General features: G+C 35.3%; 1 protein-coding gene across 1 annotated transcript; it reads left to right on the top strand.

Moving 5' to 3' along the window:
• Window positions 1–15,120: 15,120 nt before the first annotated feature.
• PPP1R3A (protein phosphatase 1 regulatory subunit 3A) lies at window positions 15,121–59,155 on the top strand. The gene is made up of 4 exons (XM_054495442.1): window positions 15,121–15,915; window positions 53,594–53,652; window positions 53,751–53,875; window positions 55,797–59,155. The coding sequence occupies exons 1-4, from the start codon at window positions 15,134–15,136 to the stop codon at window positions 58,194–58,196; spliced, it is 3,366 nt and encodes a 1,121-aa protein (XP_054351417.1). The 5' UTR covers window positions 15,121–15,133; the 3' UTR covers window positions 58,197–59,155.
• Window positions 59,156–72,089: the final 12,934 nt, after the last annotated feature.

The raw sequence follows: 72,089 nt of genomic DNA, 5'->3' as shown, positions 1-72,089 counted from the left end.
TAATCAGACAAAATGCTCCTCAGCAAATGCAAAAGAACTGAAATAGCAACCACTCTCTTAGACCACAGCACAATAAAAGTAGAAATCAAGACTAAGAAATTCACTCAAAACTGTACAATTACTTGGGATTCAATAAACTGTCCCTGAATGCCTTTTGAGTACATAATGAGATTAAGAAAGAAATCAAGAAGTTCTCTGAAACTAGTGAGACAAGACATACACATACCAGAATCTATGGGACACAGCTAAGGCAGCGTTAAAAGGGAAACTTGTAGCACTAAATGCCCACATTAAAATGTTAGAAAGATGTCAATTTAACAACCTAAAATCACAACTAAAATAACTATAGAACTGATTTGATTTGGCTGTCTCCCCTCCCAAATCTCATCTAGAATTGTAGCTCCAATAATTTCCATGTGTTGTATGAGGTACCCTGTGGTAGATAACTGAGTCATGGGGCCAGTTTCCCCCACACTGTTCTTGTGGTAGTGAATAAGTCTCACAATATTTGATGGTTTTATAAGGGGTTTCCCCTTCCACTTGGCTCCCATTCTGTGTTGTCTGCCACCATGTAAGACATAACTTTTGCCTTCCATCATGATTGTGGGGCCTCCCAAGCCATGGTTTTTCTTTATAAACTACCAAGTCTCTGTTATGTCTTTATCAGCAGCATGAAAATGGACTAATATGGTAAATTGGTACCAGGAGTGGGTGCTGCTGTAAAGATACCTGAAAATGTGGAAGTGATTTAGAACTAGGAAACAGGCACAGGGTGGAACAGTTTGGAAGCTCAGAAGAAGACAGGAAAATGTGGAAAAGTTTGGAACTTCCTAGAGACTTGTTGAATGGCTTTGATCAAAATGCTGATAATGATATGGACAATTAAATCCAGGCTGAGGTGGTCTCAGATGAAGATGAGGTACTTGTTGGGAACTGGAGTAAAAGTGACTCTTGCTATGTTTTAGCATAGAGACTGGCAGCATTTTGCCCTTGCCCTAGAGATTTGTGGAACTTTGAACTTGAGGGAGAGGATTTAGGTTATCTGGTGGAAGAAATATCTAAGCAGCAAAGCATTTGAGAGGTGACTTTGGGGTCAGGCACAGTGGCTCATGCCTATAATCCCAGCACTTTGGGAGGCTGAGGTGAGCAGATTATGAGTTCAAGAGATCAAGACCATCCTGGCCAACATGGTGAAACCCCGCCTCTACTAAAAATACAAAAATTAGCTGGGTGTGGTGGCATGCACCTATAATCCCAGCTACTCAGGAGCCTGAGGCAGGAGAATCACTTGACCCAGGAGTCGGAGGTTGCAGTGAGCCAAGATTGCCACTGCATGCCAGCCTGGTGACAGAGCAAGACTCCCTCTCAAAAAAAAAAAAAAAAGTTCGGAAAATTTGCACCCTGATAGTGTGATAGAAAAGAAAAACACATTTCATGAGGAGAAATTGAAGCCGGTTACAGAAATTTGTATAACTAATGGGAAGCCAAATGTTAATCACTAAAACAATGGAGAAAATGTCTCCAGGGCATGTCAGAGACCTTTGTGGCAGCACCTTCCATCACAGGCCTGGAGGCCTAGGAGAAAAAAAATGATTTCATGGACCAGGGCAGTGCCCCCCTGTGGTTTGCAGCTTAGGAACTCAGTGCCCTGCATCCCAGTTGCTCTAGGCATGGCTTACAAGGGGTGAAGGTACAGCTTGGGCCATGGCTTCAGAGGGTGCAAGTCTAAAGCCTTGGCATCTTTTCCATGTGGTGTTGAGCCTGTGGGTCCACAGAAGTCAATAATTGAGTTTTGGGAACCTTTGTCTAGATTTCAGAGGATGTACGGAATTGCCTGGATGTCCAGGCAGAAGTTTGCTGCAGGGGAGGGACCATCATGGAATACCATTGCTAGAGCAGTGTGGAAGGTAAATGTGGGATCAGAGCCCCTACAAAGAGTCCCCACTGGGGCACTGTCTAGTGGAGCTATGAGAAGAGGGCCAGTATCCACCAGACCCCAGAATGAGAGATCCACCAACAGCTTACACCATGCACCTGGAAAAGCCACAGACACTCAACTCCAGCCCGTGAAAGCAGCCAGGAGGGAGGGCTATACCTTGGAAAGCCACAAGGACAGAGCTGCCCAAGACCAAGGGAATCCACCTCTTGGAACAACGCGACCTGGATGTGAGACATGAAGTCAAAGGGGATCATTTCAGAGCTTAAGATTTAGCTGCCTCACTGGATTTTGGAATTGCATGGAGCCTGTAGCCTGTTAGATTTTGGCCAATTTCTCCCATTTGCAATGGGTGTATTTACCCAATGCTTGTAACCCCATTGTATCTTGTGAGTAACTAACTTGCTTTTGATTTTACAGGCTCATAGGTGGAATGGACTTGCCTTGTCCCAGATGAGACTTTGGACTGTGGACTTCTGAGTTAATATTGAAATGAGTTAAGACTTCAGGGGACTGTTGGGAAGACATGACTGGTTTCGAAATGTGAGGACATGAGATTTGGGAGGGGCCGGGGCAGAATGATATGGTTTGGCTGTGTCCCTACTCAAATCTCATCTTGAATTGTAGCTCCCACAATTCACACATGTCATGGGAGGGACCCCATGGGAGATAATTGAATAATGAAGGTGATTCACTACTACTGTCCTCATAGTAGTGAATTAGTCTCATTAGATCTATTTATTAGTCTGATGGTTTTATAAGGGGTTTCCCCTTTGCTTGGCTCTCATTCTCTTTTGTCTGCCACTGTTTAAGACGCTTTTCACCTTCCACCATGACTGTGAGGCCTAACTAGCCATGTGGAGCTGTGGGTCCATTAAACCTCTTTTTCTTAATAAATTACTCAGTCTTTGGTATGTTTTTATCAGCAACATGAAAATGAACTAATACAAGAACTGAGAGCAAACTAACTCCAAAGCTAGCAGAAGATAAAAAATGACCAAAATCAGAGCTGAACTGAAGGAGATTGAGACAAGGAAAACCATTAAAAAGATCAACAAATCCAGTTGGATTTTTGAAGAAAATAATAAAATAGACAACTATCTGGAAAAATAAAGAAGAAAAGAGGGAGGATACAAGGAAACAGAACAGAAATGATGAAGGGGATATTACCATTGACCACACAGAAATACAAATAACCATTAGAGAATATTGTGAACACCTCTATGCCCACAAACTAGAAAACAGAAGAAATTGATAAATTCCTGGACACATACACCCCCCAAGACTGAACCAGGAAGAAATTGAATCCCTGAATGGACCAATAATGAGCTCCAAAATTAAATCAGTAATACATAGCCTGCCAACCAAAAAAGTCCATGACCAGATGTGTATTAGTTTTCATGTTGATGATAAAGATGTACACAAGACTGAGAAGAAAAAGAGGTTTAATTGGACTTACAGTTCTGCATGGCTGACGAGGTCTCAGAATCATGGAGGGGGGTAAAAGGCACTTCTTACATGGCAGCAGCACAAGAAAAATGAGGAAGAACCAAAAGCAGAAACTCCTGATATACCCATTAGATCTCGTGAGACTTATTCACTATCACGAGAATAACACGGGTAAGACCGGCCCCCATGATTCAATAACCTCCTCCTGGGTCCCTCCCACAACATGTGGGAATTCTGGGAGATACAATTCAAGTTGAGATTTGGGTGGGGAAACAGCCAAACCATATCATTTTGCCCCTGGGCCCTTCAAATCTCATGTCTCCACATTTCAAACCAATCATGCCTTCCCAACAGTCCCCCAAAGTCTTAACTAATTTCAGCATTAACCCAAAAGTCCACAGTCCAAAGTCTCATATGAGACAAAGCAAGTCCCTTCCACCTATGAGCCCATAAAATCAAAAGCAAGCTAGTTAGTTCCTAGATACATTGGGGATACAGGTATTGGGTAAATACTGCCATTACAAATGGGAGAAATTGGTCAAAACAAAGGGGTTACAGAGCCCATGCAAGTCTGAAATCCAGTGGGGCCATCAAATTTTAAAGCTCCAAAATGCTCTCCTTTGACTTCAGGTCTTACATCCAGGTCACACTGATGGCAAGAGGTGGGTTCCCATGGTATTGGGCAGCTCTGCTGCTGTTGCTATGTAGGGTACAGCCCCCCTCCAGGCTGCTTTCACAGGCTGTTGTTGAGTGTCTGTGGCTTTTCCAGGTGCACAGTGCAAGCCGTCAGTGGATCTGTCATTCTGGGGTCTGGAAGACAGTGGCCCTCTTCTCACAGCTCCACGAGGCAGTGCCCCAGTGGGGACTCTGTGTGGGGTCTCCAAACCTACATTTCCCTTCTGCACTGCCCTAGCAGCGGGTCTCCATGAGGGCCCTGCCCCTGCAGCAAACTTTTGCCTGGGCATCCAGGCATTTCCATACATCTTCTGAGATTTAGGCAAAGGTTCCCAAACCTCAGTTATTGACTTCTGTGTACCCACAGGTTCAAAATCACATGGAAGCTGCCAAGGCTTGGGGCTTCTACCCTCTGAAGCTGCAGCCCAGGCTGTATGTTGGCCCCTTTCATCCATGGCTGGAGTGGCTGGGACACAGAGCACCAAGTCCCTAGGCTGCACACAGCACGGGGACCCTGGGCCCAGCCCACCAAACCACTTATTTCTCCTGGGCCTCCAGGGCTGTGATGGGAAGAGGTGCTGTGAGGGTCTCTGACATGGCCTGGAGACATTTTTCCCATAGTCTTGGGGATTAACATTAGGCTCCTTGCTACTTATGCAAATGTCTGCAGCTGCCTTGAATTTCTCCCCAGAAAATGGTTTTTTTCTTTTCTGTTGCAGTCAGGCTGCAAATTTTCCAAACTTTTATGCTCTGCTTCCCTTATAAAACTGAATGCCTTTAACAGCACCCAAGTCACCTCTTCAATGCTTTGCTGCTTAGAAATTTCTTCTGCCAGATACCCTAAATCATCTCTCTCAAGTTCAAAGTTCCACCCCTCTCTAAGGCAGGGGCAATATGCTGCCAGTCTCTTCACTAAAACATAGCAAGAGTCACCTTTGCTCCAGTTCTCAACAAGTTTCTCATCTTTGTCTGAGACCAACTCAGCCTGGACCTTATTGTTTGTATTGCTATCAGCACTTTGGGCAAAGCCATTCAAGAAGTCTCAAGGAAGTTCTGAATTTTCCCACATTTTCCTGTCTTCTTCCAAGCCCCCCAAACTGTTCCAACCAGTTCCAAAGTCACTTCCACATTTTGGGGTGTGTTTCAGCAATGCCCCACTCAACTGGTATTAGTTTACTATATTAGTCGTTTTTCACACTGCTGATAAAGACATACCTGAGACTGGGAAATAAAAGAGGTTTAATTGGACTTACAGTTCCACATGGATGGGGAGGTCTCAGAATCATGGTAGGAGATGAAAGGCATTTCTTACACGGAGGTAGCAAGAGAAAAATAAGGAAGAAACAAAAGCAGAAACCCCTGATAAACCCATCAGATCTCGTGAGACTTATTCACTATCATGAGAATAGCACTGGAAAGACTGGCCCCTGTGATTCAATTTACTTCCCGCTGGGTCTCTTCCACAACACGTGGGAATTCTGGGAGATACAATTCAAGTTGAGATTTGGTTGGGGAAATAGCCAAACCATATCAAGATGGTTTCACAGCTGAATTCTACCAGATGTACAAAGAAGAAATTGTACCATTCCTGCTGAAACTATCCCAAACAGTTGAAGAGGAGGGACTCTCCCCTAATTCATTCTATGAGGCCAGCATTATCCTGATACCACAACCTTGCAGAGATACAACAATAAAAGAAAAATTCAGGCCAATATCCTTGATGAACATTGTTGCAAAACTTCTCAAAAAATACTGGCAAAGCAAATCTGGCAACACACCAAAAATCTTATCCAGCATCTCAGGCTTTATTCCTGAGACACAAAGTTGGTTCAACATCTACAAATCAATAAATGTGATCTAAACAGAACTAAAGTCAAAAACACATGATTGTCTCAATATATGCAGAAAAGACTTTCAATAAAATTTAACATCCCTTCATGTTAAAAACTATCAATAACATAGGTATTGAAGGAATAAACCTCAAAATAATAAGAACCATCTATGACAAACCCACAGCCAACATCACACTGAATGGGCATAAGCTGGAAGCATTCTTCTTGAAAACTGGCACAAGGCAAGGATGCCCTCTCTTGTCACTCCTACTCAACGTAGTATTGGAAGTCCTGGCCAGGGCAATCAGGCAAGGGAGAGAAATAAAAGGCATCCAAATAGGAAGAGAAAAAGTGAAACTATCACTGTTTGCAGATGACATAACTCCATATCTAGAAAACCCCATAGTCTTGGCTCAAAAACTCCTTCAGTTGATAAACAACTTTAGCAAAGTTTCGGGATATGAAATCAATGAACTATAATCACTAGTATTCCTATACACAGACAACAGTCACGATGAGAGCCAAATCAGAAATGTGATCCCATTCACAATGGCCACAAAAAGAATCAAATACCTAGGAATACAGCTAACCAGGGAGGTGAAAGGTCTCTATGATGAGAACTAAAAACCACTGCTCAAAGAAATCAGAGATGACACAAACAAACAGAAAAACATTCCATGCTCATGGACAGGAAGAATCAATACTGTAAAAATGGCTGTATTGCCCAAAACAATTTATAGATTCAATGATATTTCTGTCAACCTACCAATTACATTATTCACAGAATGAGAAAAAAACTATTTTAAAATTCATGTGCAACCAAAACAAAGCTCAAATAACCAAGGAAATCCTAAGTGAAAAGAACAAAGCTGGAGGCACCATGCTACCTGAAACTCTAGTATAGGGTCAAACTCTAGCATAGGGTCAAACTCTAGTATAGGGTTACAGTAACCAAAACAGCATGGTACTGGTACAAAAACAGACACATAGACCAATGGAACAGAAGACAGCAGCCAGAAATAAGGCTGTACACCTAAAACCATCTGATATTTGACAAAGCAGACAAAACAAGCAAGGGGGAAAGTACTATCTACTCAATAAATTGTGCTGGGATAACTGGCTAGCCATATATGGAATTTTGAAACTGGACCCCCTTCCTTACACCATATAAAACAATTAACTCAAGATGGATTAAAGACTTAAATATAAAACCCCAAAGTATAAAAACCATGGAAGACAACCTAGGAAATACCATTCTGAACATAGAAACACTCTGTACCTTTGTTTAAGTTCCTTATAGATGCTGAATGTTAGATATTTATCAGGTGCATAGTTTGAAAATATTTTCTCTCATTCTGTAGGTTACTCTGTTGATAGTTTCTTTTGCTGTGCAGAAGCTCTTAAGTTTAATTAGGTCCCATCTGTCAATTGTTGTTTTTGTTGCAATTACTTTTGGTGTCCACTCTGGACAAAGACTTCATGACAAAGACACCAAAAGTAATTGCAACAAAAGCAACAGTTGACAAACGGGATCCAATTAAACTAAAGAGCTTCTGTATAGCAAAAGAAACTGTAACAGAGTAAACAGACAATCTACAGAATGGGAGAAAATATTCTCGAACTATGCATCTGACAAAGGTCTAATAAAGAACTTAAACAAATGTACAGAATAAAAGCAAACAACCCCATTAAAAAGTGGGCAAAGGACCTGAACAGACACTTTTCAAAAGAAGACATAACATGCAGCCAAGAAGAATATGAACAAAAGCTTAATATCACCGATCGTTAGAGAAATAAACATCGAACCCACAATAAGAGAGCATCTCACAACAGTCAGAATGACTATTACTAAAAAGTAAAAAATAAAAGGTGCTGGCAAGGCTGTGGAGCAAAGGAAATGCTTATACACTGTTGGTGGGAGTGTAAATTAGTTCAACTATTGTGGAAAACAGTGTGACAATTCCTCAAAGACCCAGAAACAGAGACACCATTCCACCCAGCAATACCATTACTGGGTACATACCCAAAGGAATATAAATTGTTCTATTACAATGATACATGCACATGTATGTTTATTGCAGCACTGTTCACAACAGCAAAGACATGGGTTCAGCATAAGTGCCCATCAATGGTAGACTGGATAAAGAAAATGTGGTACATATACATGATGGAATACTATGTAGCCATAGAAGAGAATGAGATCATGTCCTTTGCAGGAACGTGGATAGAGCTGGAGGCCATTCTCCTTAGCAAACTAATTCAGGAACAGAAAACCAAATACTGCATGTACTCACTTATAAGTGGGAGCTAAAGGATGAGGACACATGGACACATAGAGGGAAAAACACACACTGGGGCCTACCAGAGGGTGGGGTTTTGGAGGAGGGAGAAGATCCGGAAAAATAACTAGTGAGTGCTAGGCTTAATAGCTGGGTGACTAAAATCTGTATAACAAATCCCTATGACATGAGTTTACCTGTATAACAAACCTGCACATGTACCCATGAACTTAAAATAAAAGTTAAAAAAAGACATATGCATCCAAAAAACGAGTGAAATATATACATTGTCTAAATGTAACTATTAGAAATAAGTTTAAGTTTAAATTTAAAATAATCTTTTGATAATTCCTAGTAACATAAATAGAACTTTAAATTTTGCCTTTCCCCCTAATTGCACAAAGCGATGATTCTGGGCTATCTGTATCATATCAAGGGATATCTGACTCTGGTATGGACTCCTTGGTATTTCTTGGCTGATGCCTTTTAACTAGGGTGAAAGTGTGGGGTAAAAAATTAGCAGAGTTTTCTATTAGCATACAAGCACTTGAGTCCCTGCCACTGAATGGTTAACAAAATCAACAAAGTCAATAGTCACAAAAGTCATTATTTACAGGTTTTCAAGTCCAGACTTCTTTGAAATAGTGATGGATGGTCCCTTGCTGCCAATAAAAAATTGTAAAAATCTGTCTATGTTACAAGAGTCCAATTCTAACACAATAAAGGGGAGACTATGGGCAGAACACCTAAAGCCAAGTTTATGATTTCCCAATCAATAACCAAAGCTATTAGCACAAGGAAGTGAGATCCATAATGATGGAGAATTTCTGTTGTTCCCTCTCTCCATTAGATGCTAGAGTATTGAGAACAGATTTTATATTTTATAACTTACTTTGTAATCTTAGGATCTAACACAGTGCCTGATGGAGTAGAAGTCAATATACGTTTGCTTCACAAATAAATGACAACTTCCATGATAAAAGGTTCATGTGTCTGCAGATTTCACAGTTTTGAAGAGATTTTCAGTAATATTCAGACATTTATACAAAGAACTTAAATGATTTCCAAGGTCACAGTTTCTTAATAATAAGCATGGCTCTAGAACTTAGGCCTACTTACTCCTAATACAGTGTGCTTAGCTATATTTTTAAATATCAAAATGCATATACTACGAGCATAAATTTTATGGGTCAATTAAAAATTTCCTAACATATTATTAGATGGTATCTGTCTTTAAGCTTATAATATATTTTCCTTCTAGGGTTAATGCTGGAATCACACATATGTCAAGGGAGAATCCAGTTGACCACTGAAATTTCAATTTTCAGTGTAAAATGAAGAGGTTATCTCTGATGTGTGCTTGCTAAACACCTTAGAGATCTAGATTTCTGACTATATATTTGTATGTCTTTATTTTGGTCAAAATTTAAAGCACATTATGCAATCCCTGTAAAATAAGCCCTTGGTGCTTGAGTATTATACTAGTTTATCTTTAATAAATTAAGCTAAACAATCTGAATGCTGCCTTTGGTGGCCAAACTCTTCTGCTATAACATGATCAATTATCTATATTGAATAATTCAACTCTTCAAGAAATAAATGACACATCCCTTTACAAATGTAGTGACCAGCCTGGGCAACCTAGTGAGACCCCCATCTCTCCAAAAAAAAAAAAATAGCTGGATGTCGTGGCATATTCTTGTAGTCCCAGCTTCTAGGGAGGCTAAGACAGGAGAATTTCTTGAGCCCAGGGGGTCGAGGCTGCAGTGAGCCATGGTCACGCCACTGCACTCCAGCCTGGGCAACAGAACAAGACCATGTCTCAAAAAAAAAAAAAAAAAAAAATTAGCTATATCTTGCAAAGTTTCCATTCTGTTCTGACTTAACTGTGCATGCCCTATTGGTATATATGAACATTTTCAAAGAAAACTTTTCAATGACTGACATCTGAAGAACAAATCTGTGTCTCAAACTATGTTTGAAGTGATACCCTTTCACTAGTAGTCTTTTAAAATACTAAATATCAAATTTAGTTCTAAGAGATTACATAATTCATTTTTATAACTTAGATCAGTAATTCTCAAATAGAAATATAGCAGTGTCTCAGAGGGAGAGAGAGAACAGTATAAGATATTAAATTTATTAAAGGGGACATAAGCTGGAAAAGGTTGAGAGAGCTTGTCACAAAGAAAAATTATCTGGACATCCCTGGAGATCTTTCATCAAATGGAAAAAAGAAAGTTCACAAAAGTTAATTGATTTTAAAAACATAAATGAAATCTAGAACAAATTAATTTTAATGACTATTTTCAAAGAATGATTAATTTGTTAATTATGAATTCTAAAACTAGAAGTTGGCATATGTATGGAATAATATGGACAATATTGGACTGAGGCCAAGAGAGAGCTGAGTTCAAGTCAGTTCTCTGCTATTAAATAATGGAGTCCTTCATTGTTCTGAATTTATGTTTTCTTATGTGAATATGAAGGGACTAGCCTAGATGATTGCTAAGTGACCTTAAAGTTCTACCCAATTCTCGTTTTTTTTTTTTTGTAAAAGCATTTTATAGCCCCCACACACACTAAAAATAGCACATAGTACATATGTAGAGAGATAATGGCTGCGATTGTTTTCATAACTAGAACTTAAGTCCCTGACTATGGCAGACAGACTAGGAGATCATGGATTTTTTTTTTTTTTTTTTTTTTTTTTGAGACCTAGTTTCACTTTGTCTCCAGGCTGGAGGGCAATGTCGCAATCTCGGCTCACTGCAACATCCGCCTCCTGGGTTCAAGCAATTCTCCTGCCTCAGCCTCCCGAGTAGCTGGGACTATAGGTGCACACCACCATGCCCAGCTAATCTTTGTGTTTTTGGTAGAGACGGGGTTTCACCATGTTGGCCAGGATGGTCTCGATTTCTTGACCTTGTGATCCGCCCGCCTTGGCCTCCCAAAGTGCTGGGATTACAGGCATGAGCCATTGCGCCCAGCCAGAGATCATGCATCTTAACCAAGTCTATATATCAGAATCACTTGTGAACCATCATCCTCTTGGAAAATCTTATTTGAACATCTCTCCCAGTGATTTTTGACATCTATCTCTGGTTTTAAAAACTACAGTTCTAGACTCTCTCGTGACAAAATGTTTCTTTGGGTTGCAAAAACCTATGCTAACATGGGAAACAAATGCAAAATCATAATTAATTTCAAAATAGATCATTTCTTTCCTACCCATTTGTGGATAAACACAATCTCTCTTATTTGTGATTCTCACTGGATCAGAGCTGATCACACCTTAGATATTTAACTTTTTTTCCTTGAACCCATGACAGTAGAAGATCGGGTAATAGAAACTCAGTTGGCATTGAGATAGAGTATGTATAAATAAAGAGGAACACACATATGTATTTTAAGTTATATATGTATATATGTTATATACATATTTGCATATATTTCATACCTCATATCTTCTGTTTGCTCCTCCAAATCTACTTGCCATCCTTTCCACCATTTTCCTCCCTGTTTTCTGCTGCGGGAGACTGACCTGAATGAACTATAATAGTTCCCATGCCCTCTGGCCAATAGGTAGCTCTGGTAGGACATCATAAAAAGGGAGAAGAATGAATTCAGTTTATTATGCTCCCGGATCACTCCTGGCAAAGTCGTCTTCAACTGGCTGTGTCCCTTGACCAGGTCTCCAGTTGGTAAGCTCTTTATGGCACTCTTTGCTTTCAAGTTCTGATAAGTGTTCCCTTCCCTTATCCCTTGAAGGATGGTAAAAGCTCTGATGCAACTGACCCCAGTTTGTCACACTAGTTCTTGTGGCTTCTCTTCCTTTACACTTTATAAATAGACCCTTGTAAATAAATCCTCCTGGAATTATCTTATTTGAGCATGCTATCTATTTCCTATTTACTGGGTTCCTGACTGATACTGTTTTTTATGTTAATGGTGCCTTTGAGAATATTTGATTAATACCAAAAATCGTGGAATGCATGGAGAGTTGAGCTTTAGTTTGTAAAAAAAAAGAAAGAAAGAAAGAAAGAAAAAGCTCTAATTCTTCTAAAAACAGTATACCTTAGCAGCTGAAGAAGAGTGTGATAAATTGTGTTGAAATTGAGGTAGTGGTGGATATGAGAAAATGGGACATTGGTCTGATCTGTGATATGGAAATAAAGCAAGGAAGTGTGAATTTTAACTGAATGCAAACACCAAGTCACAAGGCTGAGGCTGTTAGTATTTCTTTTCATGCTCCAGAGACACTTGATCTGTAATATTGCATTCATCTGGGGGCAGCTCATTAACAGAAAAATACAGGCAAGCTGGAAAGAGTTCATAGAGGAGTAACAAAATGGTAAAAAGCACTGGAGGATTGACATGTGAGAAGAGATTAAAAAGATGAAATCACTCTGCTTTAGCTAAGTGGTGACTAAGGGGGAACATGTCAACTGTCTACATTATGTGAAGGTTATAAATTCCAAAAGAAAGGCAGTGATTACTACAAATCAAGGTAGTGCTCTGTGTAAAGAGACACATTAACAAGGGAAAAGTTTAGATCAAATAACAGGACCATTTTCTAATGTAGAGCTATATTATGTCTTATAAAGCTAAGTGTTACACATTATAGCCTTTGAAAAAGACAAAAATGAAACAAATTACAAATCATTTCTTAATGATATATATTAATTCTCTGTAGCTAGATAGATTACATATCTATCCATCTATCTATTGATATATCTTAGAAATCAGCCTTTTACAAATATATATCAGAATTAAAATAGTGACTGGTGCTATTACTATAGGTTTTGTGCTAGATGTTTAACAAGAATCTTGTTTAATTTTTAACATTGTACTTTGACAATTAAGGCAACTGTGGGTTAGAACATTTGAGCAACATTCAGAAGGTCATCCAGCTAGTAAGCAGCAGAGCCAGGAAATGGACCCAGGGGTCATTTCCATTCCTTTGCTAACTAACTCCTGAACAGTTAAAATATTTCAGTACATTATCATATCTTAAATTTTCATTATCACATTATTTACATGGCTATATGAACTATTTTACTAATTTCCATAAAGCATTTTGTTGCTGATTTCCTTGACTACATAGCAATGTATTTCAGGTACCTTGAAATATAGCTACTTATGGTCATCAAATCTGCAAGGCACAGACATTTCCACAGCCATTACCCATTCTTGAGCAATCCATGTGGTCGCCACCTATTCTAGCTATGTGGATGAGATAAAGCTCAAATAATTTCATTTCTTTATCCTTCTAGACACTAGTCACTTATAATTTTAGAAAATAATTTCTCCATCCACTACTTTATGCATTTCAAATTACCTAATAAGTTATACCATATTAATGAGGTTTTCATTTGAAAGAAATTATGCTATTGGGCTCTTTTTAAAAAGAAAAACTAATCACCTTTCACACTTCATGTATTTTTTCAGTTTAATTAATAGATATTTTGAAAGAAAACCATGCTCATGTATAATATTTCAAACAGTACAGCGGACCATAAAGTAAAATGAATACAGCCCCCATTCCTCTGCCATCTTTAAGTTCTGTGGATAGAAGTAAGTACTGCTAACATTGTCTTTTGTATCCTTCCAGGAGTTTTCTATGTACATATCTGTAAACATTTTCTTTTTTTTCACTTAGCCATTTATCTTGGTTATCTTTGCATATTAGCACATAAAGTGCTACTTTATCCTTCTAAAACATTCTATTGTATGGGTTATTTATCCAATGCTCTTTCGAGAGGGACATTTAACAGGTTTGTAGAGATTGTTAAACACACAATTCTGTTATGAACATAGATCTGTATTTATCTTTGTATACTTTCCCATACTGATAGAGCAAATTTCTAGCTGGGGCATTTCTGGGTCAAATTGTGTGCAGTTAAAATTTTTATAGGTTTTTACCAAAATTACCATCCCCCAACTTGGGTTTTATGACATAAAAAAAGTGTGACAGTTTAAGCAGGCTGTTCATATTTTAAAACTCATATCGAATTTCAAGGTGTGATGGTATCAACTTCTGCTTTGTGGGCATAAAATGGCCATTTGCAAAAGAACATTTTATTCTACATAAATGTATTAGTCCTGGGTCAGGCTTACCTTTGCCCCGTTATATTTGCAAGTCAATAACACGTGTCTTATCTGTGTTTTCCCATGGCTTAATTAAAATAAATGTACTAATGTTTAAAATAATGAATTTGATTACTTCTTTGTTCTAGGCTTTTTCCTGGGCTATTTCTTCTACCTGGACAATCTGCCTTGCTCCAACCTTGCATGTCTAAATTCCACCTACCCTTCATGCTTTATTTAAAATGATACCTTCCCCATCTGAATCATGTTTCCTTCCTCAGAACTTTCAGCACCTCTATTTAACCCTTTTGTAATAAAACTATACATTTATAAATCCTTGAAAATGATAGCTGTCATTATTAGCAGGCTCTGGATCTCTTCAGTTCTATAAATGTTCTTATCTTTCCCTGTTTGCACTTACCTGCTCCATGGATGAATTTAGTCCAAGCTACATATTCAGTGTTGTGATACTACTTTTATTTTATTTAAAAAAATCCACATTTTCATTTTTAACATCAACTAATTAAAATAATATTTTTATCCTAAAGTTCCAGGATTTCCAATACAGCAGAACATGATTTAAAAATATCTGTTTGGAACTTAGCTCATAAACAAATACAACTTTAAAAACTGCCAGTTAAATCTGAAACATACTGGCGGGAGTAGCATGGATGCTATCATATTCAAGGCCTTTAGAGGGAGACTAGCAGGGTTGCAGGCTAGCATAGTTGACACGCCATTGGACCTATTTATAGAGCTGAGTTGTTTTTGCAATGTCAACTGTAACATTATACCTATTTTAAGCCTCAGTATCTCAAATGTCAGCCTCTACTAGTCGTACAGTTCTCTCTTATTTGATATCAGAGAGCCCAATGGAGCCTTCTGAAGTATCTAGTCAGATTAGCAAAGATAATTTTTTAGAAGTTCCTAATTTATCTGACTCTCTTTGTGAAGATGAAGAAGTTACTTTCCAACCTCGTTTCTCCCCTCAACCAAGTAGACGAGGTTCTGATTCTTCTGAAGACATATACCTGGATACCCCATCTTCAGGTACTAGAAGAGTTTCATTTGCTGATTCCTTTGGATTCAATCTTGTGTCTGTTAAAGAATTTGATTGCTGGGAATTACCAAGTGCTTCAACCACTTTTGACTTAGGGACGGACATTTTCCACACAGAAGAATATGTTTTAGCCCCACTGTTTGACTTGCCTTCTTCAAAAGAAGATCTTATGCAACAACTCCAAATACAGAAAGCAATACTGGAGTCAACTGAGTCTCTTCCTGGGTCTACAAGTATCAAGGGTATTATTCGAGTTTTGAATGTTTCTTTTGAGAAGTTAGTATATGTAAGAATGTCTTTAGATGACTGGCAGACACATTATGACATTTTAGCAGAATATGTTCCTAATTCATGTGATGGTGAAACTGACCAGTTCTCTTTTAAGATTTCATTGGTTCCTCCTTATCAAAAAGATGGCAGTAAAGTTGAGTTTTGTATACGTTATGAAACTTCTGTTGGTACATTTTGGTCAAATAATAATGGCACAAATTATACATTCATTTGTCAAAAGAAAGAACAAGAGCCGGAGCCTGGAAAACCATGGAAAGAAGCTCCTAACCGACAAATAAAAGGCTGCTTAAAGGTAAAATCAAGGTGAGGATATATCTTACATATTTTATTATTCATAATCTTAAAGTTTTTATGTCATTCTTTATTTCGTGTGTTGTAAGAAAGTCACTCTATTTACAAATATACTGCTTGCTATGTAAAAAACAATGGTGCCAGGCTTTAACAAGGTCAAAGCTATTAAAATAATAGCACTGTGTTACCCTTTCTACAAATGTGAGAAAAAAATATGGCTATAATGCAATAGGTTGGGAGAGAAGTGCACTGTGTATATTACTTGCCTAATGAGTTATAAATTATTCCTGTTCAAACCATGAAATCTAGATTATCACATATAAAATTATTTACTTTGACATTTAAAGTACTTTTATTTTCAGTCGTTTTTAAATATCTGTGCTTTCCTTTGAAACAGTTTTGATTAACATAAAACTATATTTCAATATGTATCTAGTTCTCAGAAATTTGTAAACTTCTCCCAAAAGCTGCAAATAACTTTTAAATAATTGTTTGAGTTATACAGGGATGTTTGAAGTGATACATGTTAATTTAAATTATAAAAGAAATGACTTCAATGATTAACAGAAAGAAATAAGTACATCAGTGATATATGAGTTACACACAAAATTTCATTAATTATAACCAAGAATAACATTATGGAACACAAATTAGTATAATTTAGTAAAAGTCACTGGAGCAGAACAAAAAATGACCCAAATATAAATAGGGATATTCAGCTATATAGATTAGAGATTTGGGATGTGACCCCTCATTAGTAACCTTGCTCTCTTGTTAACGTGAAAAATAAGAAAAACTGGCGTTCAGCTGTCTCAATAGTACATAGCTGGCTAATTTCTGTGACACTAGGTAAGTAGAGAAAACATTCAGGAGAAGTGAGACCCCTTCTGCTCCTCAGTATCCCAGAGGGAAAGTCTACATTGCTCCAGCCACAGGCAAATGTTTGATCATCCTCTGAGTGCTCCATCCTAACTGTCCCTAAACCCAAGGATTTTGGTAACTGTACCAGAAATAGTGTAATATAGGAAATAGGAAAGGGAACTGTTTGGGAGTCAAGACACCCAGATTTAATTCTCTAAGGGGAATTTAATACAAAGCATAAGATATGATATTGGGAAATTTTTTTTAAAATTATGCTTTAAAGGATAAATAATAACTACTAAATGCATTGTTCCAATATATTAATAAACTAAATGCAGTATAGATGGAAGCAATTCAAACATATACATTATGTTTATTTTCATTTTCCTTTAAAGTCGTTTGAAATATTGGCTTAATCAACTTTGTGAATTAGGCCAGCTTTCTTGGTCTAAATCAAACTTTCTTTGATTTTAACTGATGCTGTTAGGAAAGAGAGTATAATAATAATCTCTACATAGGCTAAAATAATAATTTGGATGTTTATGAAATTACTCTAACACATTAGCTACACTAACAAAATAAGTTCAACATTATTTAGCAAACTAATTTATATGCATAAATATATACATATTAAATACTTTAGAAATGAGATCATCATTAGTGAATATCTGTTAAACACACTGCAACTTGCTCTATATGTTAGAGAAAACAAAATTTAGAAAAGGCGCAGCATTATTGTCTAAAAGCTCATAAAAGAGGCAGTGTTGAACTTACCGGATTTTTCTGCAATTTAATGCAGTTTTAAAGTTCAAGCAATACCTGCTGAACTGTGGTTTGGATAGGGGATTCCTTTGATTCCTTTGATAGGCCAAACTTGACTGATACCAAGACAGAGACTAGCCAACTGATAGGCCTCATCTTCTACCTTGGTCATAATATTTTTGGAACTTCTCCTAGTTGAAGATATGTAGAACTATATGTATCCACACATATATTTGTATTCAGAACAGTAATCATTGGATTCACAGCGGACACCATTCAAGTTTTAATATTGCTTTGGGGAAAAACCTGAGAAGAACTAAACCACAAAATGGTCTGAAGGCCTGTAAAGTTTCCTAATGAGTTATAAAAATGGAAAAAATCTCTCTCTCTCAAAACCACAAATACATTTTCTACACTTCTGTAACTTAAAAATGACCAACATAATTCAAACCACATTTTGAAAAAAGCATTTGCCTCTGGAGGAGGCATTTTGTGCTGAATTTCAGTCCAACATGAATTTTTACATCTGATTTATATACCACTCAAAATGGAGTGTATAAAGGAAATCCTGACAGATCCTTAGAACAGCATGTGCCATAATAGAATATTTATACAGCTTTTCCATGATATAATTTATATGCAATGGGGTTTCAAATATTCCTAAAACTCACACAAGAGAGCATTATCAAATTTCTAAATGAATATTGCAGTTGGATTTTATTGTGAAGAGTTTGGTTAGAGAAAAATAGCACACCTTATTGGTGTTATTTTACAAAATGTGTACTTGACTAAAATAAAAATGAACTAATACTTATTTGATCAAAAAATTATAGCTACTAAAATCTGCTCTCTCCAAATAGTTACAGAATCTAAATGGGTCATTTCTGAGCACTTCTACACTTCCTCTGTAGCTTAATTTGGAGGTTATTTCTTTCAGAAGGTAAAAACAGAATATATATACGTATGTACGTGTATACATATATGTGTGTATATACGTAGGTACGTGTATACATATATGTGTGTATATACGTAGGTACACGTGTATACATATATGTGTGTATATACGTAGGTACACGTGTATACATATATGTGTGTATATACGTAGGTACACGTGTATACATATATGTGTGTATATACGTAGGTACACGTGTATACATATATGTGTGTATATACGTAGGTACACGTGTATACATATATGTGTGTATATACGTAGGTACACGTGTATACATATATGTGTGTATATACGTAGGTACACGTGTATACATATATGTGTGTATATACGTAGGTACACGTGTATACATATATGTGTGTATATACGTAGGTACACGTGTATACATATATGTGTGTATATACGTAGGTACACGTGTATACATATATGTGTGTATATACGTAGGTACACGTGTATACATATATGTGTGTATATACGTAGGTACACGTGTATACATATATGTGTGTATATACGTAGGTACACGTGTATACATATATGTGTGTATATACGTAGGTACACGTGTATACATATATGTGTGTATATACGTAGGTACACGTGTATACATATATGTGTGTATATACGTAGGTACACGTGTATACATATATGTGTGTATATACGTAGGTACACGTGTATACATATATGTGTGTATATACGTAGGTACACGTGTATACATATATGTGTGTATATACGTAGGTACACGTGTATACATATATGTGTGTATATACGTAGGTACACGTGTATACATATATGTGTGTATATACGTAGGTACACGTGTATACATATATGTGTGTATATACGTAGGTACACGTGTATACATATATGTGTGTATATACGTAGGTACACGTGTATACATATATGTGTGTATATACGTAGGTACACGTGTATACATATATGTGTGTATATACGTAGGTACACGTGTATACATATATGTGTGTATATACGTAGGTACACGTGTATACATATATGTGTGTATATACGTAGGTACACGTGTATACATATATGTGTGTATATACGTAGGTACACGTGTATACATATATGTGTGTATATACGTAGGTACACGTGTATACATATATGTGTGTATATACGTAGGTACACGTGTATACATATATGTGTGTATATACGTAGGTACACGTGTATACATATATGTGTGTATATACGTAGGTACACGTGTATACATATATGTGTGTATATACGTAGGTACACGTGTATACATATATGTGTGTATATACGTAGGTACACGTGTATACATATATGTGTGTATATACGTAGGTACACGTGTATACATATATGTGTGTATATACGTAGGTACACGTGTATACATATATGTGTGTATATACGTATATACGTATATACACACATATATACATGACTTTTTCTTTATACCTGCAAATAGATTAGTAATAGTGTGTAATATCAGTCATAGTTAAAATGAAAATCAGGCTGCCCTAGTGTAGAGAATAACAGCTAACTTCAATTCTTCTTAATACAAAAGTTAATTCGCTATCAGGGTCCCTAAGATTGTATCTTCTGAAAGTGTCAATAATCCCTTCTAATAAGTATGGAATGAATGAATGTGGAAATACATTTAGGTAGGATTTCTGTTAAGTCAATCACCCACCCAGGCATTATGTTTTCTCTATGGAGATTTTTCTCATGTTAAGAGTTTGCAAATCTCCACATTGGTGTGGGTTGTCTATTTTCTTTTGATGCCTGATAGTCTATACACTTTGGACAGAAAGAAATGTGTAGAGAGAGGGGGAGGCAGAGCTTGTAACTCATAGGCATGTGATTGAGATTGACCCAAAGATATTTAATTGCACCGAAAGGCATGCATCATGAGATAACTTGTTAAGTATCACTACATATGCTAGCAAACTAAGCAGATTCCTGATATATCTGATGGGTTTTATTTTAAAATTAATGACAAAAATGACATTGATATAAATCACATTAAATGCACATAGACAAATAAGCTAAAATGGCATGCAAAACAATATAACCTCAAAGTTGAGATTTTAGGCTTCAGAGTTAAAGATATCTGAGTCTGAATCCAAGCTCTCCTACATGCTAGCAATGTGAACTTGGGCAAGTTAAGCTTGTTTTTCTGGTATGTTAATTGAGAATAACCACAGCTCTATCTCATAGGGGTTGAGATTTCGGTGAAGTAATACATATAAACTTTTAGCACAGTGTCTGGCACATAATAAGTTATCAGTAAATGTTAAGTGCTGTAAAAAGACAATGGTAACTTCAGCTTTAGGTGTATCTGAAAAACTGCAAGGCTCAAGCTGCACCAAAGTTCTCCTCTTTCCTTTCAGGGCTTCTAAATTTTCAGCTTTGGAGAGCCATTCCTTTGTCTCTTGCAAGATTTTAATCAACAAGGAAAACTAACTGAACTGTAAATTTTCTTGAGATATGTGTCACTTTATTTATGAAATATCTTAAAGCTGGAAGAGAACTTAGTGAATGTTAAAATTTTCACATTTAATAGATGAAAAAATGAAGAACTAGACCAAAAGGGATAAAAAGGCATTCATTTAGGATTGAACAGACATGCATATTAATTTCAGTAAAGTTTACACTTAGTAGCTATGTGTCTGTGGGCATATTACTTCAAAGCTCAAAGCCTCAGTTTATTCACCTGTCAAATAAGGGTCATGATGTCTAGTGTCACATTGATTAAAATAAGTTTATATACTTAAAGCTTTTAATATAGCATGTTAGACACACATGAGGATATCATCAAAAGCCCTTCATCACAATTGTCCCTATTATTATCAAATCTTGTTCAGCTAATGTCCTGACTTGTGAACTTGCATTATTTCTCCATACATCATAGGTTTCCTTGTTTCAGGCTCCAAAACTTATTCAAAAAATGTTTACTAAAGAACTGTATGTCAGGTTCTGAGTTGTTAGGCAGCAGTATCTAACTGAGAAGTGTGGCTGGAGACAGGTGCCTGTGAAGACAAGAAGAGGCCCCAAGGGAAAAGGCCTTGAAAAGCAGAGAGAAACGAAGGGGAGAGAGAAAACACCAAAACCAAGTTCAGATTCTCGGGGTATACAGTAGAAGCCATAGATAAAAAAATGAAATAAGAATTATTTCCTCTTGAGGTTTTCTAGAATATGTGACCTAGAGCTGACATTGTGTACTTACTGGCCTGGGGGGTGGTCTCCCTTCTCAGCATCTTGGCTTTTTTTCCCCACTGCCTGCTAAATGTATGTTCCTAAAGGCTGGGTACACCGGTTGAGTTCATCTGGTTTTGTATTTTATTAAGTGAAACCAATTTATTATTTTAAGTAAAGAAACTGCATGATATAGGTGTTTGATGGTATTTATAACTTGGCCAGGTGAATGCAAATAAAGTCCTAAATGACTTTAATGCCAAAGGAGAAAATTGATTAGTCCTTGATTTTTGTACTGTAGGAAAAAACCCAGGTACGTTCAGGAATAGGAAAGAGAGAACTCCTTTCTAAAACATAATTTTAAGAATACAGAGGGTTTATCTTTCAGGGTGGTAAAATTGTGAAAATGAGGCCAAGAAAAGCATTGGGAAATGGGGTCTAAGATATGGCTACATTGTGTGTTTCAGTCAGAGCTGTTGGATTGTGAGACTTCCTTAATTTACATATACAGTATAATCTGGGTTCCTGGAAATAGTCCAAAGAGGTGTAAATAGCCCCACGAGGCCTTTGGAACCTCATGTATGCCATAACTAACTCGTTTTGAGTCCACACTAATTGTGGAAGCTGGGTCTGTTTAAGGAGGGACCTCTGGCAAGGCCACGTGGAAACATAAAACACAGCTGTGCAGGGCCCATCAGGAGGGTGTTTGGAAGCAGCCAGCTGGTTGACAGCGAGGTGCCAACTGGCTTCGAGTTTCCTTGGAGGTCCACCAAGGCTTCATGGTTTCCTGGTTTTGTGGAAATCCATACCCCATCCTAGACTTTCCCTAGAGTGGTTTTGAAACTTTTCTGAGAGAAGAGGAACAAAAGGGTATCCTCCTTCAGGGTGTCTCTCATGCTGTGGCTGAAAGGAGTCACTGTGAAAGCCATGCCTCAAATGGATCCTCTGGGATCTCTGAGAGCCTATCCCTCCCCACCTGAAGCCCATCTGCAGCCCGTAAAAATAAAGCAGGGCCCACTATTTCTGAGCCAAAAATGCTCCTGGCAAAAAGAAAATAAAAAAGGAAGAAAAAAAAGATGGCACTGTTATGAAGTGGGCCAACTTAGTTTTTCACCTTCCTCCACTTCTGCTAACTGTGACTCTCATCCCTATTCCAGGTTTTTACCCCTATCCCTCAACAGGAAATAACGCAGGGGAAAAGACCTCAAGGGCAGATATCTGAAGTGGATCCGATTGCCCAGGGCCCTATCAAACTTAAAAAATCCTCTATAATCTGACACCTCATTTTGTAACCTTGCCTAAAATTTACATATATGTGTTTGTGTATATATATGTGTGTGTGTTGTATGCTTATATATATATGTACACATGCACACACATGTATGAGATTTTCCTTCTTAAATGCAGACCCCTCGAGGGTGGTAGGAGCTATTTCAATCTTATACCCATTGAGGTCAGTTTCACAGAGGCAATTTGAGTTTGGATTGAGAAAATGGAAATGTCTGATTTTAACGCAGAGAGCACTACAGAATACAAGGTAGATTTAAGTATGTTGTGATAGGGTTCCATAGTAGTATGAGACTCATGGGGTCTGGAGTACATGTGTATATGAAGGGTGGAGAATTCCAAAAACATTGAAGCATAATGGAAACAGCAAGGGCTTTAAAGTACAGCAAGGCCTTGAGGCTTTAATTCTAACTAATTATCTGCTTGTACTTGGATAAATTATATTTTCTATCTATTTTATTCAAGTGTAAAATAGGGATAATAATTTCTACTTGGCAGAGTTGCTATGAGGAATACATTAGCTAACACATACAAACATGTATTCCAGTTGCTGACATTTTGTAGATACTCAAAATGGTAGTATTAATGACATTGGTGATAAATTCCACATTTTCCAATCTTGTGTATGGCTAGTACTGTGCCCAGGATTAACAGAGAAATGCTGTTTTCCCTCATCATTCCTGCTACCAGGACCCAGGCAAAAACAAATAGTTTCAAAATTAATCATGTTATGGTTCAATAAGTCTTGGGGGACTAGCCAGGGAGACGAGTATTTATAGCACTGCTTCTATGGGAAAATGATTTCCAAATTTTAGCAACGTCTGGGTCACAAAAAAAAAAAACTTTGGAACATCACCTATTCATAAATTAGAAACTGAGGACATGTTTTTTCTTAAGATAGCTCTTCTTAAGACGGTTCTTTTGGATTAAATAACTGAGTTGATTGCACACAATTCACCTTATTATCCCTTTATGCCTATGAATAGAAGATGAAATTGAAGTTTATATAATTCTCTTCTTCTAGGAAAATACATTATGCAACATTAAATTTCGGTCATTCCTCTGTTTTAAAGCATTCTGTGTACCCCACAACTACACTAAAAGGAATATATCTCTTTTCAGAGTATTGTCTCTCAAATCTTTTCAGGTGTCCATTCTGCTGCTTCAATAGCTTTACTAGGTTAACTAGCACGGTAGTGTTATTATTTGTTAAATAAAAATAACAACTGGTTTTGAAGCCTTAATCATGCCATCCTGCTGTTTAAAGATCTTATGATAAAAAGATGAAAACAAGGAAGTTGCTAAATTTAACTGTTATACTGCATTGCTCAGGGACAGAGACCAATTAAACAAACCTGTCTTAGGAAATTCTAAAATTCCCTCCACACCAAGTTACTCTGAAAATGATCTGTCTGTGTTGTATATCAGCACTATTCAAGTCACAACCATAAATTGAATTTTAATATTGTAAGGTAATGGTTGTCCTATGTGTAGTCATGGTTTTGATTTTTATTTACACCTTTTGAAATTTGCAGTAGTAAAAAGGATTCAAGTACCCTCCCCATTGATATTTGTAAATTATACTGAATAGTGAAAATGCTTTTCCTAATTATGTGAAAACATTTCTTAGCCCACTGACACCATCAGAATACCATCTGTGGTATTTAGAGAATTAAGCCATGGTACAAACCTAACCTATTGACTCTAAAGCTGTATGAATAACCTCCAGCTGATTTTCATTTTTAAAAATTACTGTGGCTGTGTTAACACAATTACAAATCACATAGAATTGCTAAGATAAATTTCAGTTTCACAAACTATATTTGAAATACAAAATATAGTCTATCAACTTCACCTTTTGAAGATTAATATTTATAAATAATTTTATAATATGTTAAAACAACTTAAATCTTGTAAGTACTTACCAATAGAAAAATTGAAGTTTTAAAAAGTCACATTTAGCTGCAGCAGAAAATAGATTATATTGTCCACATATAATCTTAAGTAGGTGCATAAGATTATTGTGTTTATTGTATTTAGTATTTAGTGTAAATATAGTTATAATTATTGTTTCCAATGTTAATACAGTACTTGATTTCTGAACAGTTTTTGTTGAATCCTTTTGTGGAAGTGACTATCTAATTCTATCCTTCTCTTTTAGCAGTATTCAGAAAACAACCAGGTTAAATGGTTACATAGTTTCTTCTTAATCATCTTGATATGGTTTGGCTGTGTCCCCATCCAAATCTTACCTTGAATTGTAATAATCCCCACGTGTTAAGGGTGGGGCCAGGTGGAGATAATTGAATCATGGGGGTGGTTTCCCCCATACTGTTCTCGTGGTAGTGAGTAAATCTCATGAGATCCGATGGTTTTATAAATGGGAATTCACCTGCACAAGCTCTCTTGCCTGCTGTCATGTAAGATGTGCCTTTGCTTCTCCTTTGTCTTCCGTCATGATTGTGAGGCCTCCACAGCCAAGTGGAACTGTGAGTCCATTAAACCTCTTTCCTTTATAAGTTACCTAGTCTCAGGTATCTCTTTATTAGCAGTGTGAGAACAAACTAATACATATCTCTTGGGAAGATTATGTTCTTCACTAATGTGTTCTATCAGAAAAGTTCCATGACTTTAATGTAGCCACGTATATTGTTCTGTCTTTAGTCATTTATTTACTCTTTCAGTTGAATTAAATGTTGGAATCCCTATCCTTATACATTAAAATCAAGCAAAATTATATTGTTTCTCTCACAGACTTCTATTTTCTATGTCAAATAACCTCAATAACTTTGTTTTTCCCTTGAGGTCTGAATTAGTTAACTAGAAAACAAGTTTTTAGTGTTTTAATGCATACGCCAGAGAAGAAAAAACCCTGTCATCAACTGAATTCTCAGAAGGGGTGAATGATATCACTATTACCAGGACCACACATTGCCAACACTGATGGATCAGGAACAGCCCGGTTGGTCAACAGTAGTTTAACTAAGGCACTCTCCAAACCCTGCCTTCTTTGTTTGAATTCTCAGTGTTGGAGGTACTGTTATTACAGTATTTCCTCTGAGAGTCAGAGAAGGAAAGGAAACTTTATTTTATAAAATTAGAAAGTTAAAAGTACTTCAGAAGATCACTTTGTTTATTCTTCTATCTTACCTAAAAAGATAGCTATATTAGAATTCTTGAAAACTGTGGACAAATAATGAGCAATTAAGAATTAAAGTTACACTATTTTCTAGATACCTAATTTTAAAATAACATTTCTTTCCAGAATGTAACTGTATAAATAAGACGCTGAACATAACTTTTTAGCCATTATTAATTTCTTTTTTACATTTTTATTTTATTTTAGATTCAAAGGGTCCATGTGCAGGTTTGTTACATGGGTTTATTGCATAAGGCTGGGGTTTGGACTTCCATTACTCATATTGTAACTGTAGTAACCATGAGGTGGTTTTTCAAACCTTGCTCCCCTCTTTCTCTTCACAATTCTATCGTCCCCTGTGTCTATTGTTTCCATCTTTATGGCCATATATACCAATTACTTATCTCTCACTTATAAGTGAGAACATGCAGTATTTGAGTTTCTGTTTCTATGTTAATTCACTTAGGATAATGGCCTCCAGTTGGATCCATGTTGTTGCAAAGGACATAATTTCATTATTTTTAAGGGATGCATAGTATTCCATAGTGTATACATACTTTTTCTTTGTCTAATCCACCATCAATGGACACTTAGGTTCATTCCATGACTTTGCTATTGTGAATAGTGCTACAATAACGTCTACAAGTGTGTCTGGAAAAGAAATGTTGAATAAATTTGTAAAAATAAAATTCAGTTTAGACCCACTGAAATTTAAATTGGTTTACATTGTATCCCTTTGTTTTAAAAAGGTTAATATTGTGTCTACAAGCAGAAATTATTTGAATATATGCTAAATTTCTTGACTTTGTGTGTATGTATAATTTTAACTAAAAGCTATTTGTTCTATCAATGAACATATACAGAATATTGGTACAGCCATTCCAGTTGATTATTTAGGAAATTAAACATAGGGAGCAATGTAATACTGCCCAGTTACACTCAACTCATCCTTGATGCACCGCTTTTTTCTGTGGAAAAAATACACACACACACACACACACACACACACACACGTGTGTGCACACACGAGCTTTTCACTTAACCTGATCTCTTTCTTATGTGTGTGTGTAATCCATATAATGAAGACATTCTTCAGAGAGTTCATATGTTAGCTAGTATTTTATATTTTCTATATCGGTAATATCTCATTCCAAGTTAACTTTGGTAAACCGAGTTAAGTTTTTAGACATTGGCAATTATGTGAACATTCAAGGCATTTGCTTGCAAATCTCATAAAACCCATTTAGTTCAACAGGACCCCTAGTGCTACTGTCTATCCATATTATGGAACTTGCTTTGACCTCTGATTACTTTTTTTACTTTCTTTAATTTACCAGTATTTCTAGCAACATTTTCCCATGAAAAAGCTAATTCTAGAGTACAACTTTTCCTAAATAAAAAGTTGCTGTTTGTCACTATTACATCTGATGCAATTTATTTATAGGCAAAAAATTAACACCTAGCAAAAGACTTATCAGATATTTTCGTGTCTGGAAGAAATAGAACCTTTGCCACACTGCCCTCTATATCTGTTTAGTCAGCATGTTTACAATGGTGGCATTTCCAGGCAGCCTCCAGGTACGGTCTCTTTTTTTCAAACCATAACATTATATTTTATCATTCATAATTTTTATATTTTAATAAGTAGTTTTATTCCCTTGTGAAAAATTCAAAAATTATTTTATTGTAAAACACTTCAGTTAATTCTTAGGCTACTTTCAAAGGTCATTTATTACATTTACACCATTTTAAAAAAACAATTATGAAACTACATCTTGCTGGCCACAATATAGGCAGGGAGATGGGAACAAATATGTTGGTTTTTTTTTTTTTTTTGGTTAAATTCCGGAAATGTATTCCCTTAATCCGATGAGGTAGTTATAGATGAAGAAACTGAAACTCAGACTTTTCAAGGTAACTCTTGATGAAACTGGGATTACAGCCCCTTTTGATGTCAAAACCACCTTCCCCTTCACTACTAATGCTGCCTCATTAGGTAACCATTTGTGAACAGTAAAGAATATTAAATCTCAATAAAGTAGTGTACCCTCAATATGCTGAAATGTAAATATTTAGAAAGCTCCTCCGAGTTTATGAATACAATGTGATTGTAATAGGGCTGTCCTGGTTTCTGATGCTACTCATGAGCAGTAGTGATAAAAACAATACATTATGGGGTTTAACAATCCTATTAATAATAAAAGATTCTGATTTACAGGTAAACATGAATACAGCCAAAAGGATGTTTTTAGAGCTTTCCATTATGCAGACACTAGCTCTTCCACTTGTGTTCACTGTTTCTATTCAAGCCACTTGCTTGCTTTTGAAAACATTTTTTTCCTTGTCTTTTACTATTCCATTTCCTCCTTCCACAAGAACCAGTTTGATTTTCCCTCTTAGTTGAGGCTTTCCTAATGTCTCTAATTTATCCAGATACTTCCTTTCTCTAGGATCAGCATTTAATGCCTACATCATTCATCTGGTAAATGTTAAATATTGCCTATTTCTGCACTTAAGAACTTGTACGTGTGACTTTTTCTCAAGTTCTTTGAGGTCAGGAATGGTGTATTAATCTAAGTATTAGTCCCCACGTGACCAACAAAAACCTTTGAAAAACTATTAATGGCAAATAGTTTTCTCATAGATAACTCTGAGGCCTAATAAAATACAAAAAGACTTCTGAATAGTTAAATAATGAATTATGTTCATTATAGTTCAAAGGATGAATGCATTTATTTTCATGATTTTTAAAAATGAGATGCCCCCTATACATCTCCATCTGGATCTCCAAGTGGCAAATTACTTTATGTCCCAAGTCAAAGTTACATTTATCCCCCAATCCTATTTCTTCATCTTGTGTTTTATATTTTGTTTAAGTCATAGTCATCATTCCTGTCATTCAAATAAGAAACTTTAATATCATACCTAATTTACCTTTGCCAACTCCTATTCTACATCCATATTATATTATATGGCCATGGAGGTGATGATTGTTCCTTTGATCAAAAATACAAATTATTTTAAAAATTAAGAATGCAATAGAATATACAAAGACTATATTTACATATGTTAAAAACAATAGATAGAAGGGGATTTGTCTCTGCAATAACTACATATTTGTTGTCTAAATTGAATACAAATTAATAGATAATTGAACACTAATCATTGTAACATCTTGCAGACAGTCTAAATTTAGATGGTTTCTTTCAGTTACAAAGATATCAATGAAAAATCAAATTGAGAAATAATATAGTCTGCCACAGCAAACTCTAATTTTTCAACACTTTCCTCTTTTCTATGACTTCTAAAGAAATGATTAATTGCGCCATCATAATTTTACTTTTCTGTAAGTTCAAGTAATTCTAACATCTCAAAAGAAATATTTGTTGGTCAGCCTTTGGCCTTCTTTATGATTCAGACCAGTGGGACCAGAACAAGAAACATCCAATAGGCTGAATAACAAAAGACCAAAGGTAGAAATTCTATGTTCACCGATCAGAAATGATTCACTTACCTTTTTCTTCTTGCCAGGGCCACTGCTCATATTAGTGCTGATGCTTATGTGGTCCTCACTGATGCTGGCATCCCTAGACACTCTACTAGTTGTATTCCACTGACATTTCTATCTTGAGATTGCGGAGTCTTGGTCCTTCCCTAAATGAAATAAAGAGCAAAACAAAAACCTAGAACCAATGAGAGTAATTCAATGCATCTAAATGTTTAAACTCAAGACCTACAAAAATTTAGTGTGATGTGTCTGCTACACTCTATTGTGTACTACTTAAAAGGTTTTCAAAAATGGTTTTTGATAAAATTTTAGATTTATAGAAAAGTTACAGGAAGAATAGAAACAATTCCCATATTCGTGTATATAAATGTTTTAAACTGTGTAACAGAGGGGTCTAGTTGCATTGACTCTTGTAGGCAACGGCTTTTACTTTTGTAAACTTTAAGCAATGGGAATTTTTAGTTCGTAGCTGATTGCTGATTTCACTGAATATAAAACATTTTAAATATTTTGTGAAAATATCGACAAACTCAAATGGAATAGTACTGTCAGGCAAATTATAACACTCATAACTCTTAAAATTATAATATTTTTATGACAAGAATTGGAAACATATTTTAGGAAATTAGGGTGAAGTTTAAATAATCATGTATTTTATATAGCAAAAATAATATATTCCATCTATTATACATCAATTAATTATTACATTACTACCTTTAATCCTCATAGATTTCATTAAGAATTCTACTATAATTTTTCCTAATACTCTTGCGAACTTCATTGTACAAAACTTGAAGTCTCCACCCAAAGTAAAAATGTGTTATGGCGGTAGGTAATACATGGTGTTTGTAAGTATTTTATTTTCCACTTTCTCGGAATAATTGTTTCAGTGAAAGTAGCTAAAAGGTAAAATTTTATTGATACATTTTGTTGTTTTCCTATTAGCTTCAATATACAAATATGGGTCCCAGTGAAAACATTGTGAGATTGAATTAAACATATTTTTGAGAGAGAATTAGCTGTTGACTGAACAATATGGAGGAATACTGTTTTTAGTACAATAGAATATACTTGTCTGTACAGTGACTTCTGAAGAAATTAATTTTTGAAAACCTTTGTATAATTTTGCTGACATAACTATAAAAGACAAAATTTTTTTCTTTGTATTTCCTCAATTTCTGGGTGATTCTTTGACCACTTATGATGATTTTGGACCAACTTCCTTTTATTCTTTTTGTATTTGAGGGTCTGTAACATTTGTTAGAACTTGGCTACAAAACCAGGTAAGAATCTCATCTCGTGTATAATGAACTGTAGTGTATTAACTTGAGTTTTATGGTGTTTTACCATGTTAATAAGTAAGCTTGTTCTTCATCAATTTAGAATTTGCTATTACATAAACTTATGTGTTTTTTAAATCTCTCTATTATGACTTAAGTGATATAACATTATCTCCCATTACTTCACAGTTACATTGTAGTATGCAGAGCCAGTCCCATTTCACATAAGAAGAAATTTGTCAGAGGAGATTTATTTGATCAAGTCCAGGAAATATATAACAGGCGAAGCTGGGTTTGGGATTTAAGGTCTTTAACTCCCTATAGCTCTGAGGCATAGTGCTTCGATAAACTAATTATTCATAAAGAATTTACAGTCCCTATTTTACATAGAACTCTTTTAGGTAACTTCTATCTCTAAGCAAAGATTTGGTTTAGTGATAATATTTGTACACATGAGAAGTTAGCTATCAACATGGTATTTACCAAATAGAATGGAACATACCCGGATAAATTCATAGGAGATAAAGAGCAATAGGCATTAGAAAAACGATTATACTGCAGGCTACCACGATTAGAGACAGCGCCACAGAGGAATTGAATTTGACCTGCAAATGGTAAAATTTGTGAATGTGGAGAAGGAACAGAAGAACATTTACATACAGTATAAATATACTTATGGAGATGAATGCACAGAAAGTTAAGTTGAAGATGTTATTAATCACACTGCCTGAAATGAAAGGAATTGTGGGAGTCAATCTTGAAAAGCAAGATTGAAAAAGAGTTGTACGGTCTTGCTAGGCTGAAGATTTTGTGCTTTAGTCTTTATGCTCAAGAACAAGTATTTTTGGTTATATTAATCCAGAAAGAGTTTGGAGGGCACATTAGAATGGAGAAAAATGTACGATTCAGTTTGCTAACTGTAAGGAGGAGAATTGAATGTAATCGTATTGAGTATGATTTCCCAACTTTTTTCTCCTAAGAGGTTTTGCATTGATGATGTTATACGAATGGTCCTTCATTGCCTTCTGCTTAAGGAATTTATGAACACCATGATGCTTACAGGGCATATTTTGGGGACGTCATAGTTTAAATAATTGTTTCTGTGTTCATAAGCATTTTTATTTACTTGTCTATATGTGTTGCTATGTTTAAAACATGGGTTTCATCCTTTTCCCATTATCAATATTAAGTACTCAATTCTTCTATAGGTCATTTTTTATATAAATAAGCATATATATATTGCACAGATTTTAGCTATTTCTATACCTATTTCATGGGTGATTCATCTTACTACTCTGGCGGTGCTTGAGGGAACTTTCTTATTGTAGTTAGTTTAATCCAAATTATTTCTTCAAAATCTAAAGTTAACACTTTTACCTAGTGAAAAAGATTAATCCAGGCACCTCAATCTTTATCCTCTTAGATGGATATATGGGAACTACTCTACTATGGTTTCTTCTGTAATACCAGTGACTTCAAGGTTGAGAGGGTATGGATCTTGGTTAACATTAAAGAAAAGAATATACAAATATCAGTAGCAAAACTCTTACTATGCTCTTAGCTTGGGTATTGATGGGAAGTAAAAAAAAAATCAGTGACTGGAAGAAATGAATGATGAAGGACCGTCATCAGTCATTCAATAAATATTATTGAAAACATACTATGTGCCAATATTGTTCTAAGCACTGAGGATACATTAGCAAAAAGACAATGCTTATCCTTATGTAGCTTACATCCTAATGGAGAGAAAAGTAATAATAAATTATAAGTATAAAGAACAACTAAGGTTACCAGATAAATGCAATTAAGAAGCATAAGCAGAATGAGTGTTCTTCCTTCACTTTCTCAAAAGAATGCACTTCATCAAGAAGGTAACAATTGATCAGAGACTTGAAAAGAGTCAGTGATGACTCTGTTCTATGCTGAAGGAACCACCAGTACAAATTCTCTAAGAAGGGAGTGAACAGGAATGTTTGCAGACTAGCAAGAAGGCCAGTGTGGCTAAAGCAGAGTGAGTGAAGATGAACACAGCAGGAGATGCAGAGAGCTCGCAGAGAGGCAAGCTGACTCTGACTGCATGGCTTGCATTAAAGTGCATTGTAAATCTTTATCCAAGTGGAGATGTAGAGTGGACAATTAGAGGTAGTCTGCCATTTGGGAGAGAGTTCTGGGCTAGTACAAATTTAGGAGTCTTCAGGCCATAAACAGTATATTAAAATGTAAGACTGGAAGTTATCACCAAGAATATATCATACATAAAGAAGATAACAGGCCAGGCACTGTGGTTTGTGCCTATAGTCCCATATACTTGGGAGGCTGAGGCTGGAGTATCACTTGAGTTCAGGAGTTGGAGTCTGCAGTGAATGATTGTGCCCCTCCACTCCCGCCTGGGTGACAAGGTGAGACTCCATCTCTTAAAAAGCACACACACACACAAAGAGAAAAGAGGAACAGGACTGAGTTCTCAAGAGATTCCAACATAAAGAGGCCAGGAAAAAGACAAGGAAGAAAACAAAGATCATTAAAATTAGGAGCCAAGTTATACAACATGCTTCTTGTTTTCTAAAAGTTATGACTAAAATTGTATATACAAAATGACTTCGGTTATAAACTTAAAAATCCCTGTTTTGATGCTCATAGTTTGCAAAAGGTAGCATTTGTTTATGATCTTTTTTCAACAACCCTGTGATGTAGGTCAAGCTGATGTTATTATCTCCATTGTGACAATTGCAGAAAGAGGATTAAAGAGATTTGCAATACTTTTTTGAGGTCACAGAATGAGTATGCTGGTTTTGAGGGGATTTGAAAAGAATACTTTTGACACCACTGCATATGATCTTTCTACTATGTCCTGTCACACAACCCCTTACCACTTGCAGGTAACCCTGGACCAGTTTGCTTAGTTAGAAAGAGTTCTGTCACAAAGATCGTTGGCAAGGAGGGTTAAGAATATTAAAGAAAATGAAAAAAGCAAAACACATTCTTTATTTCATAATTTTCTCTGTGACATTCCTACTTTAACCCATTCATGATTTTATTTCATTGAGGAGAAATTAATTTGGAATATAAACTTCCAGGTTTTTTCCTAAGTTGATGCAAATATATATACACGCTGTCACCATGTTTTAAATAGAAGTGAAATTATGCAATGCCTGTGTATTGGACTACAACCTGCTTTTTTCTACTCACCAATATATTAGGTACACTGTCGTGGGCCAGCTATAGAGTTGGAGAGTCTAATTTAGAAGGGGGATGGTGTCTATGATTGGAAAATGTTCAAGCAATGGACCTTCTCCGTCTGTTTTCATTGGATTTTAATGCTCCTCAGGGCTCCTATACCCTCTTTGGATTATTTCACACAGAAATAAGTCACTACCCACAGTGTGGGAGAGTGCAGGAAAAGTGCGGATGAACACATGCAATTGGTGGCTTGTCTTTGAACTCTTTAGGGATCCCTTTCATCTTTACTCTATCTAGCTGCCTTCTTGCTGTCCAGATCTTCAAATTCTATCCTTTAGGTCCACATTTTCCCACTGAAGTACCCAGTTGCTAATTCTGAGTGAAAGTAGAATTGTGTTACAGTAAATCTAACCAAAGAAGAAATTCTACATTAGCATTATTTTAAAAAAAACTTAATCATTGTAACTATCATTTTGTTTCAAAATGTCTTAACTTGAGTATTTCTAGTACTGTGCAAGTTGGATAAATTTATGTAAATTAGTACTTATAAGAAAATATTTTTTATAAAATTAGGAGAATATATACATATATAATTGTATATATATACTATGTAAGTATATACTTATATAAGTGTATATACAAGTATATACTTACATATATCATTATACATACATATATCATGTATAGCACTGTATATATAGAAATCAATATATATACGCATATAAAGTGCTATATATATGTAAATATACATTTTTGATATGTCATATATACAATAATATAGTATATACATACTATATATGTATGATATATATCAATATTTTATGTATATTGACATATATAATGATATATGTATAAATCAAGCAAACCATTGGAAAGTGATGATTCTGAAAGACTGCAAGTGTAATCTTGCAAGTGCGTTCACTTATATACCATATTAGGAAGAAAGAAAAAGACCAGAATATATATGGTTATGGTATTTTTATATGATATATTTTCTTACACATAATACACTCCTAATACATTAAACTACCAGCATTATCCATGAACTTGCATTTAAACCATTATATTGCAGTTCTACCTTCTTCAATAACTGCCACTTTTTCTCTATTATTTTCACCTCAAGACTCTGATTGTTTATTTTATGAGATATACTTTATAGTACTTGCATTTAATTGGGCTATTCACTACATAGTGCAACAACTGGAAAACATTTTGCTAGCCCAAGTCTAAATCTTCGTAAACATGATCAATTTTGTAATAAGCAGAAGTTGTTAACATAGAAATGATTAATGTTTCCTACCTAAAACAACATCTAGGCTTCCTTTCAGTTAAAAAAAAAAAGTAAATTTAAATTCATTGAAGTATGGAGAGGTAATCCTCATGATGAGTGAAAATTGTTTTATAGACTTAGTAGCAGAAGCGCAATCCATATACAATTTACATTAATGCTAGTATGTTTGATTATGCATGCCCCTCTTGTCCTCACTCCTCTAGAAAACCTTAATAGCAGAATATTTTTACTAAAGGGCTTAATTTCACATTAACCATACCTTCATATAGTAAAAGCCAATGTAGAATAGCAGTGTAAACCAGTGCGTCTCAAAATTGGCTGCACATAGCAAAGGGAAAAATAAGGCACCCACACCCAGATCCAACTACAAAGAGTGTAAGTTAATTGGTCTGGGGTGGTTGCGGGCTTGGTATTTTTAAAAGGTCTCCAGACTACTCCAGTGTGCACAAAGGTTGAGAATGACTGATGTAAACAAAGGACATAAATACTGGTGTTTTGAGTTATAATTTTAAAAATAATGAAAATCTTGTAACTAGTCACACTATCCACCAAAAGAATAATGCTATTTAAATAAGTAAAAATTAGTAAATCCAAATAAAACAACACTTTAGAAAGTGTGGCATGAAGTATTTTTAAGTATTAATAACAATATTAAGGATGTGAGACGTTCAGATACAAAGGATAAGCTTTATATATTTATTAAAGATACTTTGCTGCCTCAGTGATTACTTGGGAAAAAAGGGAACATTTCTTTGGGAAAAAAGGTATATCACACAGTGTGGCATTTTTATTTAGAACGAAGTAAACTTTTAGAAAGTATTCATTTTTCTTTTTAAAGACATTGGATGAAGTGGTAAGCACAGATTTTAATCAATAATACACTACTGCAATAAGGAAGTGGGGTACATCATGAACTGAACTCAGCTTGAATTGGTACAGAGGTGACTGGGCATTTTTTTTGTTTTGTTTTGCTCTTGACTTTATTTTTTAGTTTATTTTTAGTTTATTTTATTTTATTATTATACTTTAAGTTTTAGGGTACATGTGCACAATGTGCAGGTTAGTTACATATGTATACATGTGCCATGCTGGTGTGCTGCACCCATTAACTCGTCATTTAGCATTAGGTATATCTCCTAAAGCTATCCCTCCCCCCTCCCCCCACCCCACAACAGTCCCCAGAGTGTGATGTTCCCCTTCCTGTGTCCATGTGTTCTCATTGTTCAATTCCCACCTATGAGTGAGAATATGCGGTGTTTGGTTTTTTGTTCTTGCGATAGTTTACTGAGAATGATGATTTCCAATTTCATCCATGTCCCTACAAAGGACATGAACTCATCATTTTTTATGGCTGCATAGTATTCCGTGGTGTATATGTGCCACATTTTCTTAATCCAGTCTATCATTGTTGGACATTTGGGTTGGTTCCAAGGGCATTTTTAAGGGAGAATTTTTAAGTAGAGAAGGGGCAAATAGGATCCGGGTGAGTTCCTGACTCTTAGTAGAGTCAGGAAACCGAAAAATTGCAAAGTACTGGTCTTTATAAATGCTGATTAGGCCAGTCAGTCTGTTAGCTTGAAATTCTAGTTAGGATTCTATCCTTCCATAGACTGGGAAATAGAGACCCTATCCTTCCTGATGATTACATTTTAATGAAATGGCTTTCAGGCCCTGGAAAAAGACAATACTGAATTGTAGCACATACATATACATCTTAACACACAGAGAAAGGATTTACACTTTTAAGCCATTTTTAGTAAAAGCTCTAAGAAATGGTGGCCAGGGCCTTATCTTCAGGTGTTGGCTGGAACGAACAATAAATTCTTTTGGCAGCCTTGAGCTTTCTCAGGCAGGCACTTTAAGTATGGCTGGGGTCATCCTAGAAATATGGCCTCGAGCTTTAGAAAAGATGTTAATATTTGCTTAAGTCTTTTATTGTGGGGAAAGGAGGAGGACAAAACCATTTGTGTTGAGAGGCTGTAGTTCGTGTAGGCCAGGGTTGAGGCCTAGTCAAGAACATGGGCCTGAAGAGCCTGGCTAGAGTTTGGTCAAAGAGAAAATTTTTATCATTATCTTTGTCACTAAGATCTAATTGTACTCATCTTTTAGTTGTTTTTGTTGGACACTTATATCTCTCTCACTACCATGGCCCTTGATATTCCATCTGCCTGGAATATTCTGCTCTGTCTTCTTCATCTCAATAGTCATACTAAGCCCTCAGGACTCAAACAAAATGCTCCCTCTGCCAGGAGGCCTTCCCTGGCCACCTCTGTTCTCTGAGTTTGACTTAGTTCTCTTATTTTCTTCTATAGAACTCCATGCTACCCCAATCATTAAGCTTACAGCTGTGATTTTAAAGCCTGTTTTGTGTTATCCTTCATTAGACTGTAAACTTTATGAAGGCAGAATTTGATGTCAGCCTGAGCTAGTGGTTTAGCTTCCAGCCCAGTACAAATTAAATATTTGTTGAATGAACACATGTTGAATTTTATCCAACATTACTCTGAATTGGTATCATATCCAATAGACAGATTGAGTCCTTTAAACCCAATGGGTAGCAGTGTCCTTCCAAGTGTTGACTATAATGTCCTGTGCTGCTTTGTTAAAAGTGTGACAGCGATCCCCGTCCTTATCAACATAACTGCATCTCAGCAGAGTTTGGCTCTTGCACTTCACTCCTTTAGCAATCCCAGTGCATGATCCATTTCCTCAGTCACCTGCTGTTTGCCTTTCCCCTTTTATCTGGTTCTCAACTTGACCTTTCCAGAACACCATATTGCTCTTACACTAATCTTCAACAGTAGTCATCTTAGTGAATGCTTCTCACTTCATCTTAGGATTTTCTGGTAATAAATTCTACTCATTTAATCAGGGACCCAAAAGCCTTCAACAGGGCAAGTTGTCTTGGCACTTATAAGCTCATCCTGACCTCCTTCATCCCCTCCAGTGGGTGGCTCCAGCAAATATAAGATGGTGTCTGTACTGTAAACTTCTAAGCTTCCTACATAATTTGCATAACTTTTTTTTTTTTTCCCTTTAAGAGACAGGGCCTCATTCTGCTGCTCAGGCTAGATTGCAGTGGTGCAATCATAGCTCACTGCAGCTTCAAACTCCAGTAACTATTTGATGTTTTCTGGCGTTTAATATTGAAATTAACGTTAGCCAGAATAAGAAGTGTAATTAGCTGCTTGTGATAATCATGTTAATAAGCATAATTTATTCTAAAACATATTACCTCATATTTAAAGAGTTTTAATCAAATAAAATCTATGTAGGATCTCCTCAAGATAGTGAGGACCTTAAAGCTAACTTAAAAATTATACAAATTAATTTATATGGAGATAAAATTATTTTATACTCAATAAATATAGACTTCTGTAGACCCACTGCAGTGCTTAGGATATATGGAGTTTACAAGTAAAGAACTAAGGGTCTGTATCTCCTGAAATTTAAGAGAGAAATAGTAATGAAAGATTGTGTTGTACTTTAGATCAGGCTAGAATTATGAAGTGTCAAGAAAGTAAATACAAGCAATATTCAAAGTCTCATATGAAAAGTTATACCATAACATATTTTCCATAACATGGCATGTGAATAGGCTTCAAAAAATTCTTGAATACCTTTCCATGGATTCTGTAGCTAATTCTGTTGCAGGAATGTAAGTTTGATTCCCTTCTTCATAGACTATTAGTTCAAAGACTGAACAACTTTTACTCCATATGTTTTTTTCACATTTTTTCAAAAGGGAATGTGTCTATTCATTTTTTTGCATAAATGCAAAATGCCAATATAATAATAATAGTTGATGCTTCCTACTTGCTTGCTGTATGCCAGACATTGAGTGGCTTACATCTGTTTCCTCATTTATTGTGTTACATTGGTATCAAATCCTCTTACTTGATTTAATTGCATTCTTTTATCTGGTGTCCTCTCTTGGGCCTTTCTCTGCTCTCTTTTTCAGTATTCCATTCCGCTATGTTTTCCCCACCTTCAGTCCAAATTATTCAACTGCTAATTATTCTACTCATGTTTCATTTTTAAAAACAAGTGCTTTCTTCACTTTGATATGTCATTAGCCAAAAACCAATTTCACACTGGAGAAAAATATAAAAGTAGATTTTGTACTGAATTTCGACTGGTTTAGTCAAAACAATGCAAGCAAGTGGTTTGTATGTATAAACTAGCCTTAAGTAAAAAACAACAACAGAAACCCAAAACCAAAAAACAAAACAAAACAAAACAAAAAAACCCATGAGCTGAAGAGGAGGAGTTCTCTGAATGTGAAGTGGTAGGTTCCATATCAGTATAGGCTCTTTTATGAAGAAATCTGTGACAGAGGATGGAAGAAACAAAATAGTTCACAAAAGGTGTGGGTGAGGGGTTGACAAAGAAAATGTGTAACACAAAATGTGAACATTTGTGAGGTATGCCTCAGTGCTTTGCGTTCATAATTTGCATATTAAGAAGTCATGCGTCTGCACGTTAATGAATCCCCAACTAGTCTCTGACACAATAGACTGATAGTCCCTGGAGGAGTCATTATGGCCTATCATGTCAATGATCCGCATATTAATGACTCTCTTATACGCTCATCAACAGGTAGCCTGATAGGCTTCCATTGAGTTCTTTTTCATTTGCTTTATAAATATATCCTCTCTTCTCTTCCTTTTGTAATACTATTGTGAAGAATTGACAAAAAGGTGCATTAAGATGATTTTAATGTGTGACGTAAGTTCATCAAAGCATTAAATTTAGAAATAATGCTTTAAGACTTACTGAATCTGCGTAGAAAACTTTTCAAATGCTGTTCAATACAGATCCAGTTTAATAATAGGGTCCTTGTTTGGATTTTAATGCAAACTAACCCAATTTACTGTATTTCTATTATCCCTGATACATTAATTTATGGCATGATTAGCATAAGTAGAATAACTAATTTGAAAATATGTTTGTAAAATGGAATTGCTTGAAAATATAAATTCAACAGATTTCATATCATAGAGGCATCTAACCACTTATAAAAACTATAAAGCAGTAACTGATAATATAAACAAAAACATAGAGGAAATACTAGACATATATTTGATTGCATAGCAATCCAGAAACATGCCCAGGATCTAAAAAATGACTTCATAGCTTTTAAAGTTAATATTTAAATAAGATATTCACTTCATTGTTTTGACTACTTTTAACATTCTAACGTGCTTTGGCATGCTTTAATTTTATTAGTCCAAATTATTTAAGATATCTGGTGTTCTTTTAACAAATGTAAAATCTATGATTTACCATAAAACATATTGAAGCATTGCTTTTCCAGGATGTTTATTGAGTTATGCATCATTTCACATGATTTATTCTCCAGATAATGGGAGGGCTATTGACACACATTTGAAATTCTTTGTCAAGAGCCAGGAATGAGATAGAAGCTGGGGAAAAAAGTTGAAGTTTGGTACTTTTTTCTCCTTAAAAAATAAACAAACCACATGAAAACATCCCATCTTAGGGAATATTAGAGGCCACACGTGCTCAGGTGAGTGGCTGCGGTTTGATGCTGTGAGCTCACACCTTCTACCCTATTGGGTAAGATATCCCTCTCCTGAGAGCTGTCACTTCTGAATGATATGATTTCAAAGTTCAGAAGTCTCATGTCCTCCTGTATTCGTTCCTTCTCCAAACCCTTCCAAACATATACTGAGAATATTAGTTTACATTTAAGATCACCTTTTCTTAACAACAGTTTTCAAAATAATATGTTAATTCAAATACTGTAGAGTTTGGAAGTTAGAGCTCGATATTTAACAAATCAAGTGACTTAGGTGAAGTTTACTGTAGATTCCATGGAGGAAACAGGTTTTGTTGAAATGGAATTAGTTGTCTCAGTGGTCATGACTCTAATAATTTTTTATACAATCACAAAAAATTAGCATCATTATGAAGAAAATATTGCCTGAAATTTAGTATCCCTAGGAAAAAAACGCACATGACAATACACTGATTATTTTTGAAGGCTGTAGGTAGTATAAAGCTGTCAGCACTTATGTTGTGAGGAAATTGTGGAGACAGAATTGTAGAGATAAGACTTCTGAGGTAGCAAGACTCTCAGCTGGACAATCGCTACTTTCTTGCTACCTACCCACCTGTTCCAAGGATGACTATTGTTTAAGAACGCAAGTAAAATAAGGACTTTAGGCCAATAAGTTTGAGATTTTTTTAATGGTATCTCTCTGAAGTATATTCAGTTGTTCCAGTATCCATCACTGAAAAACATTTGTATTTTTCTCTCAACTGAATATGATTGGCAGGTTAATGGAGTTCTTTGGGCCAGGTTTATCTGTAAGTCTTCTTCCGCTTACAATTTATGAATGCTGCTTGTAATTACATCTCATTCCAAAGCAACCTAAATGTTTTTTGGTTCGCACTTGGACCTCCAAGATTCTACTTAGTTATGCATTAGATCCTGATAATTGAGTGCCTCTTTGGAGAGTACACAGCTCTACAGAATCACACATGGTGCCCAATCCAATCAGAGAATTAAGTCTAAAATGTCTTTTCTCCCTATTTGCTTTGGGGTGAGCTAGAAAAAAACACCACCACCTACCACTTTGTCACGACAAAGCAAATTTAGACCTGTTATCCTTGGTAGGAACTGAAGAGTTAAAAAAAAAATGAAGAAACTTTTTGAAGAGAGATTTAGCAAAGAATTCTCCAATAAGATTGTTTTTCAGTTGCTTTTCTGTCTGCTGTTGAAATTTCCTGGATCAATAAGGCAAAGTACCTCTTGTTTTCAGTAAGATCAAGCTCCGAGGTACTGGGCAATATTCTAACTTAGGTATAGAAATAGAGAAGATTTTTAGAAGTGCAACAACTAAGTTTTATGCAAAGATGAAGATAATTCAATGAAACAATCTGGTCACAAACATACTGGTATGTTCTAAGTTACTTGAATGCTTGAGCAGTTTAGTACAGTTTCCCCAATGGACTTGTGGTTTTCCATGGTTTATAGTCACATTTTAAAATTAATAAATTAGCTTTTATAATAGGTATATTCAATGTATTTTTCTTAATAAATTATAGATATTGGTAATGTTTTACTTTTGAAAAGGTTTTCTTTGCCATAAATAAAATATCATGGAAATAAACCATTCCATTACATGTAGTAGAAATAATATAAGGCTAGCTCACAAGCTGTGCTGGTGAGATTTCTGTGGTATTAAATTTAAATTAATAATACTGATCATATGATTTAATTGACAATTTATCCTTGGCTATATTGCAATTTTAGGTTAGCAGTTACTTCTATTGATTCTACCAGCATTTTTGTTTTTGAAAAATATTAAGAATTTTTTCAATTAAATACCTCTAAATGATACTGAGAATACTCCTATTAGTTATACAAATGTAGAGCTCTTAAACTGCAAGGCATGTTATTTAATATTAAAGCTGGGAAGTGAAATTGGTTCAATTTTGAGCAATGAAGGGGTTGATGGATAGTGGCTGCCTGGCTGTATAAAAGAAAGGTAATGGGGCTCAATATGGCCACAGCAAGAAAGTCCCTTTATCTGTTATCAGTGCTTGCCATGAGTGTTAGAGAGAAAGGTCAGCATGAGTGTATTGTATTTGTGGCCTTCTAATCTAATCCAGAGCTTTCACTTTACAGATAAGAAATGTGATGCCCACAAAAAAACAATGTGTCGGTCAAAACCAAAACAAAACGATGTGCCTTACTGTGTCAGTTATTAGTCCCCAGATTCAGCATAGAAGAATATAAAGACATTTTAAAAATTCTCACTGTTTTTCATGAGATTATTTTTTGCTTCTTTCAATGCCTGTTAATCATGCCAAACTGTATTCATTTCGTTTTCATTTCTGGCATTATCATCAAGAAACTGAACCTAATGCATCTTTTCATCCTTAATTCCTTCTGCATAATTCCTTAAATTTGTTTTTCCTCAGGCGCTTCTCTTCACAATTAGACACTGATCCCTCTTTTAATCAAATGTTTCTCTTCCGCTTTTGGTTTTATTCTTGATCAAGAGAAGACTAGCCAGTCCTGTAACACCAAAGGGAAATATATTAAGCTGTAGTAGTTGGCTAATGTATTATGAATTTTGCCTATTGTTAAGTATAAGTCTTTACTTTCTTCCTTTCTTCAATATATGAGTGGCTATGAAATGGCAGAGTTCTAGAAAGTCAATTTTTAGAGAAGCTGCAACATAACATTATGAAAAGAAACAGTCCACAATACACTATATAGTTATTTACCCTTGGAAAACCTGTTCGACATTTCTGTACGTGTCCACTTAGTGCCAATGATATACTATTCTTGAGTGACTTTTTAAAAAATCTCAAAGGAGGCTCATATTTCTGATTTTAAAGGTCATTTATTTTCCTTTTGCGGAGAGAAGGAGAGCGAAAGAAAGGAGATCACAAGCTTTGAACGAAGAGGGCTGGTCTGAACTTGAGTAATTTCACATTTACTTTTTAGCTGTTTATCATAGAGTGAGAGGTGATGCCCAAGAATTCCAAGTTTGGTCCTGTTTAGAAAATTCCAAGCACTTTCAGGCTGAGGATTAAGGAGACACAAATACAATATTCATGATTCACTTTGGAAATGATCCCTTTTCATGCCAACATTTTCATTCCTCTTGGAGCAGAGTTAGACTTTGCTGCTTACAACCTAATCCTGCCATTCGCCTTAACTGGTTGGGTAATTCCATCACATCAGACTTAGACTTTGTGGCATAGATCTTTAAGAGGTTTTGCTCATTTTTTAAGAGACATATGGGGTTTTAGCACAATGGCATTATAGGACCTTTGGAAAAACCATATTATTATACTAAAAACGGCTACATTTTGACAGTGTTAAAATTAATTGTAATTCCAAAAGCAAAAGTGCAACATATCCAGAAACTGCAGTAATATTAACATGGTGCCTAAATCCTGGCACTGAATAAATCAATTGGGTAATGAAAGAAGGTGCAAATTATCATGCCAGTGTATGTTGTATTTAGAAAGGATACTTTTAAACAAAAGGTTACTGTCACTGAAGATCTAATGATTTTTCTTTGAAGGGTGCTCTTCTGATAATAAGGGTATATTTACATGGCTGAGCAAGTATGCTATCATGGACTGCAAATTTTACTCTTAGAAGTACCTTGAATATTAAAGATATGAGAGAATATTGTAAACATTAAAAATATAGATAACTCAGAGTAAAAGAAGCAGCAAACAAATTGGTTTTTGTGATAATGTGGAATTAATGATCAGTGTGCCATTTACTACATTTCCTAATAACAATAATAATTTATTAAACACTTTCATGTGTTGGAAACTATGCTAAATAATTACTGCGTTAGGAGTAGGCAAGATTTTGGAGAAAAATGAGGCGCAGAGAGGTTGATTAAGTATCTTGACTGAAGTCACATGGTGAGTAATTGAGTTAGTAAGTGTTAAGTAACCAGAAAGACTGAGATTTGCATGCAGATTTTTTTTGTTTTTTGTTTTTTGTTTTTTTTTTTTGCTTTTTTTCACCACAGATTGACCCTTTATGGAAAGAACACTAACATAATGACTAAGAAACTTGGAGCTAGTTATGGATTTGCCATTAGTTGGTTGGTATGACTTCTGCCATATTGTTTAACTGGGCTTTAGTTTTCTTTTCTCTGTAAAATGATGGGATGAGACAATCCAAGTATGAGGTCTCTTACAAATCTGAGAGGAATTTGGCATAAAAAGTAAAATAAACTTTCTGTAAGTTGCATGGGGCTCAGAGGTAGAGTCTGTAGAACTCACATTTTTGAATGATTAATAGCTGACTTAGAAACACAAATAATTTTTTGCTTACTTATTTTATTAGATAGGTTGAAAATGTCCTTCAATTTCTACCCCATTGATGTTTCATTATTTTATTCTGTAAGTCACAGAAGATGATGGGTCTATTCTTCAATGTGTTTCTTCTTTCCTGGGTACATATGAAATACACAAACATTTATTCTTTTGTGCATAGAGCTATGGCATAATTGTGTGTAACTTGCTGGAAAAGTTTGAGACGTAAAGAGGCACTTCGTGTACCACATTCCTGGAGTCTGAGTGTCTGCCTGCAGATATTCTTTTTTAATATATGTAGTTAGACAAGCACTAGTGCACCTCAGCTAACTCTGAGGTTCCAGTTAAAAATGCAGATTCCTACTGCCCACTTAGAGATGCTGATTCAGTAGATCCAATTTTAGTGCACTTCAGCTAACTCTGAGGTTCCAGTTAAAAATGCAGATTCCCACTGCCCACTCAGAGACGCTGATGCAGTAGATCCGATTTCTGGCCCCTGAAGCAGCATTTGTTATAAGTACCAGGTCATTTTCACATAGGAGGTCTGTGAACCACATTTTGAGAGGCACTGTTTGGGTTTGAATTTGTGCCTCTTAAGCTAGTTGACTACCAATTGGTTGGTGCCCTGGGCCTTTAGTCTTTCATTTTTACTAAATTGTACCTTGGATTGCTTGACATGTTGAGAATAATTCTTTTTTTTTACTGATAAGGTTTTTGCATATAATGCCTTAAGCTTGGAATTGCTTCTCTCCTTTTCTCTAGCTAAGGCTTCTTATTTAGGTTTCAGCTTACAGGCCATGTCCTTCTAGAAGGTATTCCTACCCCACTCTGTTCCTCAGGGAGCACACAGTTATCATAGCCTGGGGCTGTTGCTTTATGTACTTGTCCACTCTTCCCATTAGCTTGTGAGAGCAGGAACTCCATCTTGCTTTTTGTGGTAATCCAGCACAACATTTCACAATTGGTGGGTACTCACTAAATATTTGTTAAATGATGATGGATTTAATGAATAAATACAGATTGCTATAAATTTAAAATTGCTACTACATTTTACAAGTGTAACTATTGCCTGGAAAACATTCATTTCTTATGTTCAGTGCATATTTATTTAATGTCTACTAGAAGTCATCACATAAAATTTCAATATTATGTCTCATTTCTTTGAAGTGAGGGAAAATTTACCTCAACTTATAAAGATAGTGCAAGCCTTTGTGCAATGATATTGTAAGGGAAAAAGGAAAAAATGTCAATCTGGGCATTTTCCTTTCAACAAACACTAGTTTTCACTTCCCATTTGGTTAAAGAGTTTACAAGTTTAACATATTTCCTTCAATAAAGCTTATCCTCTTTCTTTCACCCATGCTTTTCCTTTTAAATCTCCATGTCAAGTAATGGTGGTTCCATCCTTTTAGATCTCCAAATTAGAAACCTCTGCATAATTCTTTATCTCTTGATATCTTAAGAGTTATGTAAATAGTAGCAAAGCATGCTTTAAACTCATATGAAACTAGTAAGAAGCAGGGGAACTGGGTTTGGGACCAGGAATTGCAACTAAAGGAATGACTCTCACACCTGTCTATCATCTAAGGAGGAGCAGTCTGCATAGCTAAATCCGGTGGGGCAGTGAGATGCATTGTTGTCCATACTAGGAGTTTGCAAATCTGCCCTCTCATCAAAATCATTTTAGGAAATTTTTAGCACCATCATTCTCTATTCCCCATCTTCACCTCTGTATACAGGTCTATATTAATTTAGATTTTACAGAGGTAAGGCCTGAAGTTTTTTACAAGAAAGGCAATTCTGGGAACTATTGTTGTATTTGAGATCTATTGTATTTATGAGAGAGGGGAGAGACAAGCTAACAGGGCTTCTAAACAACTGAGATGTTTAAAGTTCCTTTGTGAACTTGATTTCTAGTTCCTTAGAAATTCATCTAGTAGAATGCTCAAGAGGGCATTCTAAAGGTTGGTAAGAACTCCTTAGAATGTTATGGACCCAGGTGACTAGTGTGAATGAGAAAACATTTTATTTTCCTCAGTGAACGACTGGAATCAGAAACCTAGAAATAACTTGCTGGTTCACCATCTAGACATGTGTGCCAGAGGTTAGAGAGGAACCCTGAAAAAGGTGTCCACATAAACTCCTGGGAAGCAAGTCACCCAGCACATAAAACATCAAAACCAATCTGCAGACTAATTCAAGACCTTGCTGACTTGTAGTGTAGGACCCCTCAGTTACCTGTCTTTGCCTAGGTCTTGGAAGGGGCAACAATGTAGATTTTCTAATTCTGATGAATGCGACTGAGGTTGGGTAGAGAAGGGCATTAAAAAATCTATGTACAGCGTATTGATCAAATCATATTTATGCTACATCAAAAATTAAAAGTCATATTTGGTTCTTTTTCTCTTTCTTAATTAATAGTACCCTTTGCCCTTACCATTTTGTGCCTGAAATGTTTCAGGAGCCTCTGATTAGTCTTTCTGCTCCATTGTGGCTCATCCCGTCCAGTTTCTCCTGTACATTACCTCCAGAAATTGGTTGGTAAATGTAAATCTGACCATGTCTCTCTCCTGTTTAGCCCTAACCCCCATGCCACTGGTTAAAAAGTACCTAAATAATTCAACCTCATTTTGCCTGCTATGCTAAGCCCTTTACAATCTGGCTTGAACTAACTCTCATTCTACCCCTTGGCATTCTTTCCCCAAACAGAGTCCAGCCCCTCTGAACATTTCATTGTTTCTAGATGAGACTTTTTGTTTTGTGCTTTTTTTTTTTTTTTTCTTGAGACAGAGTCTTGCTCTGTCGCCCAGGCTGGAGTGCAATGGCACAATCTCTGCTCACTGCAACCTCCTCCCGGGTCCAAGCTATTCTGCCTCAGCCTCCCAAGTAGCTGGGATTACAGGTGTCCGCCACCACACCTGGCTAATTTTTTGTATTTTTAGTAGAGATGGGGTTTCATTATGTTGGCCAGGCTGGTCTCAAACTTCTGACCTCATGATCCACCCTCCTCGGCCTCCCAAAGTGCTGGGATTATAGGTGTGAGCCACCACACCTGGCCGTTTTGTGCTTTTTTAGTCTTGTCTTTGGCCTCCTGTTGTTCCCTCTGCCTACAGTAGCTGTATTCTTCTCTAATTGGGAAACTTCTAGTTATCCCTAAAACCTAAATCAGAATGTTAGTAACTTTGAGATAAACTTCCTGATTCCTCCAACAGTCTCCTGATAACTTCTGTCATTTCTTCTTATTTCTAAGAGAATATCTATCATATCCCATTGTTTATTATAATACTTATCACTTATAGTAATTATAATTACCTGTTGATATGTCTATTTCCATCTTCACATTATAGCTTCCTTGAGATAAGAAACTAGGGCATATTTATTTTCAATTTCTCAGTGTTTGTTATAATTCATGACACACAGATATTTTAAAATATCTATTAGAAAAACCATGATTAAATAATATAGATGACTATATTATATAATTTAAGGTACACTGGAAACAAAGTAGTGTTCCATTAATTAATTTCTTTTTTACTTTTTAATTTCTAAAATTATAATAATTTTAAAATTATGCTTAAATCTTGACTCATTATTGACTCTATAATTGAAAACATTGTCCTGAACTCTGAAGGGGTAATACTTTAAGTCTTAGAAGATAAACAAAAATATACATATTTTAAAATATTAGATTATTTTCTGAAATTAGATGAAGAAATAAGAGAAGAACACTGTCATAGTAATGCTGGCAAAAGGTAGAGAGGAGGAGGGAGGGTGGAAACGATGCTGTGCATTTATTCACTCAACAGCATTTCTTATGCCACTATTATGTGTCAGGCACTGTGTTAGCCACAGAAAAATATGAAACTCTCCTTTATCAAAAAGTACTCAGGGAACATAAAGGGGAAATGAGAGATATTCAAAAGTATACTTTCTTCATGTCACAATTGTCATAGTTCTGGGCCCTATCATCATCAACCATCAAGTTCTTTGTCTTTTTTCTCAAATGTTCTAAAGCTCTTGAATTCAACTCTTTAGATGTAATTGGTCATATGACTTGTACTTTGAATTTCAGAGTGGCATTTTATTAATAGGCATCCTCTAATGTGGGCTGGAGAGTAATCTGTCTTCATAAATTATTTGAAACTAGAATTGAACTGTTTAGATATTTCAAATTATTAATAAGCACCTGCAAAACAACCACCCAAAACAGTGACTGAATTCTACTCATTTCATTTCCTGATTCCTTCTCCCTAATTTGACCCACCTGTATTAGTCTGTTTTCATGCTGCTGATAAAGACATACCCAAGACTGGGCAATTTACAAAAGAAAGAGGTTTAATGGACTCACAGTTCCACATGGCTGGTGAAGCCTCACAATCATGGCAGAAGGCAAGGAGGAGCAAGTCACATCTTACATGGGTGGCAGCAGGCAAAGAGAGAGCTTGTGCAGGGAAACTTCTGTTTTTAAAAACATCAGATCTTGTGAGACTCATGAGAAAGGTGCAGAAAAGACCCACCCCCATAATTCAATCACCTCCCTCTGGGTTCTTCCCATGACATGTGGGAATTGTGGGAGTTACAGTTCAAGATGAGATTTGGGTGGGGACACAGCCAAACCGTATCACCACCTGATATAACCATAATATCTTGAAAATCAAGTTATTTTTAGTGTAACTATTTATTATTAAATTATCCCTTGCTATATGTATGTAATTTATAATATATAACAAACCACAGAGACATACAACAAATGGATGAATCTTAGCAATATAATATTAAATGAACCATTCCAAAGTATAACAGAGGACATTCTTTTTATTAAGCTAAATACTACCTATATATTTAAATAAAATTACTTGTCCCTTGCTATATACATAGTTATATATAAATTATACAGTTATAGCTATATATACCTATATATAATATTTAACATATTTATATAATATAAATTACAGAGGTATATATAGTTATATATAACTTTATAATATATATGGCAAGGGATGTTTACATATATAGGTATATGTATATTTACATATATAGGTAGTTTTTAGCTTAATAAAAAGAATGTCTTCTGTTATACTTTGGAATGGTTCATTTAATATTATATTGCTAAGATTTATCCATATTGTTTGTTTCTGTGCTGTTAATTTTGAGTGTTGTATAATATTCCTTTTTGTGATATTAATAGTTTTGTATCTATTCTTCTGTTGATTTGGATTGATTCAAGACTTATACAGCTAACAATGACACCTTGAACATTCCAGTTAACAATGACACCATGAAAATTCCTTTAGATATCTCAGGTAATATATGCAAGAGTTTCTCTTGGGTATACACCTGGGAGTGGAAGTAGTGGTCATCATTTATATAAATGTTGAATTTTGAAGATAATGTCAGTCAAATTGTTTTTCAAAGTGGTTTTACCTATTCTCCCACCAGCAATGTACAAGAAAGCCTGGGGGCCAGGTGCAGTGGCTCATGCCTGTAATTCTAGCACCTTAGGAGGCTGAGGCGGGTGGATTGCCTGAGCTTAGTAGTTCAAGGCTAGCCTGACAACATGGTGAAATCTCGTCTCTACTAAAATACAAATTAGCAGGATGTCATGTCACGTGTCTGTGCCTGTAACCTCAGCTACTTGAGAGGCTGAGGCACAAGAACCTGGGAGGTGGAAGTTGCAGTGAGCTAAGATTGCATACCGGACTCTAGCCTGGATGTCAGAGCAAAACGTTGTCTCCAAAAAAATAAAAAAAGCCTGCAGCTTCAACCATCTTCAACTCTTGGTATTAATAGACTTTTAATTTTTTATTAATTAAATGAGTATAAAATTATAACTCTTTGTGGTCTTGATTTCATTTATTCTCCAATAATGCTGACTGTCCCATTATGTACTTATTGGCTATGTGTTTTCTCTTCTCTGAAATGTCTGCACCCTTGCCCCCCTACACACAATGAATTGTTTGTACTTTCTTGTTGATTTGTAGGAGTTCATTATGTATTCTTGATGCTTATTTGTGTTGATTTTGTGTAATGAAAGCATCTTCTCCCACTTTGTAACTTCTATTTTTACAGCATAGTCTCTTAATAAACACTTTAAATTTTACTACAGTTAAACTGACCAATTTTTTAAATCTTTTTTTTCTTTTTTCTTAAGAAAATATTTCCTACTCTTAGGCCCAGAAGATATTCACATATATTTTCTACTAAGAATTTCAAGGTTTTTGACATTTAAGATCTAAATCCAATTGGTAGCCATTTTCTCTATCTCAATTTACTGAAAAGTACCATATTTCCTGTTGTCTGACATGCTATGTTAGTCATAGACCGATGTTCTGGATATACCATTTGTCATATACCAAAGTTCTAAGCTCTCAATCTTGTCTTATTAGTTTGCCTGACTCTGTACCAATATAACACTATCTTAATAAATAAATCTTCATTAAAAATACTTAATCTGATAAAGTTCCTCCTCCCTGCTATTTCTCAGAAACATTTTAGCCATCATTTGCCCTTTATTTTTCTGTTTAGAATATTTTCAAATTCTATAAAAATGTTTTGGTGTTTTGATTAGTATTGAATTTGTACATCAATTTGTGAGAATTGACATCTTCATAATATTTTCTATCTATGAACATGGTATGTTTATCAACTTTTTGAGGATCATTAACATTCTTTGATATAATTTTATTGCTTTCCCCGTAGAAATCTTACATATTTTCTGTTTTTGTTTATAGATATTTCATAAATTTCATTTATTTCTACTTTTATTTGTACTTGTCCCTGAATTTGAAGTTTTTCTCCTATATTTCTATATTGACATTTTAAGACAGTAACATAAGAATACATAGTTGAATACTTATTTTATCCCCAAGTAAGTTAAAGCAGGCTCCTGTCCTTTTGACTGGACCATTTTTTAAGAATTAAACTATATTAGAGAATTGAATTAGAGAAGTGATTGATAGCATTTTGATTAGATAAGAACAAAAATCTTTGACTATTTTTCTTCTACAAATAATACTTTCTGTATTGTATGGGAATAGAGAGGAAGCAGGAATAAATAAATGCTGTTTAATGGTTTATATATTTTTAAGCACATAAACATGTACATGGAGAAGGAAAGGTGTGTCAGCCTGCAGTTGGATTTCGTAAAAATAAACCTTGGCATAGTTTTTGACCTCATTAAGCAATATGGATTTATAAATTCAGTATCAATTATGCAAGCAGTATATTTTTCTAATAAAATTATATTTATATAGAAGCATTATTTTCTATATGTGGGCCCACTAAAGATACCAAATGTTTTTAGTAAAGTTAAAATTATGATTCATAAAAATATATAAAACTGAATTATCTTCTTGCATGGTCAGGATGGAAGAATTTTCAATTTTTCATGATTTGTGAGTATAAAATTGGCCTTCGTGGGATTTGGATCAGAATTGCTCATGCAATGAAGTCTAGACTCTTATTACACAAATTTATCAGCCATTGCCAACTTTCCAGATTTCTTTTGTTGCAGAAAAGCCCTTGAGAATAGTCACCATAAGGAAATTCAGTTGAGACAGTACAAGAAAATGTGTATACTGCGCCAAATATTTCTTATAAATTGACTTGTGACATAACTATACACAAAGTGGGCTTTTTGTACCAACATTTTTCCTACTGAGTTTCATGGACAAATCTAAACTCTAATGATTCCACAATACAACTACAAATAGATTACATTTGAAGGAAAAAGGTATTTGTCTTTTACAATCAGTATGAAGGGTATGCTAGAAAAGGAAATGTAACCCAAATCATTTTAAAGAAGGAAAGTATATGCTTGCATATAAATGATCCAAAGTCTTGCTTTTAAAATTGGCCTGTGGCAATACATATATAAAGTCTTTTAACTGAGTATAAATTTAGCTGCCTTTCAGTTTTTTAGTTAGCTTGTTTCTTTCTTACTTTTACTTTTTGTGTTTTTTTGCTTTTCTGGAGAGAGTTAATGTTAGTCCAACTGGAAGAATTTTGAGTAAAATGGAACACAAAAAATTAATTGAAATGTTAGCAATTTCCATGACCATAAATGGACTCTCAGTTCATAAAATTTTATCATTAAGCCATGAGAAAAACATTCTCACTTGAAAAGATGAAATTCATTGAAGATAGAATAATCCATATTTACATATATTTTTACTTTGGTTGTATAAGTTTTAATATGAGAAACACACTCTGTTTAGAAATGTGGCATTGTTTGAATTACTTTTAAATTTTTCTACAACCAATACTTACTATTGCATCATTCCAAAAAGATCATTTTTATTTCAAAAAATCCCAAGTAATATAGGAAAATAAGAAAGGCTATATAATGTTTATTTGGCTTGTTACTGATTGAATTTCCCCCTGTGTAAAAATACTTAGAAGATGCAGTCCCAGAAAAATATATAACATTTTCTTTTAAATTTAACAGTAAAGAAGAATCATCAGTAACATCAGAAGAAAATAACTTTGAGAATCCAAAGAATACAGGTAATATTCTTCATTAATTTTGAAACCAAATTTGTCTCTTTTGTTAAAGTCTACAATTAAAACAATCTTACATAGGCACAATTATATTAACTTTTCAGATACCTATATCCCAACAATTGTTTGTTCTCATGAGGACAAGGAAGATTTGGAAGCCTGTAATCAAAATGTAAAAGATGTAAACAGGGAACATGGTGAACATAATGAAAAAGAATTAGAGTTGATGGTAAGTGTTCTGGTTGCCACGGTATTAGAGAAGATGATTTCTTTTGAAAGCATTTCTGCTTCAAAGATGCTGCAATGCCTGCCTTTCAATAGCTTCAACTAATATAATTTGCAAATGTGAAAGCACAGCCTATTCTGTCCTTGCATCTCTAGCTTGATCAACAAGGCACTTTGATTTCTGTATGTTGCTTCTGGTCTCTGCAGTGGTAAATTAATGACATTCATTTCTTATCTCTTTACCAGTGGCTCTGAGTAATAGTTTGCAGGAATTACAGGAGAGGTAGCACTATCCTGATGTGCATTTCTAATCTTTGTGACAAGTGTATACTTAGCATAAATTCCTCTATAAAATGAGAGGGCTGGACTAGAGGATTGTTAGTGTCCTGTCCTACTCTACAAGTCTATGATTGTCACATGTAACCGCATTTTTTAAAAAATTCCATCCTTGTGAGAATCTCCAAGTTCTGTATCATTGTAGAGTATTAAATTACCAAGTAAAAAGAAAATAGCCTGTGCCATAATTTTAAAACCAGAAACAAATTCAGTACTATACAACTTAGTATTAAATTTGTTATAAGTTTCATACGTGGTGAGCATTCAATCTATTTGGAATTTTTTTGGGGGATGGTTTATACAGCACTTTTATCACAAAGGAAGAAATAGGAGTAAATGAGTCACATAATGCAATCTATCCTTTACTGTATTTGGATGGAGCTCATATCATTGGAATACATGGATTCATAATCATCTAAGATTAAAATGACATTTGCCTCTTCAAGTGTCAGTGCTGAAACAGGAAAGAAATAGAGCTCATCTATTTCCCCACATATTCCAGTTTTTCTATAGTGATCTGGGAGCTGCATCACTAAAGTATGCAATTTACTTTGTCTCAACTTTAAGAAACTACAAAGTTGTCACCCATTGTGAGAATTCTCACCAGCTGAAAGTTAACATGGCCATTTTTTTTTCAAACCACAGAATATAATGAAAGGGCCCTGAAAAATCACATACTTCACCAATACATCTCATTATGATGAGCAGGCTCAAATATAAAAGTTTGTTTAGAAGTTACTGAGATTGTACATTCAATAAATGAACAGGGAGCTGTAATTTAGATGCTAATTTGCTCCATGCTGACGTTAATGCATAAAACAATGAAGCTCTATAATAGATGGAAATACAACCAAATCTGTGGAACCCACAGGCATTGGCTTACAAGACAGCTGTGCAGTTGACAAGTAACATGAGCCTTATGTGAGAAGAAGGGGAAAACGTAAGATTTGCATATAATTATTGAGATCATGCAAATGTCAGTTATGAGGAGAAAAAAAAACACAGGCATCTCACTGTTAAATCCTGACAGTTGGCATCACTGAAGAGCTCAAATACATTTGAGTACCAGTTGGCAGAGGGTCATTAAAACAGAATTTGCAGAGACATTAACTCCCTCACTTTTCTTTGAGTGACGTTTTGCTATTAATAGTTTGCAGAGGCTTTGCAGAAAACATATTAATAAGAGAAACTGTAATGGGGGCACCTACAGCAAGTGTAAATGCAGCAAGGGGCACCCAGGAAGCTGCTCTCTAATTGATTAGCATGGAGCTATCAACGTGTATAGCCTAAGTGAGGAGAAAGTGCAATGACAAGCAAGAACAGTTGAATAATACAATGTGATATTTGGAAGCTGGGAAGGAGAGTGATTAATTTGGGCCCCCTTTCTTACTAATCTCGTTCCCCAGTCATAGCCTGCAAGGATCTCCCCAAAACATCTGGCTTCCAGAGTTTATATGAAATCCATAAATGAAATCAGTCAAATAAATCTACCAGATAATTACTAGCCAAGTTAATAAAACCTATCTAATTCACTATATATTTAAAAAGATCTTATGGTCATTATTTCTTTGTTGTTTTTATCCCATAAGATAAATCAACACTTAATAAGAACCAGAACTACTGCTTCCAGAGATGAAAGGAATACATTTTCAACAGATCCAGTCAATTTTCCAAATAAAGCAGAGGGGTTAGAGAAGAAGCAAATCCGTGGTGAAATATGTACTGACTTGTTCCAAAGGTCTCTGTCTCCAAGTTCATCAGCAGAAAGCTCTGTAAAGGGAGATTTTTACTGCAATGAAAAATATTCCTCAGGAAATGACTGTGCGCATCAACCTTCAGAGGAAACTACTTCAAATATGGGAGAAATCAAGCCATCATTGGGAGATACTAGTAGTTATGAACTAGTGCAACTACACACTGGCAGCAAAGAAGTCCTGGATAATAATGCTAATCCAGCCCATGGCAATGGCACAATGCAAATACCTTGCCCCTCTTCAGATCAACTAATGGCAGGAAACCTTAATAAAAAACATGAAGGAGGAGCTAAAAAAATTGAAGTAAAAGATTTGGGATGTTTACGAAGAGATTTCCATTCAGATACGTTGGCATGTCTCAAAGAATCAACAGAAGAAGGATCTTCTAATGAAGATTATGGCAATGGTAAGGATGATGAAGAACAAAGAATATATTTAGGTGTTAATGAAAAACAAAGAAAAAATTTCCAAACAATCTTACATGACCAAGAAAGGAAGACGGACAACCCTAAAATAAGTGTGGAAGGGATTGGAGCTAGTAACAGAGACCTGACTACGCTGCTGAGCGAAGATACCGCAATCCCCACCCGGGCAATCACAGCAGACATGTCTCATTCATCAAGGACAAATTTAAGTTGGGAAGAAGCTGTGTTAACCCCAGAGCATCATCATTTGACCAGTGAAGGCAGCACTTTAGGAGAGATAACTGGTCAAGTTTGTTCATCAAGAACTGGAAATGTTTTGAGGAATGATTATCTTTTCCAAGTTGAAGAAAAATCAGGTGGGATTAATTCTGAAGATCAGGATAATAGCCCACAGCATAAACAAAGTTGGAATGTTCTGGAAAGTCAGGGAAAATCAAGAGAGAATAAGACAAACATAACAGAGCATATCAAAGAACAAACAGATTGTGAAGACGTGTGGGGAAAAAGAGATAATACAAGGAGTTTGAAAGCTACTACAGAAGAATTGTTTACCTGCCAAGAAACAGTGTGCTGTGAACTGTCTTCTCTAGCTGATCATGGTATTACTGAGAAAGCAGAAGCTGGTGCAGCCTATATAATTAAGACAACATCAGAAAGTACTCCAGAAAGCATGTCTGCTAGAGAAAAAGCAATAATTGCTAAGCTACCTGAAGAGACAGCACGAAGTGACAGGCCCATCGAGGTAAAGGAAACAGCGTTTGATCCACATGAAGGGAGAAATGATGATTCACATTATACCCTTTGTCAACGAGATACAGTAGGTGTAATCTATGACAATGATTTTGAAAAGGAATCACGTTTAGGTATTTGTAATGTACGTGTAGATGAAATGGAGAAGGAAGAAACCATGTCTGTGTACAATCCTAGGAAGACACATGACAGGGAGAAATGTGGCACTGGAAATATAACATCTGTGGAAGAATCCTCACGGGTCATTACAGAATATCAAAAAGCAACTTCAAAACTGGATTTACAGTTGGGAATGTTGCCAACAGACAAAACGGTATTTTCAGAAAACAGAGATCATAGGCAGGTTCAAGAATTATCAAAGAAAACAGATTTGGATGCCATTGTGCATTCTGCTTTTAACTCAGACACTAATAGAGCTCCTCAGAATAGCTCTCCTTTTTCCAAACATCATACTGAAATTTCAGTGTCAACTAATGAGCAGGCAATTGCTGTAGAGAATGCAGTTGCTACCATGGCTAGCCAACCTACTTCTACGAAATCAGAAAATATTTATAATTCAACAAGAGAAATCCAGGGTATTGAGAAGCACCCTTATTCTGAGTCTAAACCTGAAGAAGTTTCCAGAAGTTCAGGAATAGTGACATCAGGTAGTAGAAAAGAAAGATGCATAGGCCAGATTTTCCAAACAGAAGAATGTAGTGTGGAAAAATCTCTAGGGCCAATGATTTTAATCAGCAAACCTCTTGAGAATATGGAAGAAGCAAGGCATGAAAATGAAGGATTAGTAAACTCTGGGCAATCACTATACTCTTCAGGTGAAAAGCAATCTGAGAGCTCTGCATCTACTAGTCTTCGTGTCGAGGAAAGTCAAGCTCAAGGCAATGAATCTTTGTTTTCAAAATATACCAACTCTAAAATACCTTATTTCCTTTTGTTTCTGATATTTCTTCTAACTGTCTACCATTATGACTTAATGATTGGCTTGGCATTCTACCTTTTGTCATTGTCCTGGCTATCCTGGGAAGAGGGTAGACAAAAAGAGTCTGTCAAAAAGAAGTAACCCCAGCACTACTATTGTCTCTTAAAAGATAAGCTATTTAACCCCAAACATTTGGATTGGTGAATGGGACTATTCATTGTTCAAAGATCCAGTGCAGTTTTTCTCTTGAAGGATCATTTAAAAAGGAACGCGAATAAGTTTGCTCCTTCATATAAGTAATTATTCTATATAGGACCATTATGTTTGGATCGTTAAATACCTATATGAATATGAGATCTGAAGCACGTCAAGTTGAAATTAGGTACAGCTGTTGCTCCTTAGCAGGCTATGAAGTTACAATGCTTCACATCTCTTCACTACTTAAAGTGCTATTTCTTGCATTCATTTCTCTTGCAATAAAGCTTCATTTTTTTCCCCTGAGAGTATATATTTTCCCCTACGGTTTTAAAAAACAGATAAAACATGGACAATGGCAGAGGACTTTTTTGGTCTTTTAGTATTGAACATGAAATTTGTATTTAACACTATTATTTATCAGGATTCATTGATCAAATATTTCAACCTTTCATATTTTTAAGAAAACATCCATATATATTGAAATGCAAACTTAAACATATTCTGTTCACTTGAGTGTAATACTTGATGCACACACACACACACAGACATCTTATACCTTCTTTATAGCTATAAAGTCAGGGCGTTCATAAGCAAAATCTGACAAGACTGAAACAATTGGGAGATTCTTTCAATTCTGCAAAATTCTGTGGGTGGCCTCTCTTTAAGCAATGCTTTTCTCTTGTGAGGGAAGACTGTAACACAGCTGAACTATTTCAATGTCAACTATTCAGAATTGAAAATGTAAATTAAAATTTCCACAAGCATTGCTTCAGAATGAATTTGTACCTATAAAGCATAAGGCATTAAATGACAATAAAATTTCCAAATGGACTATTTGTTCCACATTGTATTTTTGTCTTCAAAGTTTTGATATTTTCTCCTAAGACAATGAATTATCCCCCAAAGTGCATTTAGAAAACAGTCTTTGGTGATATTTATTATATGATTATCAGGTTGTTAGATGATAACTCAATTTTCAGTAGGCAAACAGGTAATGTGGAAATCTGAAGAAGAAATGAATATCCAGTATAGCAGTGACTTTGAGTGCTGTTATTACCTATAGCTAAGTGTGTATGATAATGAAACTCATCATTTTAGTCAAGTAGAGGCAATGCAAAGATTCTCATAGTTTATTTCAACTATTTATTGAATGACTACTGTATGCAAAACTCTGTGCTCTGTTCTGTGGCATAGCACTTCCTTTGATACGCTGCATAGCTAGTTCTAGGCATAGGTATGTAGTGTGACACTTTTGACTTCACTGAAATTATAGAAGAAAGTCACCCAGAGGAGGCCTCTTTGGTTGTTTCTTTTTTTCATAGGAAATTCTTTCATAAAACATGTAACACTGATCTTCAGATAGAAAAAGCAATCTGTTTATTTACCTGTAAGGGCAAAGTCAATGAGTAAAACTTGCATATGTCATCCCATATAGCTAAGACATATGCATTTATGGGAAGACAAAATAAGAATGAAACACTTATACTGACTTTCATCTGGTAGTAAATTATTTCCTTAATTTTTATTAGGTACATAACTATTTCCAAATCCTCTAATTGTATACTACTCTCAAGTCCCATTGAAAATGAATGCTTGACTTCAACTTTTTAGTTGACCAAATACAAACATCCTAAAGTAGAGCTTAGGGCAAATATTTGATTGAGAGGGAACAATTTCATTCAATACAAGAGAAGTACTGTAAGCAGTACCTAGAAATAATCTCTAAAATTGCTATCCTGATAATTTTGTTGACAGGTCTAAATTACAATGAAGTTAAGGTTAGGATTTCCTTAGTTCTTAATGTCTCAGTTTTTGAATTCTACCTTTAAGTGTTTTAGTCAACATGCCATATCTCATTATTGCAGAGAACACTACATTACTTTATGAACACAGGTGTCTGAACTAGAATTATTCTCTTAAAAGACAACATAACTTTTTATGTCTTTTATTTACTTTTTGATAATATTAACTTACCAAATCTTCTCCTATACATTTTTAATATGACAAAACAAATTTTAAAAGATTTGAAATAATTGTATTTCTCTTAATTCAATGAAGAAATAATTCATGATTCAACTGCATCTCCAAACGTTACTTATGACCTTGAAATAAGAACCTATGAAACTATTGATACATGAAGAGAGGGGTTATTTCAACCTGTTTTGGTCACATCACTATGCCGAGCAAGAAAAGTGGATCTCAGGGAGGACTAGCAGCCCCTGGTTAATGGAGATCTGGCTGCGAGTCATGATGGCAAGGGTAATCTTTACAAGCGTAGCTGCCTGCACTCTGTCTCTCCAAGTACTAGTTAAGGCCCAAATGAGGGTATGTCAGGAGAGTTAGAGGTGCATCACACATCCGCTTCATATGTTGGGTAAGAAACATAGCCTAGTCTTTATTTTGCTGGGCTTCTGACTTTTAGAAACAAAATTCTAAAAATTTGCAAGTCAAGTAAGTATGGGTAGCAAAAACAATTATCTTTAAAAAAATCACATTGGTGTAGGCCATCAATATCACAATAGATTTCTCAAGGTAAGAGAAAATAAGTTCATGAGATGACATTCACCCTTCAACATAAAAGAACATTGGGTTAATGCAGCCATGATTTCCTGCTGAGCTCTAGTATTTTGATAGTTAATTATTTCAAGTAATATATCTATCTCTATATCATCTATCAATTTATTAAGCAGGCCTATCTTTAATTTGTTAAACCAGTCTGCTGGTTAAATGGAAACTTAAAAATATCCATGGCAAGCTTTGTATGTAAATGAACCAAAAAAGCAAACAAAGCAAAACAGTAAACTAGCAGAAGAACTAGTAAAAATACAAGCAGATTCCTCTACTGATTTGTTTTTGTGATCTCTGACTTTCCTTTCAAATTTTTACTGAGAATATAGAAATTGAATTATGCAATAGGATCTTATTTAGTTATTTGAATCTGTCTTAGCCAGTTCCTGTAGAACTGAGAAATAGGATTGACTTTGATTCTGCAACAAGATCTGAAATAAATGAGAAGCCAAGCTCTTCAAGCACCTCTATCTCTGTATTCCCATATGAAGAGAACAGTAAAAAAAATTACTGGTATTTATTTGGTTAAATTCGTTTGCTTATTTCTTCTGTTTTTGGAAATAATTTATAATAAAAATCATGGCAACATAATTCACTTTTCATCTTTTAAAAATAGATTTTGCCATTAATCCAATATGTTTCCATCACTTTGCCAAAACCTATTTAAAACAGCGAATTAAATTTTCACTAGGTTTGAATGATCATGTTTTATAGGAAATGTCTTTATTTTAGTGTGTTAAAACCTTATTAAACAAACAACTCTTTAAAAAGCATAACATTTTTATTTTGTGTCACTTCTATATTTTTTAAATGCATTTATATTACTTTCATTTTTCAAATATGAAACAAATGTGAAAATTTGATGAACTCCCTTTTTCCTAACATACTCAATTCTTTGTATTAATGGTAATAAACAGAGGCATGGGTAAAACAATAGATTATAGAGAAATTACCTTCATTTAGCTGTGATGCCTCCAACATATGGTTTGCAGTAGATTTCAATGCCTAATTAAACTGGCCTTGGTTACAATTGATGCATCTTCCTACTCACACCCCTACTGAAACCATTCAACCTTATTTCTCACTGCTCCCTGTCTCAAGCCCTTAGTGACATCATCCCCAGAACATGCCATAGGAATCTGTTCCTCCATGACTGTTCATGTATGCCTCCCTGCCTAAAGGACGCTTTTGGTTATCTCTACTTCTCTCTTCCTATCCAGTTCTGCACACTTTGCTATGGAAATTCAAGACCCTGTCTTTTGGAAGTATCCTGTTTCAGTCAGTAGGATCTCTCCACTTTCATATCTCTGACTAACCTTCTTCTTGCATGCACTAGAGATTTGACTCATTATTCTAACTGGACTGTCTGCTTGTTCAAGACGGACAAGGTTTTCTATCACACTGCAAAGTCTAGTTTGTAGGAATATTCAGTCAATACTTGTGGATAGAATTGAATTGCAGTGAGGTCTTTATTATCCTTAAAATGAAGACAGGATACTCTGAAGTCTGATTTAAAAAGGAATAAATTTGACTGAATCAAAACTAGAATGCTTTAGTAAACTACCAAACACAAGGTTGAAAAAGGCAGAGACATTGAGAAAAAAAGGACAGAATGGTACAATGGATTTGGGAGATAAGGAGGAGAGAAACATCCCCCTTTCTCTCTATTTCTCCTAAGAATTAAGTTGATTTATTATATTTATAATTTTTTTCTAGCACGTGAATCATTCCCTTTATTTCATGGGAATAAAATACCAATTATATGTTAAAAGAACAATAATGCAAACTTAAATTCACTGGCTAAGGTGAAAATAGAACAAGACATATTTTCAAATAAAGTAGCTTAGCTTAAAAACCAACAAACATTATTAAAATTGTATCTTAGAAAACTATGTAATGTTATGAGGACTGTTCTCATGTATTAAGAGAAAAATATCATATGGTATTATGGTATAATGCCAAATAGTAAATATAATACATTTTTATAATTTTAAAAGTTTCCATGTGGAAAGATCTACACCAAAATATCCATACCTCTGAGTAGTGAATATCCTAGTTTATTTAAACTGTCTTCTGTTTTTCCACTTATATTTTCAAATATTTCCACAGTAAACATTCGTAATAAAAATGCTAAAGGTTGTTACAATAAAAAAAAAAAAAAAAACCAACAAACATCACAAGACATAAAGTGTAAGAAACTCAATCTTCTTAACTGCTGCCATGCCCTTTGAAAATGGCTGATCTTTCGGTTTTGCACCTGTTCTGCATGTCAACTTTTAGGGTAAACAGAACAACTAGAAAAAATAATCAGTGGATTTTTTTGAAAAAGAAAGCATTTGCTTGATTAATACATAAGAGTACCCACCCACCAGCATACACATGATTTTAACATTCAATCAGTGACAAATGGCAGTGAATACATTCTACTAATACTTCGTGTAGTGATGCATGTAATATGTGGAGGTTCATTCTTGATGAGATTCATCATATCAAACTCATATGAAATTAAAATGTTAATACAAAGACATGTCTAATTTTGAGGCAGAGTCCAAAGGAAAGAAATGTAGCCTAGAAATGTGGTAACATGTCACGTAACAGCTTAAGACTATCGGCAACTGATATCTGAAGGCTCAAAGAAAAAGCCAGATACGTGTCTATCATACGGTAGAATTCAGTAATCCTGTATATGACTGACTTGGTTCTGAGTGGAAACAGACTTAAAATTTCCTTAAAGACAAACTCTATAAAACATAATATCAAACAGCAGAGAGATGGTGCTTAAAAATCATTATGAGTTTAGAAATTTTCTTTGTAAACACTTAACCCATAACCTACTTTTAGTAATTTTATGTAGGAAGCTTTTATGTTAGAATTTGTAAACATTTTTAGCATAAAGTGTTTATAGAAATATACATTTAAATCATTTTATACATGCACACTAAAAAGATATTTTTCTACATATTAAATTGACTTCCCAATTAATAAATATTTGGAAAATCCAATTGTCCTTTTTTCTTGATGCAAATACAATTTCTTTGTTTTTAAGTGAAATGGTGGAGTCCTACCTAAAGAAGGGAATAAAGAAAAGATTATTTCCTATCTTCATAAACATGTGAAAATATTTTAAATACATTTCTACTCTTTGAAATTTGGAAAAGAAAATAGAAAGTAAAGATAATGTTTTTCATATTTTCATATCTTTTGCTTTTATTATTTTTAATTGACATAATTGTACATATGAGTACAGTGATATTTTGATATATTTTTACAATGTGTAATGACGAAATCAGGGCAATTAACATATTCATCACCTCAAACATTTATCATTTGTTTGTGTTGAGAATATTCCAAATCCACTCTTCTATTTGAAAATAAACAATAAATTATTGTAAATTCTGTTCTACTCACCCTAAGTACTATAGAATGATAGAATGTATTCCTCCTATCTAGATGTAATTTTGTGTCCATTAGCCAAAATCTCTGACAATTTCTATTTATCCCATCCATTCAAACTCCTAGTAACCACTATTCTAGTACCCTCTACTTCTCTAAGCTCCACTTTTTAAACTTCCCCATATGAGTGAGACTATATGGTATTTGTCTTTCTGTACCTGGGTTATTTCACTTAACATCATGTTCTCCAAGCTCATCCATATTGCTACAAATAACAGGATTTCATTTTTTTCATGGCTGAGCAGTATTCCATTGTGTATATATACCACATTTTCTTTATCCATTCATCTATTGATGAAAACTTAAGTTGATTCATATCTAGGGCTATTGTGAATAGTACTGCAATAAACATGCTTCAGTTCATGGTTCAGTTCAGAGGTCTTTTTGACATACTGATTTCCTTTATTTTTCATAAATAGCCAGTAGTGGGATTGCTGGATCATATGGTAGTTCTACTTGTAGTTTTTGATGGAACTCCATATAGCTTTCCAAGATGGCTTTACTAATTTAAATTCCCACCACAGTGTATCAGGTTCCTCCTTTCTCCACATTCTTGCCAACATTTGTTGTATTTTGTCTTTTTATTGATAGCCATGCTAATTGGAATGAGGTGATATTTTATTGTGGTTTTGATTTGCATTTCCCTGATGATTAGTGATGGTGAGCACTTTTTGTTAAATATACCTATTGGCCATTTATATTCTTACTTTGAGAAATGTTTATTCAGCTCCTTTGCTAATTTTTAATCAAGGTACTTGTTTATTGGCTGAGTTGTTTCAGTTTCTTGTACATTCTTGCTATTAATTCCTTGTTGGATTAATATTTGCAAATATTTTTCTACTGATTGTCTGTTTACCCTGTTCATTGTTTACTTTGCTGTACAGAAGCTTTTTAGTTTGATATAATCCCATTTGTCTATTTTCGCTTTTGTTGCCTGGGCTATTAGGGCCTTCTCCATAAAATCTTTGCCTAGACCAATGTCCTGAAACATTTCCCCTATGTTGTCCTCTAGTAGTTTCAAAATTTGGGGTCTTACACCATTTATGTCTTTAATTCATTTTGAGTTGATTTTTTTAATATGATGAGAGAGGTCTAGTTTTATTCTTCTGCATATGGAAATTCAGTTTTCCCACCACTATATATTAAAGAGACTGTCTTTCCCAAAAAATGTTTTTGTTGCCTTTGTCAAAAATCAGTGGCTGTTTCTAGTTTCTCTGTTTTGTTCCATTGGTCTATATGTCAGTTTTTATGCCACTACCAGGCTGTTTTGGTTTAACTTTGTGGTATACTTTCAAGTCAGGTAGTGTGATGCCTCCAGTTTTGTTCTATTTCCTGAGAATTGCTTTGGCTATTTGGGGGTCTTTTGTGGTTTCATAGGAATTTTAGGGTTGCCTTTTTCTATTTTTGTAAAGAATTTCATTAGAATTGTGATAGAGATTAAACTAAATCTACAGATTGCTTTTGGCAGTATGGTTATTTTCACAATATTAATTATTTGGATCTATGAACACAGGATGTCTTTCCATTTGTGTTTTTTTTCAATTTTTTTCATCAGTGTTTTATAGTTTTTCTTATAGGGATCTTTCGCCTCTTTGGTTAAATCAATTCATAGGTATATTTCATGGATATTATGAATATAATTGTTTTCTTAATTTCTTTTTTTGCTAGTTGTTGGTGTAGAGAAATGCTATTCATTTTTGTATGTAGATTTTGTTGCCTGTATTTTTACTGAATATGTTTATCAGTTTTAAGGGATTTTTGGTAGAGTTTTTAGGGTTTAAAAATATATATATAAGATCATATCATCTTCAAACAGGAACAAATTGACTTCCCCCTTTCCAGTTTGGATGCCATTTATTATTTTCTCTTGCCTGATTGTTCTAGCCAAGACTTTTAGTACTATGTTGAATAAGAGTGGTGAAAGTAGACATTACTGTCTTATTCCAGTTCTTAGAGGAAAAGCTTTTAACTTTTTCCTGTTAAGTATGTTAGCTGTGGGTTTGTCATATATGGCCTTTATTATGTTGAGGTAGGTTCCTTCTATACCTAGTTTGTTGAGAGTCTTATTTATGCAGGGACATTAAATTTTATCAGATGCTTTTTCTGCATATATTGGGATGATTATATTATTTTGTTGTTTATTAATATCGTGTATCATATTTATTGATTTTTGTATGTTGAACCATCCTTACAACCTTGGGATAAATCCTACCTGATCATGGTGAATGATTTTTTTAATGTGTTACTGGATTCAGTTTGCTAGAATTTTGTTGAGGATTTTAAAAAATCTATATTCATCAGGCATATTGGCCTGTAGGTTTCTATTTTTGTGTGTGTATCCTTATCTGGTTTTGGTACAGGGTAATGCTAGCCTCATAGAATCAAACAGAGAATAAATTTGGAAGAGTTACTTCCTTAAATTTGCCTGCCTGCCTGCCTGCCTGCCTGCCTTCCTCTCTCTCTTTCTCCCTCTCTCTCTCTTTCTCTCCCTCTCTCCCTTTCTTCTCCCCTTCTCCCTTTCTCTCTCTCTCCTCTCTTCTTTTCTCTTTTCTTTTCTTTCTTCTTTTCTTTTCTTTCTGTGTCTGTCTCACTCCATTGCCCAGGCTGGAGTGCAATGGCGTGTTCATAGCTCACTGCCATCTCAAACTCCTGGGCTCAAGCTATTCTCCTGCCTCAGCCTCCTGGGTAGCTAGGACTACAGGTACATGCCAGGAATGCCTGGCTAATTTATTTTTTATTTATTTATTTAATTTTTTTATTATACTTCAAGTTTTAGAGTACATGTGCACAACATGCAGGTTTGTTACATATGTATACATGTGCCATGTTGGTGTGCTGCACCCATTAACTCATCATTTAACATTAGGTATATCTCCTAATGCTATCCTTCCCCCCTCCCCCCACCCCACAACAGGCCCTGGTGTGTGATGTTCCCCTTTCTGGGTCCATGTGTTCTCATTGTTCAATTCCCACTTATGAGTGAGAACATGTGATGTTTGGTTTTTTGTCCTTGTGATAGTTTGCTGAGAATAATGGTTTCCAGCTTCATCCATGTCCCTACAAAGGACATGAACTCATCATTTTTTATGGCTGCATAGTATTCCATGGTGTATATGTGCCACATTTTCTTGATCCAATCTATCATTGTTGGACATTTGGGTTGGTTCCAAGTCTTTGCTATTGTGAATAGTGCCACAATAAACATATGTGTACATGTGTCTTTATAGTAGAATGATTTATAATCCTTTGGGTATATACCCAGTAATGAGATGGCTGGGTCAAATGGTATTTCTAGTTCTAGATCCCTGCGGAATCACCACACTGTCTTCCACAATGGTTGAACTAGTTTACAGTCCCACCAACAGTGTAAAAGTGTTCCTATTTCTCCACATCCTCTCCAGCACCTATTGTTTCCTGGCTTTTTAATGATCACCATTCTAACTGGTGTGAGATGGTATCTCATTGTGGTTTGGATTTGCATTTCTCTGATGGCCTGTGATGATGAGCATTTTTTCATGTGTCTTTTGGCTGCATAAATATCTTCTTTTGAGAAGTGTCTGTTCGTATCCTTGGCCCACTTTTTGATGGGGTTGTTTGTTTTTTTCCTGTAAATTTGTCTGGGTTAATTGTAGATTCTGATTATTAGCCCTTTGTCAGATGAGTAGATTGCAAAAACTTTCTCCCATTCTGTAGGTTACCTGTTCACTCTGATGGTAGTTTATTTTGCTGTGCAGAAGCTCTTTAGTTTAATTAGATCCCATTTGTCAATTTTGGCTTTTGTTGCCATTGCTTTTGGTGTTTTAGACATGAAGTCCTTGCCCATGCCTATGTCCTGAATGGTATTGCCTAGCTGATAGGCAACTTCAGCAAAGTGTCAGGATACAAAGTCAATGTGCAAAAATCACAAGCATTCTTATATACCAATAACAGACAAACAGAGAGCCAAATCATGAGTGACTCCCATTCACAATTGATTCAAAGAGAATAAAATACCTAGGAATCCAACTTACAAGGGACGTGAAGGACCTCTTCAAGGAGAACTATTTTTATTTTTATTAGAGACAAGGTCTTGCTCTATTACCCAGGTTGGTTTCAAACTATGGGGCTCAAGTAATCCTCCTGACTTGGCCTGTTAAAGGGCTAGGATTATAGGCATGAGCCACTGTACCTGGCCCAATTTTCTATAAAATTTTGAGAACTGTCAGACCACTAACTAGACTAACAAAGAAAAAAAAAGTAACCAAATAAATAAAATAAAAATTAAAAGGGTACATTACCACTGATACCACAGAACTAAAAAGTATCATTAGAGACTATTATGAACAATAATAGTTCATTGTTGTAAACCAACAAATTGGAAAACCTAGGAAAAGTAAATAAATTCCTGGACACATACAATCTAGTAAGACTGAGCCAAAAATAAATAGAAAACTTGAACAGACTAATTATGAGTAATAAGATTAAATCAGTAATGAAAAATCTCTCAAAGAAAAGCCCAGGACCTGATAGCTTCTCTGCTGAATTCTATTAAACATTTAGAGAAAAATGAATACCAATTCCTCTGAAACTCTTCCAGAAAATTGAAGAAGCGGGTATAGCCTTTAGCATGTTGGGTAAGCCTGTAGATTACAATTTAAGTCAGATTGGCTCTTCGCATGTGAATTCTTTGGCCTATTTAGTCCTATTGGCATCCTTAAATTACTATTTAATTTAAATATAACAGTTGATTTGTTATTATATGAATAAACAAAATATCAAGTTGTACTCTTAATCTTTGAATATAACTTCTACATATATATCCTACTGATCTGTGCATGTGAGGTTTCCATCTTTAATAATATCAACAATAAAAATAATAAATTTATGGCCAATTATTGTGTGTTTATAATAAATTGGGTAGTATTTAAAACTCCTTATGGAAAATAACACATTTTATTTTTCACAATTGCATGAGAAAATTTTCTCATTTTATAGGTAGAAACAGATGCATAGATTAATTTTTCCAAGGTTACATAGCTAGTCAGCAGTAAAGTCTAGATTCAGATCCTTAGCAGTTTTTCTCCAGAGTTGATCTTCTTAACTATTTCACTGTGTTGTACCTTCAATCCAGATACACTGAGCTATTCTTATAAATTACACAGTTCTATGTCAGTGTTCTCTGTGGTACTATGTTTACATACAAGTATACTACACATAACACACTGTATCTTTTGCACAGCTAATTCTTTATTAATGCTCCTGAAAATGGAAGGTTCCTAAAACATTCTATTCTTTTCAATTCATTTTTATTCAAATGGGTTCAATTAAAAAAATACTCATTGAGCTCCTTCTAGGCTGCAAGCAATAGATTAGTCGTACATCTTACCTGGCTTGAGCACAACAATGGAGGTAGAGACATAAACCAATAATGGCAGTATCTGTCACCAGTTCAGTAATAGAGATAAAATTTTAGAGCAGAAGTGGCACAAAGTAAGGATTGTTTGGTTTTGTAAGCAATTTGCTTTACACATTTCAGAGATGTGCCATCTTTTTAACACTGTAATTTTAGGGATCAAGGAAATCACACACACAAAATACCCTCCAAATGCATTATTATATCTAACTTTTACTTGCATATAACTGGGATGAGGATACATGTTGATGTAATTGTAGTAGTGCTTACTTATGCCTAATGTTCTAGTGTAATTAATAATAGCACCCCTTTTAACTTTCATAAGTAACATGGTTTGGATGATAAACTGTAAGGTCAGCCTAAGAAATCTATGAAAATAACCTAGCCAATAGGTGTGAAGTACTCCGTGTCACATGAATAAAAGGGGCAGCTTTCAATGCAACAGCCTTCTATTACCTAAAGACAGAATTCTTGTCCTTGGGATCATAGATTGTAATTCATGTATAACAGCCCCTGATCAGCTTAGGTAAAGTAGAACAATATTTTTACATATTCAGTAATGCTGAGGACAATGTCAAAAAAAAAAAAGTTAAAAAATGGTAGAAACATGTTAAAAAGAATGTGCTGGCCAAAATCCAAGAAAGAAATCATTTACATTACTGACATAAGGTAATTATACCATTGTGAAACCAGATACTGTAGGCCTACTCAGACGGTTCAGGACATGATAATTCCATCATCCGAGATAGCCAGCATGGCACAAGATGGAAGAAACTTTTGCAAAAGTTGTGGCGCCCACTGTGTGATACTCAAAATTATAATGGTTTCTGGTGCTAGAAGCTGTATTATGAATATGCATTCTGCTCCTCATCAGTAAAAGGAACAAAAATTTGGGGGGAAGTAACTATATCCTATTACCAGGATTTAACAATCATAGGGTAAAACAACACTATTAAAACAGCAAAAATAAATGAAAATGCGAACAAATGACCCAAGATATCCAATAAGACGAAGTTTTTTTTTTTTTTTTTTTTTTGAGACGGAGTCTTGCTCTGTCACCCAGTCTGGAGTGCAGTGGTGCGATCTCGGCTTACTGCAAGCTCCACCTCCCGGGTTCACACCATTCTCCTGCCTCAGCCTCCCCAGTAGCTGGGACTACAGGCGCCCGCCACCATGCCCGGCTAATTTTTTTTAAAATTATTTTTAGTAAAGACGGGGTTTCACCGTGTTAACCAAGATGGTCTCGATCTCCTGACCTCGTGATCCACCCACCTTGGCCTCCCAAAGTGCTGGGATTACAGGCATGAGCCACCGCGCCTGGCCGACAAAGATATTTTAAGGCAGAACCAATGTCACTATATTTAGTTTTGGCCTTTGCAGTAATTTTAACTTTTGGCCGTACTTCATGCAGGTGATGCTATGCTGAGACTGAATAGCAGTGGATCTCTTTTCCTTCACTCTGCTTAAGGAATGTGTGTATTGGAAACATATCCAAAGAAGTACTATCATTATGTAAGACCACGGAATAAGTTCATACGGATATGCTAGCAAAAGACTGGCATAGTTGCTTTAAAAGCTTTTAGCTATGCTTCTACTAGCAGCATAACCTTACCCACATAAGACACAGAGGAATGGTTTTTGAAAACTGCCCTTTTTATATTGTCTCTTTGCTCAATTAAAAAAATTAATGGGACAATTTGCTGCATCTATAAAGCTGTTCTATCACTGGCGGTCAGAAAAGAAAAATACCTTAGAGCAGCCTGAGCTCTGTGAGTTACGCAAACCCAGAGAGACATGAGGATGGGATTTCAGTCATGCCCTGCCCCCTCATGCCTGGGGGCAATTGTTTAAAGCAGGGGTCCCCAAGCCCTGGGCCGTGGACCAGTACTGTAGTCTGGTCTGTAGTCTGTTAGGAACTGGGCTGCACAGCAGGTGGTAAGACATGGGTGAGCAAGTGAAGCTTCATCTGGATTTACAGCTTCTCCCCATCACTCCCATAACGACCTAAGATCCATCTCCTGTCAGATCAGTGGTGGCATTAGATTCTCATAGGAGCCCAAACCCTACTGTGAACTGCATATGTGAGGAATCTAGGTTGACTGCTTCTTATGAGAATCTAACTACTGCCTGATGATCTGAGGTGGAACAGTTTCATCCCCAAATCAACCACACCCATAGCCCCCCCACCACCCAGGTCTATGGTAAAATTGTCTTCCATGAAACCAGTCCTTGGTGCCAAAAAGTTGTGGACCACTGGTATAAAGGAATTTTGTTCCCGACTAGCTGCCTCATCCATTATCTTCATATTCCTGGAATTTTTGATACAAGGAACAGTGTATAACTTATGCTATTTTAATGTAAATTGTTTATAAAGAACTTAGGAACTGCCTGTTCCTTTCCTTTGAAAAACCTACTCATGTTGC

The sequence above is a fragment of the Pongo pygmaeus genome, chromosome 6 (assembly GCF_028885625.2).
Source record: "Pongo pygmaeus isolate AG05252 chromosome 6, NHGRI_mPonPyg2-v2.0_pri, whole genome shotgun sequence".
Taxonomy (NCBI): domain Eukaryota; kingdom Metazoa; phylum Chordata; class Mammalia; order Primates; family Hominidae; genus Pongo; species Pongo pygmaeus.
The sequence above is the reverse complement of the archived record's forward strand: the minus strand, read 5'-3'. Positions and strand labels throughout refer to the sequence as shown.

Excerpts from the sequence above, each read along its gene's own strand:
- PPP1R3A (XM_054495442.1), top strand. The coding sequence starts at position 15,134 with ATGGAGCCTTCTGAAGTATCTAGTCAGATTAGCAAAGATAATTTTTTA. Across the intron at positions 15,916-53,593 it reads TGCTTAAAGGTAAAATCAAG|TAAAGAAGAATCATCAGTAA; the intron begins GTGAGGATATAT and ends TAAATTTAACAG. Across the intron at positions 53,876-55,796 it reads AAAAAGAATTAGAGTTGATG|ATAAATCAACACTTAATAAG; the intron begins GTAAGTGTTCTG and ends TTATCCCATAAG.